Raw genomic sequence first — 72,089 nt, forward strand, 5'->3', positions numbered from 1 at the left:
ATTCTATATGATTCTGTGATTATAGAAACATGTTAATATATGTATTTATTAAAACCTGGACTCTGTAAAATATAAAGAATTGTTTAATTTTAAAACAGGTGCAACATTAACACAATTATGTTCTTAGGGAATATAGGTAAGGTGAGTAAAGTATATGAAAACTCTATTTAATTTTTATAAACATGAAACTGATTTAAGAAAAATGTCTATGATTTTATTAATTTAAAACATGTATTACAGGGCCCAGAGAGACAGCACAGTGGCGTTTGCCTTGCAAGCAGCCGATCCAGGACCAAAGGTGGTTGGTTCGAATCCCGGTGTCCCACATGGTCCCCCGTGCCTGCCAGGAGCTATTTCTGAGCAGACAGCCAGGAGTCACCCCTGAGCACTGCCGGGTGTGGCCCAAAAACAAACAAACAAACAAACAAAAAACATGTATTACAGAGACAATCACAATAGCACAGGGAGTAGAGAATTTGACTTGCATGTGGCTGACCCAGATTCTATCCCCAGCATCCTATTTGTCCCCCGAACCTGTCAACAGTAATTTCTGAGGTATAACCAGGAGTAGAACTCAGGTAGAATCCCTGAGATCTGGGTATGGACACCAAACAAACAAAAACAAAACAAAAAAGGTATTATAGATTATAGGTAATAAACATATAGTGCTTAAATTTCTTGTATTGAAGTACAAAATTATTGCCTATCCCACCACACAAGTGCCTATGACTCTGCCCCACAGCCCGATGTCATCTCTTGTCCTACATTCCTTTCCTCTCCCACTCCACCATTTACTTGCTAATTGGAAGTTTTGATTTTAGTGTATACTCTTACCTTCTTTAGCATTACCCATGTGCTCAAGACCTTCCAAAGTTCTAGTGTTACTTCCTGGTAACCTAAATTCATTCACTTCATCCCCTCCCACTGAATACAACCCTGAGTTTTATATTCTAGTATTCAAGGGTTTATTCTAGATTGATACTGCCCATTATCTGGATTTGTCTCTCTATATAAGACGGAGGAATGAGACCATCCTTCATTTGTTCTTATGTCTTTGACTTATTTCACTCAGTATATGTCCATGAATGACTTTTTTGCTTCACCTGGCTGCACATATTGCATTGTGTATATATAATTATGTTTTATGCAGTCATCTTTTTATTTTAGTGAAGTAAAGCAGTTTTCATTGAATGAAATCTAGAAAGGAGGGAATAAAGAGTATTAAAAAGAGTTACAGAGGCCCAACTTTGACAACAGAGACTGAGCAGAACCTTTAGATCCATAATATCCTAGGCTTCGGCTTAGGGACTGAACAAAAACAGGGAGCACTTGTTACAGAAGACTAAACACAACAACAATGATGGAACAGAACCTGTAGAACTGTAAAGACTCTATCCTAGACCCTGTCTTATGATCTGTGCAAATACCAAGATCGCTAGCTACAGTGGCCTGATTTTCTCACCCACAACTGAGAGGAAAGTTTCCTGGCACCACAAAAAAGCCCTAGGGATGGGGTAATGAGTATATATGGAACCAGTGGTTGATCCCATGATGATATGCTTCAAGGATAGAGAAACCCTGAATCTCTTAGGCCTCGGGAATTCCCTTTCTTCCCCAACGCTTACTGTGCCTATGCAAAAAAAAAAAAAAAAAAAGTGGGGGGAACGCCAAATCCTGCCACTCCAGCACCCCTTCTTTTTCTTGTTTTGTTTTTATTTGTTAGTTTTTTACTTTATTTTCCTTCTACTTTTTTTTCTTATTCACTCTTATGGTTATTATTTGGAGTTTTTTCTTTGCAGGGTACATTTTTTCTTCCCTCTTTTTTCTTTTTTTTTTCTCTTTCTTTTTTTGGTAATTGATACCAAATTTTTTCTTTTTTTTAATTTTAAAGTTGTATATTGAAATTACTTTTTTTATTTTAATTATGACAACAAAGATGCAAAGAAAGAGGACAGGGTAAAGTTACAGTGGAAGCCCAATCACCCATAAACAGAATTCTCCATAGTCCCATCGATGATATCCCAGCCTTGAACTTTCAGCCAAAGAACATTAAGAAAAACAAAACTGAACCCATGTACCATACAATTACTTTGTCCCTCAAATCCCCAGTTGTAGTACATACTAATTCTTAGCAGCACACAATATAATCTAAAGACATTAGACTTATGTAACTCCTTAAACATTGAGGGCAAAGTACATTTATCTAGTTCCATGCACATGCTTACTAGTTTAAGTTTACCTCAAAAGTTTTAGTGGGTTGTTTTTCTTAAGGATTGGAGTAAAGGGAACATAGTAAAAAACGGTATTAAAGTGGCATTTGTTTGCATAGGCCCACCAAAACATAAGGGACATGGAAAGAAAAATTATGGTCTAAATACAAGGAGACCCTACCCCTGAAGTTTCCTGGCACAGGACTGACTCTAGGCTCCAGGCAAACTAGTTTGTCCAATTCAAGTCATAGTCTGTAGTGGCAATACATCTCCATTCCTCACATAGTCTCTGTTGTTGGTATCATGCTTCTGTATTAAATATCCTGGAGTCTGCATATCCCATATTGCAGTCAGGATGGTGCAGAGCATCCTCTCAATTCACCTCACACTTAAGGGGCACTAGAGAGAACCATGTCCTGTAGAGCAGGTCATTGTTGTTGTCAAGTCTTCTCAGTGTAAACGGAAGTCTCTTTTTAGGAGGTCGATGTCAGGCCCTTGGTTGTGTCTTTCCTGGTAGAGGACTGTTTCCAGCTGTTGCTATAAACGACCTTGGATGTTTCGTAGATAGCTTGCCTGGTTCCAGCATGAATGGAGGATGCCCATTCTTCTGAGGCCTGTGCCAGGTCATTATATCAATGTTCAGGGTTTAAGGTACATTGTACTGAGATTTATTAGATAAGAACTTATCTAATATGTATGTATGGTGTTTTCCCATTTTAATGTGTCTATGCAAACAAGGATCAATGCCATGAAGCGTTATTGGTGCATCTGGAGGCAATAGGAACAAGACCAGCAATTTCCATGACATAGTTCAATCATAGGCATCAAACTGAGGGACAGTTCCACCAACAATCCTTATTGAACAGCTTACAAAGAAAAGACAAGATGAAAAGTGAATAGAAACATCATGGTAGAAGAATATATAGAGAGTTACAGCAGTTAAAGAAAATACCCATAAAATATTCAAAAGATATATGTGTTCAATATGTGTTCAAATTGTGTCCTTCTAAATAGTTCTGGGATTTGTTAGATCTACTGTATGTCTTTGGTCAGAGATTAGAACTGTGTGTTACTGAAGTTAAGAAGGGTAAATCTGGGATACTGATGATTGGGAGGAGCATATGTTCCATATGGTTTACAAAATGTTGACTGGTATGAAATTGCCAGTGACAGCCTGAGTATAGCTGAGCAGCTATCTGCCACCCCCCAGATCAAACTCCACCCCCTAAGCCAACCTCTGGAGCCGGCCTGGGAGTGGGGAAAACCCAGAGTGCCCCATCAGCTCCTCCCAGGAACCCACCTGGAGATTCGGAGGAAAAGGGGAGAGGGAGGTCGGGTGACCCAGGTCCAGGCCCCCCTACCGTAGGCCGGGCCCAGAGGCCGCTGGCACATGCTGAGCTCTGCCAGATGCCCGCCCATGCCAGCTAAAAATCCTGCTCCAGGAAGGGTGATACCAAATTTTTTCTTCCCTTTTTCTTATCCGTTTTATCTCCAATGACAACAGACTAGATACCCAATCTACAACAAGCTGTAAAGTGGAGACCAGATACACTAGTATTCTGGGGGGTAAAGGAGGGAGATATGGGATACATGCTGGGAACAGGGGTGCAGGAAGGACAACACTGGTGGTGGGAATGCCCCTCATTCATTGTCACAATGTACCATAAATAATTCTGTGAAAGATTTGTAATGCACTTTGGTCACAATAAAATTTTTATCGTTAAATTATCTTTATTTAAACACCGTGATTACAAATATGATTGTAGTTGTATGATTACAGTCATGTAAAGAACACCTCCCTTCACCAGTGCAAGATTCCCACCACCAGTTTCCCAGATCTCCCTCCTCCCCATCCCACCCACATCTGTACTCGAGACAGGCTTTCTATTTTCCTCATTCATTCAAATTGTTAGGATAGTTCTCAGAGTAGTTGTTTCTCTAACTGCACTCATAACTCTATGTGGTGAGCTTCATGTCATGAACTGCACCTACCAGCCCTCATCTCTCTTGTCTCTGAGAATTATTGCAAAAATGTCTTTCAATTTTCTTAAAACCCATAGATGAGTAAAACTATTTTGCGTCTATCTCTCTCTCTGACTTATTTCACTCAGCATAATAGATTCCATGAACATCCATGTATAGGAAAATTTTATGACTTCATCTCTCCTGAGGGCTGCATAGTATTCCATTGTGTATATGTATATGTACCATAGTTTCTTTAGCCACTCATCTGTTGAAGGGCATCTTGGTTGTTTCCAAAGTCTGGCTATTGCAAATAGTGCTGCAATGAATATAGGTGTGAGGAAGGGATTTTTGTATTGTATTTTTGTGTTCCTAGGGTACATCACCAGGAGTGGTATAGCAGGATAGTATGGGAGCTCAATTTCCAGTTTGAGGAGGAATCTCCATATCGCTTTCCATAAAGGTTAGACTAGACGGTATTCCCACCAGCAGTGAAAAAGAGTTCCTTCTCTCCACATCCCCGCCAGCACTGTTTGTTTTACTTCTTTGTGATGTGTGCCAATCTCTGGGGTGTGAGGTGGTACCTCATAGTAGTTTTGATTTGCATCTCCCTGATGATTAGTGATGTTGAGCATTTTGGCCATTTGCATTTATTCTTTTACAAAGTGTCTTCATTTCTTCTTCCCATTTTTTGATGGGATTAGAAGTTTTTTTCTTGTATAGTTCTGTCAGTACCTTGTATATTTTGGATATTAGTCCTTTATCTGATGGGTATTAGGTGAATAATTTCACCCACTCAGTGGGTGGCTTTTGTATTCTGGGCACTATCTCCTTTGAGGTGCAGAAGCTTCTCAGCTTAATATAGTCCCATCTGTTTATCTCTTCTTCCACTTGTTTGGAGAGTGCTGTTTCCTCCTTAAAGATGCCTTTAGTCTCAATGTCATGGAGTGTTTTACCTACATGTTGTTCTATATACCTTATAGTTTCAGATCTGATATCAAGGTCTTTAATCCATTTGGATTTTACCTTTGTACATGGTGTTAGCTGGGGGTCTGAGTTTGCTTTTTTGAGGTGGCTAACCAGTTGTGCCAACACCACTTGTTGAATAGGCTTTCCTTGCTCCATTTAGGATTTCTTGCTCCTTTATCAAAAACTAGGTGGTTATATGTCTGGGGAACCTTCTCTGAGTACTGAAGCCTATTCCACTGATCTGAGGGTCTGTCTTTATTCCAATACCATGCTGTTTTGATGACTAATGCTTTATAATACAGCTTAAAATTGGGGAAAGTAATGCTTCCCATATTCCTTTTCCCAAGGAGTGCTTTAGCTATTCGAGGGTGTTTATTGTTCCAAATGAATTTTAGAAGTGTTTAATCCACTTCTTTGAAGAATGCCATGGGTATCTTTAGAGGAATCACATTAAATCTGTACAACACTTTTGGAAGTATTGCCATTTTAATGATGTTGATCCTGCCAATCCACTTTGGTCACAATAAAAATTCAAAAAAAAGAGTATACAGCTTCTCTAGAGGGTAAAATGCAGAAAATGTATTTTGGGAAAAGGTTTATTTAGTTTCTTCAAATTATCTTGAACTAAAGTTTCTGTGTGCATAAAAGTTAATCTGGGTGTTGTCTCAAGGAAAATCTTGAGACCTTTCAAATATATAAATATATATGTATATATCTTTTTTGTGTCACTCTTAGCTTTTCACTCAGGAATCATATCTGGTAGTGATAGGAAGTAATATGATATGTCAGGGATTGAACTCAGGTCAGTTCATGCAAGGTAATCACCTTATGCACTGTACTATCTCTCCAGCCCTAATATTTTTTGAATAAATGTTTTTGTGTTTTGGGGGTAGATACTAAGAACTGGAATTGCTGGGTCATGTGAAATATCTCCATACTGTTTTCCATATGAGTTGAACCAGACAATATTCCTGCCATTAGTGATAAATATTTCTTTCTTTATTCACAACCTCACTATTACATCTTAGCTATAGTTTTTATTACATAAATTCTCACTTATGTGAGATAAAATCTCATTGTCATTTAAAATTGACTTCTCTAATAATAAGTGATTGACACTTTTTAATATGACTACTGACCATCTGCCTGCCTTCAGAAACCACCTGTCTGTTTTCCTCCCATTTTTATGGAAAATTAGATTCATTGTAGAATTTTGTGAGTTTTAAATATCTCAGAATAGTAGCAATAAAATTGGGAATGAGTCACCTTAGTGGTTTTACTTTAATGATATCAGCCAACCTTATACTGCACCTTTGATGTATTTTCTAATACCATTCTTTAAGAAAAGGAGAAATTGAAAATAAAGAGTAAAGAAAAAAGGGTATATACTGCTCCACTCTACCCATATTAAATAAGAATGCTATCAAAATATTTCTGAGTGATTACTGTGAAATAAAGATAAGTGAACTATATTTTATTTATTTGTATTTTCATAGTATTCACAAACAAAATCATGTGATGTTTAAACAGCAGAATCATTATCAGTTGAAAGAACATGTTTTTTTACTCAAAAGTTTTCTCAAAGCCCCTTTCATGTCTTTATTTCTTAGACTATAAATAAAGGGGTTCAACATGGGAGTGACCACTGTGTACATCAATGCAGATACTATGTTCTTCTCATTGGTGTTGTTGGATGAAGGAAGAAAATATAAACCAATAATTGCTCCATAGTATAGAGCCACTACTGAGAGATGTGATCCACAAGTAGATAAAGCTTTGCAGATGCCCTTGGTAGAGGGAACTCGGAGGATAGTGGCCCCAATACGTCCATAAGAAATCAGGATACATAAGAATGGTACCATAATGGCGGCTAACCCGGCAGTAAATATAGCCAATTGGTTGATGGATGTATCTGAACAGGACAATTTGAGCAAGGCAGCTAGATCACAGAAGAAGTGGGAAATAGTGTAATCAGCACAGAAAGATAGTCGAGCTAGGAGAAGAGTATGCAAAAGAGAACAAGCACAAGCTATAACCCAAGATCCAGCTACCAGCATGACACAGATGGTCTGACTCATGATGGTTGTATAGTGGAGAGGGTGGCAGATGGCCACATACCTGTCATAGGCCATTGATGTGATGAGGAAACTATCTAAATCGGCAAATAATATGAAGAAAAATGTCTGGGAAATGCATCCTTCATAGGAAATAGATTTGGACTTAGTCAGCATGTTCATCAAGAGCTTTGGAACACTGACAGATGAGAACGCGATGTCAGTGAAAGCCAACTGGCTCAGAAAGAAGTACATGGGGGTATGGAGGTGAGAGTCCAGTCTGATGAGCAGGATGATGAGCAGGTTTCCCAGCACTGTGGTTAGGTACATGCCCAGGAACAAGGCAAAGAACAAGTTCTCCTGCTCTGGTCGTATTGGGATCCCCAGGAGGATAAATTCAGATACGCTGCTCTGGTTCTCAAACCTCATAATGAAATATTAACTATCTGGAACTGAAGTTGAAAGAAAAAGGTGGAATATCTTGGGATGTTAAAAAATGATAATTTTAATATAGCATAATAAAGGTGCTCTTTTGACTTGAGCAATGTCTTCATCCATTTGATTCATATATTGCTGGATAAATATTGAAAAAGTATGTTTATGACAGATGGTAACTTTATCAATATATTATTCCAGACTATGTAACTAATAATACTAATAGTCACTGATTATCAAACATGATCCTTCCTCACTATTCAAATAGTTTATTGTAACGACTGATTCAACATTCTTAAATATGTGATTAGATTGGTTACTTTCACTCTTCAGAAGACACATTGGAGACAGAGTTCATAGTTAGTGAGTAAAGAAGAGAAAATAAAAGATTTTGAAATCAAGCATTTTGACTCCAAAAATTTCTCTAGAAGAATAACAAGTTATTTGCTAAAAGAAATATCATTGTCCTTCATAATTTTGTGTATAATGATCCCTGAGCACACCCCTTATATCCAGGAGTAAGCTTTGAGTAGTCCAGGGAAGGACTCAAATCTTACTTCCTAAAAACAAAGAAAAAAATATATAAACCCTCATTAAAAACTCAGGTTTAACTTAATAACCATGGAATCCTATATAAATTTGCTAGACTGGGGCCAGCGAGGTGGCACTAGAGGTAAGGTGTCTGCCTTGCAAGCGCTAGCCAAGGAAGGACTGCGGTTCGATCCCCCAGTGTCCCATTTGATCCCCCCAAGCCAGGGGCAATTTCTAAGCGCTTAGCCAGGAGTAACCCCTGAGCATCAAATGGGTGTGGCCCGAAAAAACAAAACAAATAAATAAATAAATAAATAAATTTGCTAGACTATGTTAGAGTATTCAAAAAAGTGCAATAAAAGTCAAGATAAGTTTACAGTAAATCTAATTTTTTTCATTGTCATTAGAATAGGCCATAGTATATTTTAACTCAATATTAAACTTTCTATTTTTAAAAAGAAGGTAGAAATTCACCATAAAATGTAAAAGCTAGTTTTAAGGCTAGAGTAATTATTATAAATAATGAATTTTAAAGAAGATAGTCCAGTAGAATAGAGAAGAAAAATAACTTAGAAGAAAGCATTTACATTAATAACATGATAGTTAATACAAATAAAACTACAAATGCTATAATAAAATTCATGAATTTTAATTAGTGTTGCTGATGTAGTCAATTTTTCTTAAAGAAAAAAATAACATTTTATTCATATCTTACATTAAAATATAAATTCTATTTCTGAGAAGGAAATTTTATATGAATCAGAAAAATTAGTAGTTTATATTTATGATTCTAGAGTAGCAAATATTTTATAAAGAACCCTATGGCATAAATTATAAAAATTTCTGAGTAATTAATCTTAAATAATGTTTCCTTATTAAAATTGCACCCCTACAATGAAACTACAAAAATCAAGCAAAGATGAAAAATATGAACTTCCCCAAGCCAGAAAAAGGTTAGTATTCAGAATACATAAAGTTCCTATGAGCTGATAAGAAAAGGCAACAATTTCAATCAACCTGAAGCAGAAATTCACATGGCCCATAAATATTAAAAGGATCTTCTTTTCAAAGGAGAAAGGAAGTAAAAACTAAAACAATAAGATACTACCTTTTATATTTAAACACTTATAGAACAAAAAAAGATAAAATGACTACATCAAAGGGATTATAAATCTTTAAACTTAAAACACATTTTTAAAGCACAACTTAATATTTATTAGTGCTTCTGAGTTTCTTCTCATCACATTTGCCAGTTTTTGAGCATGATGTTCATACATACAGACCTACATATAGAATTTGATCTTTTACTGTGGGAAGAAATGTAAGCACTTATATTAAGTTGTGCTTTAAACAGTGAACAATAGATATGCTATTTTTGGCTACACAGATGTGATAAACGTAGAACAACATATTTAAAAGTTATTTTTAAAACCTTCATAATATCAGTGAACCTATAGAGAGTATGCCCATATTTTTTTCTATTTGAGTAGTGGGCAAAGAGCAAGTCATACAAAACACTTAAGATATTGCTATACATAGAAAGCATCACTTCTAAAATGACATTCTAGAAAGGAACATTGAAAAAGTGTAGTAGAGTGAGCTATGTTAGCAGAAAATAGGACAGCATATGGGGAAATATATTCAGATAAATCCAATACATAATCAAGTATTACCAAAATTATTAGAGCACTGTATATCTGGGATAATGTTTACATTTTTTAAAATTACATTACTGCTTAATCTATATTAGAAACCTAGTGTGTGCCCCTTCTAATTTTCCCTGTCAATTTCCATGCTTCCTTTAGTCTATGCTTTTTCAGCAGTACATAAGATAAATTTTAACTACTAAAGTTGAATAATGTACTTTGGACTACCAGCATGCAAATGGGTAAAATGCTAACGCTAAAGATCCAAGGTACAAAGGCCAAACCTCCTCATAAACCAGCTGATAAAATCTAAGATTAATAGATCATAAAATCTATTGATATATTGATGCTTTAATGAATACAGAATTTATTCACTAGTATCTCTCTCCCATTACAAAAGGCAAAAATATTGCTGGTTTTATTCCCACCAGAACTTATACAACAATGGAAATGAGGTAGAAACCCGAAGATAATGTACAGGAGTCTCACCATCACTTTGGCAACTGGATTCACAGTTATCCTATCAATCACCAATCTTGGTTTTCTGATATCTGAGTGAAAGAAAACAAGAGTAATTCGAGCCAATTTAATCAAATAGGTGAAAATACATGTCAAATGTACCTCTCAATGACTACATAAAATGCAGAACTGACTCTCTCTGAAAAAAAGAAACCAGATATAAAATCAAAATAGGAATAATTTTTTGCCATGAGGTCTCCCAGAAATAAGTGAAAGCTGGTAGGCTTGTTATTTCATCTGAGAGGCAGGCAGATTTTGCAAAAACAAAACAAAACAAAACAAAAAAAAAACAGACATAATTTTCATAGGCTATGAGAAGTGAGAAATGAGACTCTAGTTTAGAAATTTTTAGTACATTGAGGGAAAGGAATTTGCCTTGCATGTAGCCAACCTGGGCTTGATCCTCAGCATCCCAGCCTACCAGGAGTGATTTCTGAGAGCAGAGCCAGAAGTAACCCCTGAGCACCACCGGATGTAGCCCAAAAACAAACAAAAGGAATGTTTATAACATAGCATTACCAGGCTCAGTTTATCTCCAGGAACATTCAAAAGTACATTTGTGTAGCTTCATATCCAAAACAATACTGAGCCTGCCCTGATCTGATCCTAATGTATAGCCCTCTCTCAATAGATTGCTGAATCAGAAACCCTTTCAGAAAGTTAAGAAACACTCTAAGAGCTCAACAATAAATCGTATTTAAAGATAAATATTTGTGAAAAAGGTTCTGATATTCGAACTCGCTGAGATGGAATGATTGTGGGCCATTTACATTTGGGTACCAGGTTTGAATGGCAGAATAAAGATACTGATGACCAAGTAAGGAAAGAGGATTAGAGATTACAAACAGAATGAAATAGAGACCTTGAGGACAAATTTTACTAACTTCCCTCCTTTTGTGAAGTGACTGTTAAAGTACTGAAGCAATAAATTGCTAGTAAAGGCCATGTGAATTACCTCCTAATTAGCCTTTCAAAAATTGTTCACTTCATCCCTCTACCTTTCATACAGTCATTTGAATTGTCCTTTGAGAGGGGATCACAGTAGGACTCAGCAATGCAGTTTGCCCATTGTCGCAGCTAATGTATATGGAAAATCAGGGATTTAATTTTGTCTGTCTGGTTCAAAAACTATATATTTTTCCCAGTATGGTAAATGGCCTAATGAAATATATTCTTGAATAAAACAATACTTGCTGTTTGGCACCCAATGTACCTTAGGGTAAGAAGGAGTAAATCAGAAAGCTTTCAGATGATCGGAAGAAAAATATGTATGGTTTCAAACTATGGGCCTTGATAGAAATGTTAACAAGGAAAAAAGAACAATAAATTGGGGCTGGGCAGAGTAAAGCAGATAAGACATTTATACTGCATGGGCCAATCTGGATTCCATCTCAAACACAAAAATATGATCTCTTGCAAACCTTTGAGCAAAACTGAGATTAACTCAAAAAACAATGAGTTATAATAAAATCATTCATTAATCACATACATGTTGGATAAGTAATAAGGACATCTGTTTGGTATATATTGCATATCTAGCTCTCTAAGCATTGACCTGTTGGAAACTAGGTTTCATAAATGAAAAGTGACTTGCCTAAAACCCTGAGAAGAAACAAACTATTCAGCTTTAGATATATCTCAATTAAAAAAAAACACATTTCTAATTACCTTCTATATTGCACCTCGAAGAGCATTACTTGAAGGAAAAGAGGTATCTAGATATTCTCACTCATTATAGAGAAAACAGAATCTAAAATTTTCCAAAGCCTTTGCATATATTTTATCAGCTCTTAATAATCTGATTGGAAAAAAATAGAATAGGAGCTGCTAATTTTACAAAACCAAATGAATTTCTCAGATCTCCAGGACAAAAGCCGTTTTGACTCTAGAGGGTGTTTTTGACAGACTTTTTAATAAGGAAAAAAGTCAAGGCAATGATGATGTACCTCCATTAGAAGTAATACTGCATAACCAATTAAGTTAGTTCATGGAAAGTTTATAATATTATATTTGAAATAATCATGAAATTTATATAGGTACATTCATAGCTTGTACAAAAATAGATGCCACTAATATTATTTTTTTTTTTTTTTTTTCACAAACTAACGACTTTATTTTTTTTTTTTGATTTAAATGTTAATTTATTTCAAAAACATGCCCACTCATTAACACTTAAGGAGACATCAGAAGTAATGCTTTATCTGGGCATTCTGTAACCAATATTACCAGCACTTAAAATAATCATTCCATTGGCTATGGATTCTACTTCTTTTTTTTTTTTTTTTTTTTATTTTTTTTTATTTTTTTTATTTTTTATATTTTTTTTTTATTTTTTTTATTTTTTTTTTATTTTTTTTATTTTTTTTTTTATTTTTAATTTTTTTTTATTTAAACACCTTGATTACATACATGATTGTGTTTGGGTTTCAGTCATAAAAGGAACACCACCCATCACCAGTGCAACATTCCCATCACCCAAGTCCCAAATCACCCTCCTCCCCACCCAACCCCCGCCTGTACCCTAAACAGGCTCTACATTTCCCTCATACATTCTCAATATTAGGACAGTTCAAAATGTAGTTATTTCTCTAACTAAACTCATCACTCTTTGTGGTGAGCTTCCTGAGGTGAGCTGGAACTTCCAGCTCTTTTCTCTTTTGTGTCTGAAAATTATTATTACAAGGGTGTCTTTCATTTTTCTTAAAACCCATAGATGAGTGAGACCATTCTGCGTTTTTCTCTCTCTCTCTGACTTATTTCACTCAGCATAATAGATTCCATGTACATCCATGTATAGGAAAATTTCATGACTTCATCTCTCCTGACAGCTGCATAATATTCCATTGTGTATATGTACCACAGTTTCTTTAGCCATTCATCTGTTGAAGGGCATCTTGGTTGTTTCCAGAGTCTTGCTATGGTAAATAGAGCTGCAATGAATATAGGTGTAAGGAAGGGGTTTTTGTATTGTATTTTTGTGTTCCTAGGGTATATTCCTAGGAGTGGTATAGCTGGATCGTATGGGAGCTCGATTTCCAGTTTTTGGAGGAATCTCCATATCGCTTTCCATAAAGGTTGAACTAGACAGCATTCCCACCAGCAGTGGATAAGAGTTCCTTTCTCTCCACATCCCCGCCAACACTGTTTATTCTCATTCTTTGTGATGTGTGCCATTCTCTGGGGTGTGAGGTGGTATCTCATCGTTGTTTTGATTTGCATCTCCCTGATGATTAGTGATGTGGAACATTTTTTCATGTGTCTTTTGGCCATGCGTATTTCTTCTTTGTCAAAGTGTCTGTTCATTTCTTCTCCCCATTTTTTGATGGGGTTAGATGTTTTTTTCTTGTAAAGTTCTGTCAGTGCCTTGTATATTTTGGAGATTAGCCCCTTATCTGATGGGTATTGGGTGAATAGTTTCTCCCACTCAGTGGGTGGCTCTTGTATCCTGGGCACTATTTCCTTTGAGGTGCAGAAGCTTCTCAGCTTAATATATTCCCATCTGTTAATCTCTGCTTTCACTTGCTTGGAGAGTGCAGTTTCCTCCTTGAAGATGCCTGTAATGTCCTGTAGTGTTTTGCCTATGTGCTGTTCTATATATCTTATGGTTTTGGGGCTGATATCGAGGTCTTTAATCCATTTGGATTTTACCTTTGTACATGATGTTAGCTGGGGGTCTAAGTTTAATTTTTTGCAAGTGGCTATCCAATTGTGCCAACACCACTTGTTGAAGAGGCTTTCCCTGCTCCATTTAGGATTTCCTGCTCCTTTATCAAAAATTAGATGGTTGTATCTCTGGGGAACATTTTCTGAGTATTCAAGCCTATTCCACTGATCTGAGGACCTATCCTTATTCCAATACCATGCTGTTTTGATAACTGTTGCTTTGTAGTACAGTTTAAAGTTGGGAAAAGTAATTCCTCCCATATTCTTTTTCCCAATGATTGCTTTAGCTATTCGAGGGTGTTTATTGTTCCAAATGAATTTCAAAAGTGTCTGATCCACTTCTTTGAAGAATGTCATGGGTATCTTTAGAGGGATGGCATTAAATCTGTATAATGCCTTGGGGAGTATTGACATTTTGATGATGTTAATCCTGCCAATCCATGAGCAGGGTATGTGTTTCCATTTCCGTGTGTCCTCTCTTATTTCTTGGAGCAGAGTTTTATAGTTTTCTTTGTATAGGTCCTTCACATATTTAGTCAAGTTGATTCCAAGATATTTGAGTTTGTGTGGTACTATTGTGAATGGGGTTGTTTTCTTAATGTCCATTTCTTCTTTATTACTGTTGGTGTATAGAAAGGCCATTGATTTTTGTGTGTTAATTTTGTAGCCTGCCACCTTGCTATATGAGTCTATTGTTTCTAGAAGCTTTTTGATAGAGTCTTTAGGGTTTTCTAAGTAGAGTATCATGTCATCTGCAAACAGTGAGAGCTTGACTTCTTCCTTTCTTATCTGGATTCCCTTGATATGCTTTTCTTGCCTAATCGCTATAGCAAGTACTTCCAGTGCTATGTTGAATAGGAGTGGTGAGAGAGGACAGCCTTGTCTTGTGCCAGAATTTAGAGGGAAGGCTTTCAGTTTTTCTCCATTGAGGATAATATTTGCCACTGGCTTGTGGTAGATGGCCTTCACTATATTGAGAAAGGTTCCCTCCATTCCCATCTTGCTGAGAGTTTTGATCAAGAATGGGTGTTGGACCTTATCAAATGCTTTCTCTGCATCTATTGATATGATCATGTGGTTTTTATTTTTCTTGTTATTGATGTTGTGTATTATGTTGATAGATTTACGGATGTTAAACCAGCCTTGCATTCCTGGGATGAAACCTACTTGATCGTAGTGGATGATCTTCTTAATGAGGCATTGAATCCTATTTGCCAGGATTTTGTTGAGGATCTTTGCATCTGCATTCATCAGTGATATTGGTCTGTAATTTTCTTTTTTGGTAGCGTCTCTGTCTGGTTTAGGTATCAAGGTGATGTTGGCTTCATAAAAGCTATTTGGAAGTGTTTCTGTTTGTTCAATTTCATGAAAGAGTCTTGCCAAGATTGGCAGTAGTTCCTCTTGGAAAGTTTGATAGAATTCATTAGTGAATCCATCTGGACCTGGGCTTTTGTTTTTCGGCAGACATTTGATTACTGTTTTAATTTCATCAATGGTGATGGGGGTGTTTAGATATGCTACATCCTCTTCCTTCAACCGTGGAAGATTATAAGAGTCCAAGAATTTATCCATTTCTTCCAGGTTCTCATTTTTAGTGGCGTAGAGTTTTTCAAAGTAGTTTCTGATTACCCTTTGAATCTCTGTCATATCAGTAGTGATCTCTCCTTTTTCATTCCTGATACGAGTTATCAAGTTTCTCTCTCTCTCTTTCTTTGTTAGGTTTGCCAGTGGTCTATCAATCTTGTTTATTTTTTCAAAGAACCAACTTCTGCTTTCGTTGATCTTTCGGATTGTTTTTTGAGTTTCCACTTCGTTGATTTCTGCTCTCAGCTTTGTTATTTCCTTCTGTCTTCCTGTTCTTGGGTCCTTTTGTTGAGCATTTTCTAGTTCTATTAGCTGTGTCATTAAGCTACTCAGGTAAGCTCCTTCTTCCTTCCTGATGTGTGCTTGCAAAGCTATAAATTTTCCTCTCAGTACTGCTTTTGCTGTGTCCCATAAGTTCTGAGAGTTTGTGTCTTTATTGTCATTTGTTTCCAGGAACCTTTTTATTTCCTCCTTGATTTCATCTCGGACCCACTGGTTATTGAGCATGAGGCTGTTTAACTTCCAGGTGTTAAAGTGTTTCTTCTGAGTCCCTTTGGAGTTCACAAATAATTTCAGAGCCTTGTGGTCAGCGAAGGTAGTCTGCAAAATTTCTATCCTCTTGATCTTATGGAGGTATGTTTTATGTGCCAGCATGTAGTCTATCCTGGAGAATGTCCCATGTACATTGGAGAAGAATGTGTATCCAGGTTTCTGGGGATGGAGTGTCCTATATATATCCACTAGGCCTCTTTCTTCCATTTCTCTCCTCAGGTCTAGTATATTCTTGTTGGGTTTCAGTCTGGTTGACCTGTCCAGTGTTGACAAAGCCGTGTTTAGGTCCCCCACAATTATTGTGTTGTTGTTGATATTATTTTTCAGATTTGTCAACAGTTGTATTAAATATTTTGCTGGCCCCTCATTCGTTGCATATATGTTTAGGAGAGTGAATTCTTCCTGCTCTACGTACCCCTTGATTAATATAAAATGTCCGTCTTTGTCCCTTACAACCTTCCTGAGTATAAAGTTTGCATTATCTGATATTAGTATGGCCACTCCAGCTTTTTTATGGGTGTTGTTTGCTTGGATAACTTTTCTCCAGCCTTTTATTTTGAGTCTATGTTTGTTCTGACTATTCAGGTGCGTTTCTTGTAGGCAGCAGAAGGTTGGATTGAGTTTTTTGATCCATTTAGCCACTCTGTGTCTCTTAACTGGTGCATTTAGTCCATTGACGTTGAGAGAAAGAATTGTCCTGGGATTTAACGCCATCTTTATTTCAAAATTTGGTGTGTCTTTTGGGTAGTCTTGTCTTAGATTAGGTCTTTCAGTTTTTCTCTTAAGACTGGTTTTGTGTCTGTGAAGTTTCTGAGCTGTTTTTTGTCTGTGAAACATGTATTCTTCCATCAAACCGGAAAGTGAGTTTTGCTGGGTATAGTATTCTGGGTGAAGCATTCATTTCATTCAGTCTTGTCACAATATCCCACCACTGCTTTCTGGCATTGAGCGTTTCTGGTGACAGGTCTGCTGTAAATCTCAGGGAAGCTTGCTTGAACATGATTTCCCCTTTTGATCTTGCTGTTTTCAGAATTCTGTCTCTATCTGTGGGATTTGTCATTGTGACTAGGATGTGTCTTGGGGTGGTTTTTCTGGGGTCTCTTTTGGTTGGTACTCTTCGGGCATGCAGGATTTGATCACATATATTCTTTAGCTCTGGGAGTTTCTCTTTAATGATGTTCTTGACCATTGATTCTTCCTGGAAATTTTCTTCCTGGGTCTCTGGGACTCCAATGATTCTTAAGTTGTTTCTGTTGATCTTATCATAGACTTCTATTTTCGTCTGTTCCCATTCTTTGACTAATTTTTCCATTGTCTGCTCATTTGCTTTAAGTTTTTTGTCCAATCTCTCCTGCTGTATGGAATTGTTATGTATCTCATCTTCCACAGCACCAAGTCTATTCTCAGCTTCTGATACCCTGTCCCAGAGCTTATCCATTTTGTCATTCACTTCGTTTACTGAGTTTTTCAGGCCTGTTAGTTGACATGTTATTTCAGTTTGGAGTTTTGTCATTTCTGCCTTCATATTTTCTTGGTTCTTATTAGTGTTCTGTTCAACTCGATCCATGGTTTCTTGGAGTCTGTTGAGCACCTTCCATATTGCTAGTCTAAAGTCCTTATCTGAGAGGTTGATTAGTTGTTCAGTCATTATCTGGTCCTCAGAATTGTCATCTTCATTCTCTATGTCTGATGCTGGCCTGCGCTGTTTCCCCATTGTCACATTTGTATTGTGGGTTTTTCTACGTGTTGTAGTGGTATTCATTGTCTATATGATGTAGGCAGCACACTCCTCTGGCTCCTCCCTTTCTGGATGGGCTGACTTGCCTCTAAGGGAGGGGAGTCCTCCGTGGATGAAGCCTCACACTGGGTCAAATCTTAGGCCCGAGCATGTAACAGAGAAGACAGTCCAGAGAGAAATGTTTGCTTCTGTGATATAGCGCCGTTCTTAGTGTGATTTTTCCTTCTTGTTGCAATGGAGTTCTTTCCTTAGAAAGAGTGCACGGCCGCGTAGCGAAGCGGAGCGGCCGTGCTCCTCTGAGCCTCTTTTTGCCCCACTCGCAAGAGTTTCACGCAAGAGGACAGTAGACAGACATAGACAGGTCACACTCACAGTCTTTCACAGCTGAGCCCCACTGGGCCGGTGTACTTTCGCGGATTTTCCCCGCCTGGTGTCACACACAGGGAGCCAGCTTTTGCAAAGGATAGCCGGTTTTTATGCTCTGAAGTCCCTCCCTGAAAATGGCGTCTGGGCGAGCGAGGTTTCTGGAGGCTCTTTTTGCCCCACTCGCAAGAGTTTCACGCAAGAGGACAGTAGACAGACATAGACAGGTCACACTCACAGTCTTTCACAGCTGAGCCCCACTGGGCCGGTGTACTTTCGCGGATTTTCCCCGCCTGGTGTCACACACAGGGAGCCAGCTTTTGCAAAGGATAGCCGGCTTTTATGCTCTGAAGTCCCTCCCTGAAAATGGCGTCTGGGCGAGCGAGGTTTCTGGAGGCTCTTTTTGCCCCACTCGCAAGAGTTTCACGCAAGAGGACAGTAGACAGACATAGACAGGTCACACTCACAGTCTTTCACAGCTGAGCCCCACTGGGCCGGTGTACTTTCGCGGATTTTCCCCGCCTGGTGTCACACACAGGGAGCCAGCTTTTGCAAAGGATAGCCGGTTTTTATGCTCTGAAGTCCCTCCCTGAAAATGGCGTCTGGGCGAGCGAGGTTTCTGGAGGCTCTTTTTGCCCCACTCGCAAGAGTTTCACGCAAGAGGACAGTAGACAGACATAGACAGGTCACACTCACAGTCTTTCACAGCTGAGCCCCACTGGGCCGGTGTACTTTCGCGGATTTTCCCCGCCTGGTGTCACACACAGGGAGCCAGCTTTTGCAAAGGATAGCCGGCTTTTATGCTCTGAAGTCCCTCCCTGAAAATGGCGTCTGGGCGAGCGAGGTTTCTGGAGGCTCTTTTTGCCCCACTCGCAAGAGTTTCACGCAAGAGGACAGTAGACAGACATAGACAGGTCACACTCACAGTCTTTCACAGCTGAGCCCCACTGGGCCGGTGTACTTTCGCGGATTTTCCCCGCCTGGTGTCACACACAGGGAGCCAGCTTTTGCAAAGGATAGCCGGTTTTTATGCTCTGAAGTCCCTCCCTGAAAATGGCGTCTGGGCGAGCGAGGTTTCTGGAGGCTCTTTTTGCCCCACTCGCAAGAGTTTCACGCAAGAGGACAGTAGACAGACATAGACAGGTCACACTCACAGTCTTTCACAGCTGAGCCCCACTGGGCCGGTGTACTTTCGCGGATTTTCCCCGCCTGGTGTCACACACAGGGAGCCAGCTTTTGCAAAGGATAGCCGGTTTTTATGCTCTGAAGTCCCTCCCTGAAAAAATCACTAATATTATTTTTTAAATCTTGAGAATTGTTTATACAGCCTGGATATAGCTCAGATATTCAGGAAAATTATAAAGGAAAATATTTTCCTATTGCTCAAGGAATTACCATTATTAGTCTACCTAGGTTTATTATAGATAATAGACAGAAATTATGCACAGGTTAAAATATAAATCTTCAAGATATTGTAACAGACCATTCTTTTTCTCACTCTTTATTTCTCTCTCTTACACACACACACACACACTATGCTGGGTGAATTCTTAAAACACTGCCCTTACCTATCTCAGGAATGCTAAAATTAGTTACTATAAACTCCAGAAATGAGCTGATTTTTCTTTTTTCCCTCCAAATCACTTAAGAGGTGATATGGGGGAAAATTATGAAATAAAGTCTTAAAGTAGGAAGGCAATAATACATGTTCTCTTCTTTTTCCTACAAGATCCAAGATCCAACAACAAAGGTATTTACCAGCCACGTTGGGAACCCCAGGGACCAAGGACACAAGTTTCTGGCAAAGTACAATTTGGGAGTAATTACTGCATTTCACTAACTGTTCCCAATAGAAATGTGACTTTTTCAAATACTATAGATTGTAAACTCCCTTAAGAATATAGACGGAAGCTCCTGTTATTTGTAGATTTATTTATAAATAAACTTTATATTGATGAACTACTTTAACCTTCCCAATAAATCTTAAAATAAATTTTTTTTATTGTAGTGATTATGAGATGGACTTCAAGGAAAGTACCCAAAAGTGTATTTAACACTTAAACTTCAAATGTAGAGCCTAGTTCCATTACACCGTGATGGCTTCTTTGTATAGTTAGCTCTGTTTGAACATTGTATTTCACACATTCGATCTAGAGATAGGAAGAGAGATGCTTCTAGTTCTCTGGAAAAACACAAACCTTTATCAAAGAATAATTGGAGTTCCACCTCTCAAAAATATAAAGTTTTCTTTCTATAGAAAAATCTCAATTTAGGAATGGAATTGTTCTGAACTAGGGCACATAATAATTTTTACCATAATACCAAGAGTAAGATGCCTAATCAATCAATCCAATTAGATGGCCTGCATAGGGAAGAGAGATGATGGGGTGAAGGATAAATATTTTTTGTTAGTCCTTGGTCTATACTGAGTATCAGGAATTCTTACATTTGTACTTAGGTCACCAGGTAGGCTCAGGAGTTAAATCTGGGTTTTTCCGTAAGCATCTCTTCGAGGCATCTCAGAAGTCCAGGAGATAGACAAGTGTCAATTTCTGTTTGTCATATGTTATGTATCAAATAAGGCAGATTTGGAAACACTAAAAATAATAAACCATTTTAAATAAAATTAAATATAAATATAAAAATAAAATAAAACCATTTTAAAGGAGTCAAACTATTCTGTTTGTAAGATGAAAACTGGATAAAACATAATTTGGCAAAGAGCTAATATTTATAAGCATAAAGAATGTACAGGGGAGACAGGTCAGTCAAGGCCTCCCAGAAATTTTTTTACCCAAACGAAGGAAACTTTAGCTCAGTGGGGCTGGCATGGCAGTCCCCAAAGCCCCCCTTTAAACATGTCAGTGGAAGACAGGAAGACATTTCAACTTATACCAAGTAAGATCGGACCTAGCACTTATTTCTCTTAGAAAATATACAGCCCCGGGGCCGGTGAGGTGGCGCTAGAGGTAAGGTGTCTGCCTTGCAAGTGCTAGCCAAGGAAAGACCACGTTTCGATCCCTCGGCGTCCCATGTGGTCCCCCCAAGCCAGGGGCAATTTCTGAGCGCTTAGCCAGGAGTAACCTCTGAGCATCAAATGGATGTGGCCCAAAAAACAAATAAACAAACAAAACAAAAAGAGAAAATATACAGCCCCAAACCCAGAAGAACAAACCAATAAACTAGTTTGCAGTATTTCTGTCATAGAAAATCTCACTTATTTAGCAAAAATAACCTCTAAAGCAGATAGAATTCTAACCACCACTTTTACAAATAGTTCAATAGATCACATTTTTTAATGGATCACTTTTTAACACCCTGAAACTCCAGCATTCCAACCCACCAAATGCAAAGAACAAAAATGGAAACTAGGAAAGACACCTGCAGCTGGGAATATGGAGAGAAATCCTGGCAAATTTCCAAGTCCACCAAGATGCAAGAGCCTTACAGAAAAGAACTTAAAATCAACACTTAATGTCTTAGAAAGAGAAATCAAGGAGGCACTAATCTGCAAAATTAAGAATTCTATAGATAAACAATGTAATCAACTAAAAGAAGAATTCTATCAGAAGATGAGAGAATCTATACAAAGGGAACTAAAGAAATGTTAGCAGAACACAATAGCAGAATGACACACATGGAGAATAGCATAGATGGACTTGAAGACAAATTACCAGCCAACAGTAATCAAGAAGTCAATAAAGAAATGTGAGACAAAACATTGGAGGAAAATGTAAGGTATTTAATGAAAAAAGATGAAAGAAATAACTTCCAAATTATAGAAATATCAGAAGGGAGGAAAAATGGAAAGGGGAAGAACAAGTACTGAAGGAGATAATAACAGAGAACTTTCTCACTCTCTGGAAAGAGGCTGATGTACAAATCCAAGAGGCAAAAAGAATGCCAAACAAAACAGACTCTATCAGAATAAAACCAAGATATTATTAACCCAACTGGAAAAAAACAAAGAGAGATGAACTCTTTAAAGCAATAAAGGAGGGGCTGAAGAGATAACATGGAGGTACAGCATTTGCCTTGCATGCAGAAGGACCGTGGTTCAAGTCCCAGAATCCCATATGGTCCCCTGAGCCTGCCAGGAGCGATTTCTGAGCATAGAGCTAGTAGTAACCCCTGATTGCTGCCAGATGTGACCCATAAAACAAAAAAAAAAGGCAATAAGGGAGAAGAAAAACCTCAAGTATAAAAGAAAGAACATAAGAATCAAATCAGATAGTCCATTTGAAATATTCCAGGAAAGAAAAGAATGAAATGATATAGTCAAGCTACTGAAAGAAAAAAGATTCCATTCAAGAGTTCATTACTCAGCAAAAATTTTCATTACATGGGAGGGAGGGTTAAAAACATTCTTGGACAAAAAGAACTTGCAATATTTGTGCTAACCAAACCAACTCTAAGTGAACTACTCAGAGATCAGGTACACAAACCAAATCCGCAGTTGTAACAACAACACTACACAATGTAACAGCACAACAGCCCTCTCTGTCAAGAAAGCACAGAGGGAGCCAGAGAGCTAGCACTGTGGCAAGGGTGTTTGTCTTGTACAAGGCCAGCCCAAAGTTGATTCCTGACATTCCATATTGCCCCCAAGTCTTCCAGGAGTAATTTCTGAGTGCAGAGCCAGGAGTAACCCCTGAGCACTTCCAGGTGTGACACCAAAACAATATAAAACAAAACTAAACAAAAAGAATGCACAGAGGCTGGATAGAGTACTGTTGTATATGTTGACTCTGATTAGATCCCAGATACAGCATATGGTCCCCTAAATTTTACTGGCATCACTCTTGAGCACAAAGTCAGTAATACTTGAATAAAAAAATCAGTGATATTCCCTGATCATGCCTGGTGTGTCCCTCTCAAAAAAATGCACAAAAATGATTCCATCAGAAAATGGGAAGTCCTTAACAGTGTTGACCTCCCAGCATGCATTCCATATCTCCACCTTTAGCTCCCTGGACTGCTAGTGTAACAGGTCCATTTTGTGTTTAGTTTGTTATGGTTTGAGTCTCTTTATTCTATTGTCATTGACTTTGGCTTGACTGTTTAGATCTGACCATTGTTTTTTCCACTCAATGCTCCTGAAACCAGTTGGCCCCTGGGTCCCATCCACTTTTTTTTCCTTTCTCAATTTGTAGGAAGACATAGAAATATGAGACAGGACAAAATAATTCAAGTTCTAGGGTTCTATGTAAAGGGCAGGAACCCCTATCTAGAAGATATAAATACAATTAAAAGAAAAACAAAACAAAATAAGGGAGAGGCAGAGGTGGTAAGTTCATTTGTTTGCATGGGCACAAGTAAATGTTAGAGAAATTAGAAAAGAAAATTCCCTTGGCCTAAGAGATACAGGGTGTCTTCACTCCTGAAGAATACTGTCATAAAACTGACTACATGCTCTGGACATGTTAGTTGTCCAATCCCAGAATCTTTCATTGCGGTCCCAGGAAAAGTTCTGCTCAGTTGTATTTGTCAAAGTCAGATTAGTCTAATCTGTAATTAGAGACCTTAGTTTTTGTACAAGTCATAGGACAAAACAGGTTAAAGTCTATATGGTCCCAGGAAAAGATCTGCTCAGTCGCGATTGTCTGTCTTCTGTAGAGATCTTGGTTTTTGTACAGATCTTAGAATGGAGCATCTTCTGATTTCATCTCACCATTAGGTGTTCAGATAGGATAGGCTGCCCTTATATCAAGTTGTTGCTATTTCCTCATTGTTTGGGGTCATATGAACCTACCCTGGAACAAGTTGGTGTCAGAATTTGCTCTTACTTATCTGAAAAAAAAAGTATTATGGTCAATTATGTCAACTATATGATGCTATATACTATATTACTTTCTTTAAGTAAAGTAAAAAGAAGTGTATGGTATTTATACACAATGGAATATGCTATTTATCTGTAAAAGTTGAAGGAATGCCTTTTGTTACAACATGGATGGAACTGAGGGTGTAACACTAAGTAAAATAAGTCAAAAGAGAAAGACAAATTTTATTTATGTTTTTAATTTCTTTTTTAATATTATCTTTATTTAAGCACCTTGATGACAAACATGATTGTAGTCGGTTTTCAGTCATAAAAAGAACATCCCCCTTCACTAGTGCAACATTCCACCACCAATGCCCCCATCTTCCTCCTCCCCCACCCCTTGTCTGTATTCAAGACAGACATTCTATTTCTCTCACTCATTAGCATATAAAGGCAAATTTTAAATTATCCCACTCATATGTGTAATATGTATAACAAAGTAAGGGAAGGGAAGATGAAAAATGTCCAACTAAAACTAACCTTGAGTTCTATAACTCAGGTTAATAGAACTAAGGCTATCAAAAGTGGTGGGGGAATAGACATGAAGGATCCAGTTGACTATGGTGATATAGTATTGTGGAAATGGTACTTATAAAATATATAAGCATTTATTTATATTTGTATATGTAAATATAAATGTACATAAATAAATATATAGGGGTAATCATTGTTATCCCAATTTTTAAAATACAGCAAAATTAGTCCTGGTTGTAAAACTGATAAGAGATTATTTCAAAATACTATATGAACTTGAAAATTTCATAGTGAATCTTTGATCAATATAAGAGTTGGGCTAATTTTTATTACTTTCATTTTTTATTTATTTAATTTATTTATTAATATCCCATTACCAGGATTTGAGTCCTGGCACCACATGGTCTCCTTAGCATTATCAAATGCAGTCCTAGAACTCTCCCCACCCCCCACTTTCAGCACTATAAGGGTGGATTGTAAATTTTGGCACTGCAAAGTGGGTCTCCCAGGCCTCCTGAGCACTGCTTGGGAGATATCCCCAAAATCAATAAATGCATCAACAAACAAACAAACATACTTTCTCCTTTGTTTTTCTGCCTGTATTATTTATATTTTTGTTTGTTTGTTTGTTTAGAGTCACACCCAGAGCTCAGAAATTGCTCCTGGCATGGGGACCATATGGAATACCGGAATTCAAACCACCATTCGTCCTGGATCAGCTGCATGCAAGGCAAATGTCCTACCACTGTGCTATCTCTCAGCCCCATGTATTATTTATATTTCTGTCATTAAATATAAAATGGCTTTATAAACAGATAATCCAAAAGAAATTTACACCTTAGAGAAAAATCCTATTTCACATGGCAATGGATGACTTAGGGAGACTTGAGTCTTCTGGGGAAGGGATTGTGGAGATTTTTTTTATCTTTTCACTCACAGGGAATACACCTAGACACTCTTCCAAATGAGTGTTCCCACCAAAACTGTACCTATATAATCATTTGCCTAAGAATTACCTGGCCTTACCAGGTAGAGTTGGGGTTTGTGATTCTAACAAGCTCCCCAGGTGATAGTGTTGAACACCAAAGTTTAGGAACAACTGCCCTAGGGCATCTTTCCTGAAGGGAGTAAGAAAAAAATCTGAGCAATTAACATCTGTTGGATGTATGTCTCTTACCAGAGCTTGGTGCCTGGTCCTCTTGGGTCTTCTCCTTGATGGATAGAGTCTTTGCATTGTCATTTCTGAAGGAAGTGAATTGAGAAGAGTATGCTCCAGGCTCATGATATTTCTCTCTCATGTCAGTGAGAAGTGTAGGACCATAAAAGTGGTAGTCTAAATCTGACTTCTGGCTGTCTACAGAGAAAAGAAGCAGCCAGACCAGAGTGGGCATCCTTCAGGAACAGGTGTGTATTGGCTGGGGTAGAGGAGGATGGGCAGGGGTAGGGTTGGGGTGTACATCACTTCTTTGTAATTACTGAAGGCATTTCTTATTACTTGTTACTCCTTTTACACTTTACTACTGAGTCTTGAGAATAGAGCCATGAACTGTGTAAACTAGTGGGTATATCTCCAAATGCAGGTAGGGGACCCCATATCCTCACTCAATTTCTAAGGGCAAGAAGGTGTACTTGTTTAATGAAAGATGAACCAGATCTTTTCTAATGCTTCTTGCTAATTTAACTGAGTATTTATTACCTTCCTTGTACATTTAGCACAATTGCTATCATTTGAGACTATGTTTGAAGAATAACATTTACCCAGAAAACTTTGATTTCTTTTTTCCTTATTGTAGCATTTCTATTCTAGATTCTTGCTATAATCTGCTGCATGATTTCTGCCTACTTCTCTGGTCTAGGATTATTCCTGGTATAGTGTTGCACTTTTATTGAAGGAAATAAACTTGGGCTTCAAGAAAGATATACTAGTTTAGTTATGTTTATTTGGGTTTCACTGCAGACAAAACTCTGAGTTTCCTCACTGGAGACTTTTGCATTTAATATTCAATGGAAGCAATGCTATTGTATCTATCCCAGGAGGTGTTATGCATACTTTGTCTTTAGTATTTTTTGCTATAATTCAGGAACTACTCATTTCAATTTTCAAGAGGACAATTGAATCTTAAAAATGGTAGTGATGTGATTTTAATTTATTCTGACACCAAAATCAATGGTTTTTCTTCCGTAACAAGTAGCCTCATTGTCAAGAAAATAAGTTCTTAGAATGTGTGTGAATTGGGGGGAGTAAATTATAAATCTTACCAGTTAAATAAATTTACAAATTTTGAAAAAAGGAATATTATTTAACAGGAAACTAAAGAAGGGAAAAATGGGAGGAAAAATTTAAGAATAGTGAAGTATTGGAATGATCTCTCCTGGGCAGGCAAGTTAGACAGACTAATTCTGTTTTATTCTTACTCTCCATGGCCTTTGCTTAGATCAAGTCATGATCCAACTATAGAGTGATTTTGTAGCAACTGACTTCTATTCAGTATCTGCCTAGTTAGAGAAGTGGAGGAGATAAAAAGGGGTGTCTCATGAAATAAAAATTGGAAAGCTCATTAACTTATGTCAACTGCAATTGTGCTTCCTAAATATTATTTTATTAATGTTAATAGCATGTTATTAATTAACTATTAATTAGATATTAATGTTAATAGCATTATCATGACAAATCATAAATTTATCTCTAGTTACAGATGTAAAAATTGAGACTCAAATGTGTTCACCTGCCTCAAACTCACATGGAATGATAAAAAGATATGTTGATAGGGTTGTGTTCTAATTTCAATGCTATTTTAATTATTCTACATCCAGGAATTAAGCACTATCTTCAAAGTCATGGCCAGAAACCACAAGATGTTTTATTGAACAATACAGACTGGGAATCTTGTCTGACTTCTTTGAGGCTCATTTCGAACTCTGTTGTGGCGACTGCTTTTAGGTAAGATCAAAAGATAATGGTTGTTAACTCCTATAGAATAGAAATACAAGGAACATATCATTTTAAAGAAGCAAAGAACTTGTATAAATTTCTTCTAGTTTATTTTTTAATTGAACCTCTATAATGGAATTCTAACATCCTACTACTTTTTTTGTTTGTTTGTTTGTTTTGCGTCACATCCGGCAGCGCTCAGAAATGGCTCTCTGCTCAGAAAGTCCGGGCAGACTCGGGGGACCAAATGGGAAACTGGGATTTGAACCACCATCCATCAGTCCTGGATAGGCTGTGTGCAAGGCACACAACCTACAGCTGTGCTATCTTTCTGCCCCTCCTCATCCTACGACATTTATGTCTTCCTTGACAATTATTTATTTTTAATTTTATTGATGGTCTGATTTATCCTGTTAAAATGGTTAATTCCAACACCACTCCTACCACCAATATACACACCTCCCTCTCCCACCCAAGGACTTCAACACCCCTCCTTAATAGATATTTTTTAATTAAAGTTAAGGGGGGGTTGTTTGCTTTGTTTGGGGAGACTACACCCAACAGTGCCAGGGCTTATTCTTGGCTCTGGATTCAGGGACAGAAGTACCTTAACCCCTGTACTGTATCTCTGTTCCTACAGTAAAAAAAATTTTAAGGGCAAAATGATACAACAAATTCATTTTCCTACTTAATTTGGAGGATTTCGTAACTTTGTTTTCAAATACTTTAAATGGTAGGTAGTAATTATTGAGAGAGAACACAAATAAATTTTCTAATATGAAAAATGTTCATGGAGGGACCTGAGTATACCTAGAATTTTTAGCAAGTTGATTAGAATTTAGATGTAAGAACCCAAATGAGTAATCCCAAAGAGAATTGGGGCATATTAAGGACCTCTTTTAATAATAGCAATTTGTATTGTGGTATTATGCATGATGATAATAGTTTTGTGATGTGATGAGGACTCAATGAGTCAGGAAGAGGTCAGAGATGATCTAAAGATGTCTGATAAATATAACTACCAATAAATATGAAACCATCAACAACTATATTTATAGAATCATATTGCAAGTCTGAATTCTAATAAACCTTGTCTTCAGTTGATAGACATGATTTTTTTCTCTTTGACCTTTATTCCAAATGAAAATGATATTTATTTTTATCTACTTTTCTTTGGTCTTATGTTGTTGCTTATTCATGTCTATAATTTGTAATGGAATTTGGGGTAAAATTTCCAAATTTTGATATATTATAGATCAAGTTATTCAAAGCATTGTTTTTAATTGTTTCAAAGTACAAAACTGATTTGCAATTGAGATGATTTTAGCTTCATAAATTAAGTTAAATAAATCTTATTTTGCTAATACAGAAGATAAATAAGTCTTATCTTGATAAGATAAATACATCTTATCTGAAATACATAAGATAAATAAATCTTATCTTGCTAATGCAATGGGAGACTTTTTCATGACTGATGAAATGAAGCAGCAAATTTTGACTTAGTGTTAAATATCTTCTCCCTGGATGTTAAAATAAAGTGAGTTGTGCCATTCTCTTTTAACAAACTGCTAAAAATTCTTTCCTATCATTTGAGAATACCATCCACTTTAAAAGACTATTGCAGGGGGCCAGAAAGTTAGCATGGAGGTAAGGCGTTTGCCTTTCATGCAGAAGGACAGTGGTTCGAATCCCAGCATCCCATATGGTCCCCTGTGCCTGCCAGGGGCGATTTCTGAGCATAGAGCCAGGATTAACCCCTGACAACTGGGTGTGACCCAAAACCCAAACCCCCCCCCCAAAAAAAGACTATAGTAAGTATATGGTCATGCAGAAAGACATGGCATTTACCTACGTAGAAAGGAGGTCATATCTATCTTCTTGCTGTAAATTAACATTTTTTGTTTTATAACAAAACTTTTCTTTTATAACTATTTTTTCATCTCCAGGATAGAAGAGTATCATGAAAAGAGAGAACTATAGTGTGTCTGAGTTCCTCCTTCTGGGACTCCCCATCCTCCCAGAGCAGAGAGGCCTCTTCTTCACCCTCTTCCTGGTCATGTACCTAACCACGGTGCTGGGGAACCTGCTCATCATCCTGCTCATCAGACTGGATTCTCGACTCCATACTCCCATGTACTTCTTCCTCAGTCACTTGGCACTCACAGATATCTCTTTTTCATCTGTCAGTGTCCCAAGGATGCTAATGAGCATGCAGACACAGGATCAATCCATTCCCTATGCAGAATGCGTTACCCAGATGTATTTTTTCATATTCTTCGCTGATCTAGATAGCTTCCTTCTCACCTCAATGGCATATGACCGTTATGTTGCCATCTGCCATCCCCTCCATTACACCACCATTATGAGAGAAAGTCTATGTTCATTACTGGTGGTGGTATCATGGATCCTCTCCTGTTTCAGTTCTCTTTCCCACACCATCCTCCTGGCCCAGCTGTCTTTTTGTGCTGACAACACCATCCCTCATTTCTTCTGTGACCTTGGTGCTTTGCTCAAGCTCTCCTGCTCAGATACATCCCTCAATGAGCTAGTCATTTTCACAGTAGGTGTGGCAGTCATCACTATCCCACTAATATGCATCTTGATTTCTTATGGTCATATCGGGGCCACCATTTTGAAGGTGCCATCCACCAAGGGGATCTGCAAAGCCTTGTCCACATGCGGCTCTCACCTCTCTGTTGTTTCTCTATATTATGGAGCAATTATTGGGTTGTATTTTGTCCCTTCATCCAGCACCTCCAGTGACAAGGATGTGATTGTCTCTGTGATGTACACAGTGGTCACTCCATTACTGAATCCTTTCATCTATAGCCTAAGGAACAAAGATATGAAAGGAGCCCTGGAGAAACTCTTCTACAGGGCAACAGGTTCATCATCTCAATGACATTTGCTCTTGGTAGAATGCACATATCTTTTCCTATGTTTAGCAGTTAGCACTACTAATCTTAAATCTAATATGAAATGAATGTCTCATACTTAGTAACTTGAATTGCATCTTGTTCCCACTACTCTTTATCTCCTTGAAATTATTTATTATTATAAGATGGTTATTGATTTTGTTGATTATTATTCAATTTAAGAAACTCAAGGCTAGTGGAACTAATATTTTTCTTGATATATTTTTAAATAAAAGCTTTTAGTAATTTCATTGTATATACTTAAAGTGTACACCTTTATGTTTGGACACATATGCATTATAAAATAATAAAGTTAGTTTATATATATATATTTTGCTTGATGTGTGTGAGAATGCAATTTTATATATTAAACATTTTTTGTTTATTGGGTCACACTAAGTCTATCATATGACCTTCCTAATGAATATGTTTAGAAAATAAATTTGTTGTGTTTATGAATCATCAATGTTGAATAAAATCACAAATTTTAAATTATTTCTGGAAGTTAGTAGCTACTGACACTATAATTGACCAATTTATATTATTCCGAAAAGTAAAGTTAATATTAGCTCTTTCCTAGTATAATAATGATAAACAATCTTCTTTAAAAAAGAAATGATAATATTCCAAAACCAGAACTCAAAAATCAACATTTTCACTTCTAACATGTTAGCTTGAGATATATATATATATTTTACATGCATTATAAGCATTATATATAGCATATATATAATTTCAACCTTGATAAATGTAAGTTTTGAATAACAAAGGAGGAGAAAGATTTATACAAAGAAAACTCTTAAGTCAGTGTTAAAATAAATAAAATATATAAGGAAATAAAAGCATATCTCCTTTCAAAGGTTAGAAAGATTAACATTGTTTAAAATGATCATTCTGGGGCCGTAGTGATAGCACAGCAGTAGGGCATTTGCCTTGCTTTGGCCAACCTGGGACAGACCTGAGTTCAATCCCCAGGATCACATATGTTCCCCCAAGGCTGCCAGGAGTGATTTCTGAGCTCAGGACCAGGGTTTACCCTGGTGCGGTCCAAACTCCTCCCACACACAAAAAAGTGACCATTCTACCCAAAACATCATAAAGATGTAAAAATATTTATAAATATAAATATTTCCATTGTATTTGGGGGGTCACTTCCGGCAGCGCTCAGGTGTTACTCCTGGCTCTCCACTCAGAAATCGCTCCTGGCAGGTTTGGGGAACCATACGGGATGCCGGGATTCGAACCACCATCCTTTTGCATGTGAGGCAAACACCCTATCTCCATGCTATCTCATCGACCCCATCCATTGCATTTAAAAAAAAAAATGAACCAAATGTTAAAATTTAAATGTAGGTAAGATTTAGCTTCAAATAATGTATCAAAGCTATAGTGATCAAGTCTGTGTGGTATTGGAATAAGAACACTAGAATAAGATTTCTATAATAGGAATACTGGAATACTAGATATTGAATACTAAAATAAAAAGACTGGATTCTAGGAAAACCTCTGAAACCAAAATGGTTTAAAAACTGGTTAGTCACATGTCAGTATAAATAAATATTTAAAAATTCATATCCTACCTCCCATTATCTATAAAATATAATTCATAGATATAATTTTATAGATATGGGCATCTTGATAGTATGCCTAAATCCATAATTATATTAAAGAAAACATAGGCATCTATGTTTTATGATATTGTCTTTAGAGGCATCTTTTTTTGTTATGTCAATTTTTTAATATTTTTATTTAAACACCTTGATTACAAACATGATTGTGGTTGGGTTTCAGTCATGTAAAGAACACCCCCCTTCATCAGTGCAACATTCCCATCACTAATGTCCAAATCTCCCTCCTCCCCACCTGTACTCTGGACAGGCTTTCTACTTCCCTCAAACATTCACATTGCTATTATAGTTCTCATTGTGGTTATTTCTCTAACTGCACTCATCACTCTTTGTGGTGAGCTTCATGAAGTGAGCTGGAACTTCCAGCCCTCCTCTCTTTTGTCTCTGAGAATTATTTCAAGAATGTATTTTATTTTTCTAAAAACCCATAGATGAGGGAGAGACTATTCTGCATCTATCTCTCTTCCTCTGACTTATTTCACTCAGCATAATAGATTCCATGTACATCCATGCATAGGAAAATTTCATCACTTCTGACTGCTGCATAATATTTCATTGTGTGTATGTACCACAGTTTCTTTAGCCATTCATCTTTTGAAAGGCATCTTGGTTGTTTCCAGAGTCTGGCTATTGTAAATGGTGATGCAATGAATATAGGTGTGAGGAAGGGATTTTTGTATTGTATTTTTGTGTTCCTAGGATATATCCCTAGGAGTGGTATAGCAGGATTGTATGGTAGTTCAATTTCCAGTTTTTGGAGGAATCTCCATATCACTTTCCATAAAGGTTGGACTAGACAGCATTCCTACCAGCGATGAATAAGAGTTTTAGAGTCATCTTTAAGAACTCAGTGCCATTGTTCAGGCAAACAGAGGCAAAAACAAATTTAGAAGTTTCTATTCTGCAAAAAGAAATGGTGGCTAGAATAAACAGAAACCCAATGGGCTGGAAAAAATCAGCATGCATCTGACAAACATCTACTTATTTAAATGTATTAATCAGTTGCAAAACTTAACATAAAACAAGCAATCTCATAATCTCAGCGTTTGGGGTTACTTCTGGTTCTTTGTTCAGAAATTACTCCTGGCATGCTTGGGAGACAATATGGGGTGTTGGGATGGAACCCAGGTTGGTGGTGTGAAAGGTAAATGCCCTACCCACTGTGCTATAGTTTCAGCCACTTTAAAGGCACATTTCTAAGTTTAGTTGTAATGTCTGGATCTCATGATCTCAGTGTTGTTGTTTCTGTGGTTTGGATATTTAGTTCTCTTTCCTTAATACCACCGATGTATCTGAATCCCCTTGGTCCCAGATCCCATTATTTCACATGTCTTTCCCCCCTCCACTCTCTTTCCTTCTTCTCTCTATACTCTGTGTCCAAGAGTAACTTAGGCAACTACCATTTAAACAATTGCATTCTCCCCTGCAATTATTATAAGTACCACATATAAGTTTATTTATCCTTCTTCTGATTCATGTCATTTAACATGATATCTTCCAGTATTATTCATGTTTTAGTAAATTGTACGAATGCATCATTCCTTACAAGCTATGTAGCATTTTAATATATATATATATATATATATATATATATATATATATATATATATATATATATATATATATATATATATACCACATCTCCCTGATCCACTGATCCTTTGTTGGAAATCCAAGTTAATTCCAACTCTTAGTACTAAGTGCTGCAGTGAATAGTGATATGCATACATCATTTTTGAAGTAATGCTTTTCTGTCCTGGGGATAGATAGTCAAAAGTGGAATTTCTGGATCATGTGATAGCTTGATTCTGGGTTTACTGAAAACCATCCATACTGTTTTCCATAGAGATTAGACAAGACAATATTCCACGAGTAGCAGAAGGGAGTTCCTTTTTCACCACATGCCTGCTAACACAGATTGTTCCCAGTATTTTGATATGTGACATTCTCACTGGTGTAAGATAAGCTATTGTCATCTTGATTTGGATTTCCCTAATGATAAAAGATGATGGTCATTTTTTATGTGCTTATTGACCATTTGTTGGAAATGGTTTCTACCTGTTTGTTTCTCTTCCCATTTTTTGATCTGATTTTTAGACCTTTTTGTTTTGTTTTATTTTTGGGTCACACCCGATGGTGCTCAGGAGTTACTCCTGGCTCTGCACTCAGAAGTTGTTTCTGGCAGACTTTGGGGAACATATGGGATGCCAGGATTTGAACCAGGGTCATCCTGTGTTGGTCGCGTGCAAAGCAAACACCTTACTGCTGTGCTATCTCTCCGGCTTCAGACTTTTAGATTTTTTTATATCATCCTGAGTACTTTATATGTCCCAGATAGCAACCATTTGCTTTTAATCATATAAAAATTGATAACTCCCTATGCTTACTAGGAAACAAAAGAAAAGAAATTTAAGACCATAAATGTCAACATTATTATAAACATATAATCAAAGCTAAAATAAATTTTTAAGAATTGGAAATGAAAAAAGTTATAACAGATACTTCCATATCAAATTGCAAAAACTAGAAGAAATGAATAAAATTTATATTATAAAACTTTCCAAAATTGAATCATAGAAAAACATTTTAAGCAAACCAGTTATGAGTACAGAAATTTCAAAGAGTAGTCAGAAGTCTCTCTAAGAACTCTAGTATCACAAAACCAGAATGCGTCATTAGTCAAATCTACCAAAATTTCAAAGGATATAAAATATTTATGTCACCAATGTACCCAAGCTTTCTGGTCCCTCATCTCTAACTGGTATCTCCTGTCCACTTCTTATTTTCCACCTTGATTTTTCTTCTTTGCCTTTCTTGTTTATAGGGTCAGATATAGATATGTCTTTCAAGAAAGTAGGTTGGGGTGTAGGAGGGAACTTGGAGACATTGCCAGAGGGAAGTTGGCACTAACGATGGGATTGATGTTTAAATATTATATTCTGAAAAATCAATTATAAATCACTTTGCAAAACATAATCATTTAATAAGAAGATAATAAAAATAACAGAATACCTATTTATAGCAAACTATTGCAGAAAACCAAAGATGGAAGTATTGTCCCAAATAAATCTTATGAGCCAGCATTACCCTAATACCCAACTAGAAAAGAAAACCACATCAAAATTTATAGAATTATTATTATCTAATAATATATGAAATATAAAATAAATATAATAAAAATAACTATGAATACAAAACTCCTCAAGGTTTTGAGAAAATAGCAAAACAAAATCTTGGCAAATCAAATGCAACAACTCGAGAATTATTCATCATGGTCAGACAGGATTCATTCAGCAATGAAAGATAAGTCAACATATGCAAACCACATTAATATGATAAATCACACCAATAAAAGGATATATAAAAATACTATGGGTGGGATAAAAGGCTTATGGTCCTAGGGATTGAACAAGAGGTGTCTTTCATGCAAGGCATGTTCCTGGCACTTTGAGTTATTCTTAGACTCAATACATATTTATAACTTGAGGAATGCAAATGGAAAGAGATTCTTAAAGCACTAGAAAAAGAAATTGAGAATTACAAAGCTAAAAATAGTGAAATAGTTTAATGTGAGCGTTCTCTCATATAATTTCTAGCATTTCTGCACTAGGGAAGTATTGCACTTATGTCTGAGACATGAATTGCCTATTGGTTAAGTATTACTGAGAGTGACCTCCAGACTCAAATCATTATTCAAAAGGTGAGCTGAAAAAGAATGGTATTCACTCTTAGGGATATACCCTAGGAACACAAAAAAACAATACTAAAATCCCTTCCTCACACCTATATTCATTGCAGCACTATTTACAATAGCCAGACTCTGGAAACAACCAAGATGCCCTTCAACAGATAAATGGCTAAAGAAACTTTGGTACATATACACAATGGAATATTATGCAGCATCAGGAGAGATGAAGTCATGAAATTTTCCTATACATGGATGTACATGGAATCTATCATGCTGAGTGAAATAAGTTAGAGGAAGAGAGATGGACGCAGAAGTTTCCCTCATCTATGGATTATAAGAAAAATAAAAGACATTCTTGCAATAATTTTCAGAGACAAAAGAGAAGAGGGCTGGAAGTTTCAGCTCACTACATGAAGCTCACCACAAAGAGTGATGAGTGCAGTTAGAGAAATAACTACATTGAGAACTATCCTAACAATGGGAATGAATGAGGGAAGTAGAAAGCCTGTCTAGAGTACAGGTGAGGGTGGGGAGGAGGGAGATTTGGGACATTGGTGATGGGAATGTTGCATTGATGAAGGGGTTGTTCTTTACATGACTGAAACCCAATCACAATCATGTTTGTAATCAAGGTGTTTAAATAAAGATATTAATTTTAAAAATAATGATACATTTTTACTATTTTTTCTATTTATCACTTTTTACTATTTTACCTACTTCCTCTTACTAAATGCTACATAACATAACTCAAAACATAGTATTTAGGAAACAGCTAGTTGGCTTATGCTCCTGTGGGTTGCAAGTTTAGGTTCAGATCACTGGACAATTATTTTTAGTGGTTCAGGCTTTCCATCCAATTTTTGGTTTTGGAGCCACACCTGGTGATGCTCGAGGCTTATTCCTAGCTCGGCACTCAGAAAGAGTGCAGTACTCTTGAGGGTGCTCAGGGGACCATATGAGATTCTGGGGGTTAAAACCAGATCAGCCACATGCAAAAGAAGCCCATACCTGTTGTACTATCACTCTGACCCCTTCACTTTTAATTTTTAAAAGTGTTACATATTGTTTTCCAGAGAAGCTGTATCAATTTACCTTCTCATTTGATAGTAGGCAAAAATTCCAGAATTTTCTTTACACTCCAACAGTCAGAATTCAAAAGCATTAATTTCAAAATGGTGGGAAAAAATAGACACAAGGAACAGAACTAAGCAAAAGATTTTATGGAAACCAACTGGGCAAGAAAAAGCAAGACCCACATTAAGAGAGAAAAATTCACTTTAAACAGTTCCAAGACTGAGCTAGACTGATTCTAAGAGCACAAACTGTATTGTAAATAGCCTGTACCTGTGAAATATTCACTCTCCTCATTCTTTACAGGTTTAAATGAGCTTACACTTTAATGCTCAATTCATTGCTACTATACCTGATCAACTTCAGATAAAATAATTTTTCTTCTTTCTGTGATCGAATATTTATGGCAATGATCACCATCCTCATAATTAATGTTAAATTAGACAAGGATGTCTGTTTCAAGCCTAAAAAGAAATAATATCTTGCTCATTTTTAAATTTTGCTAGTAATTAATAACACTATGCCACCACATATGTGGTTCAATTTTTAGAGCAGATGACCTATATGTGTCAATGCCTAGATTTGATCCCAAATAATTTCATATTCATGCTCTACTAGTCTCACAACTTGTATGAATTTATATATATATTTGTATGTATAAAATATGTGAAATAATTATGCATGCTCACATCTAATAAAGCAACACCATGCATAAATAACACCATGCATACCATATGTTGAGCATCAGTGCATACAGATTACCTTAATATGAATATGTCTCTTGAAACAAATATTACCACCAAGAGCAGGATACTAAAGTATGCAAGTACTATCAGACGATAAAAAAAATTCTACTGCTGGCCCGGAGAGATAGCACAGCGGCTTTTGCCTTGCAAGCAGTTGATCCAGGACCAAAGGTGGTTGGTTCGAATCCCGGTGTCCCACATGGTCCCCCGTGCCTGCCAGGAGCTATTTCTGAGCAGACAGCCAGGAGTAACTCCTGAGCAACGCTGGGTGTGGCCCAAAAACAAACAAAAAATTCTACTGCATCCACTAGTTATAATTTCTCCATCTATAAAATATGATGATCATAGGATGAATGCAAGATAGATATAAACATAGAAACTTAGGAATGTGAAACTAACTAAATATAAAGTCTGACACATAAATGATCATCACCAATCTTATATAGTTAGTTACATATAATTAGTTAAGTTAGTTCCATATGCTTATAGTTAGTTGTATATGTCATTAGTGCAACTACATTAGATATGGAAAGGTGAGTTCTGTAAGGTATGTAATCAATAATTCGGTTGGTTTAATGCAGTATCTGGAAAATGGAAGATAAATAAAATCTGCTTACGCTATATATTGAGTGTTCCTATTCCGGGGCCGGAGAGATAGCATGGAGGTAAGGCGTTTACCTTTCATGCAGAAGATCGGTTGGAATCCCGGCGTCCCATATGGTCCCCCGTGCCTGCCAGGAGCAATTTCTAAGCACGGAGCCAGGAAAAATCCCTGAGCACTGCCGGGTGTAACCCAAAAACCATAAAAAAGAAGAAAGAAAAGAAAGAAAGAAAAGAAAAGAAAGAAAGAAAGAAAGAAAGAAAGAAAGAAAGAAAGAAAGAAGAAAAAGAAAGAAAGAAAGAAAGAAGAAAGAAAAGAAAAGAAAGAAAGAAAGAAAGAAAGAAAGAAAGAAAGAAAGAAAGAAAGAAAGAAAGAAGAAAGAAAGAAAGAAAGAAAGAAAGAAAGAAAGAAAAAAAGAAAGAAAGAAAAGAAAAGAAAAGAAAAGAAAAGAAAAGAAAAAAAGAAAGAAAGAAAGAAAAGAAAAGAAAAGAAAAGAAAAGAAAAGAAAAGAAAAGAAAAGAAAAAAGAAAAGAAAAGGGCCCGGAGATATAGCACAGCGGTGTTTGCCTTGCAAGCAGCCGATCCAGGACCTAAGGTGATTGGTTTGAATCCTGGTGTCCCATATGGTCCCCCGTGCCTGCCAGGAGCTATTTCTGAGCAGACAGCCAGGAGTAACCCCTGAGCAATGCCGGGTGTGGCCCAAAAACCAAAAAAAATAAGTGTTCATATTTCATTAATATAACATCAAACAAATGTTTTAATTGACCTTGACTTTGTATAGTTTAGATCACCTATAAAACACCATATATCTATAAAAACAGTTAACTAAACCTTTAAGAAATATACTGACCATATATACATTGCAGGATTTGGTGATTAAAGAGTGATTTATAGTCCATTTTTCTCTAAAATCTAAGCAAAGGTGGTGGGGGAAATGGCATTTTGCTTCATAAGCATGTGGATTCTTCATCACTTAACTTTAAATATGTTTATAGAATTAAAGTCTCTGAGAAGAAAATTCATGAGTTCCAAAAAGTCTTCTCAGTGCAGTCTTCATATCATTGTTTCTCAGGCTGTAAATGAAGGGATTCAGCATGGGAGTCACCACTGTGTAAAATATGGCTGCAGCTCTATCTTTCCCCCCTGAGTTTGATGAAGGAGGACATAGGTAGACACCAATTGCTGCACCATAAAATAGGAAGACAACAGTGAGATGGGACCCACAGGTGGAGAAAGCCTTTTGTCTGCCAGAGGCAGACGGGACTCTGAGGATAGTGGAGATGATCCGTGCATATGACAAAACGATCAATGAGAGTGGGCCAGTGAGTATCATGGAGCCCACTATGAACAGGGCCACCTGGTTCGTATCAGTGTCTGAGCAAGAGAGCTGAAGCAGAGGGACTATGTCACAGAAGAAATGATGAATAATGTTGTCTGCACAGAAGGAAAGCCTAGTCATAAGCAGGGTGTGTAAGAGAGCAGCAAAGTTAGTGAGAACCCAACATGCTACAAGAAAGAGAATACACACAACAGGACTCATGACTGTGGAATAGTGAAGAGGCCTGCAGATAGCCACATAACGGTCATAGGCCATTACTCCCAAGAGGAAGTCATCCAGTGCCCCAAATGTCATAAAAAAGTGCATCTGGGCCAAGCATCCTTGATATGATATGGCCTGACTATAGGTCTGAATGTTCACCAGCATCTTGGGGATTGTAGTAGAGGAAAAGCAAGCATCAGCAAAAGAGAGGTTGGCTAGAAAGAAGTACATGGGAGTGTGCAGACGTGGATCAAAGTTAATGGCCAGAATAATAAGCAAGTTCCCCATGACAGTGATCAGGTACATGCCTAGGAAGGTGCTGAACAGGAGAAGCTGCTGCTCTGGATTGTCTGAGAAACCCAATAGGAGGAATTCAGTGACAGTTTGATTTGCTTCAGGCCATCCCATTGTTTTTTCTGAAAGAAGAAAGATGTGTCAAAAACAAAAGGAAAGGTACACTGGTGAGTCCTCTGGAAAATAGTTCTCATCAAAAGTCATGTTTCTGTAATTAAAACACAAACGTAAGGTCATCATTACTGATTAGAGAAATGAATTACAAATTCTCTTTGCTATATATATATATATATATATATATACACACACACATATATATTCATCTTTGCTATGTATCCCCCAAGAGCCATGTTTCATGACTTTCAAGTTTTCAATTTATTGAATGAACAAGAAATGAATAGCTACCTTGAGCCCAAAGCAATAAACAATGCAGCATCAATGAATACTCAAATATTTTACTATAAGTATCTTACAAATAAAGTTTCAAAACTCAGATAAATTTAGTCATTTGCACAATATCACAAATAAGACAGGAAGTACATATTGCTATTTTCCATGTTTAATAGCTACCTCTGTGCCTCTTGTCCGCTCATGCAGCAGAAAAAAAATAGTTCACTGTAAGGAAGTAGTTGCACTGCTTATCTTATCTGAAAGATAGAAAATAAGGGTGCTGGCAGGGATTTTGTGCATCCTGAAAGAAAATACAGCATATCCCTTTCTTGCATTATTCACCAAATGGCATTGGCTCCCAAAATAACCTACCCTAATTATGCAGAGTTTTTTCTTTTTCTGCATAACACAAGGAACTCTTCAAAGTCTATAAAACATGAGAAGAGTGAGTGGATACACGATTTCTCATTTTATTAGTGAAGCTACAGAGCAGCAAGCAATTTTCAGAGATTATATGTTCTTTGTATACACTGTCAGAGAAATATTTCTAGGTTCTAGATCTCTTGGGTAAAATTTTCCCTACTGAACCTCAGAGGAAAATATGAAATAATTACTCTAGTTTCACACTTTGACTCCCTAAACTATCAATAATAAAGGAGCATGAAAAAAGAAAGTAGAGATTATTTACGGTTCTGCACCCATAAAATTTGTCTCCAGGGATATATATGTATGTGTTTTTTATTATAGTCATTTCTTTGAACCTTTTCCTGAGAATCTTAAAAGCATGCTAAAAGGGAATCAGAATAGGAAGGTAAGAACAGCAAACAGTGATGCTAAATTTGGTTAAAAAAATATCTTTGCCATCTCGGGGCTCAGTCACACGAGATACCATACTCAGCTTGCACTATGAGAATGTCCCGAGAAAACTCTTTAACATACACCTTATCTCTAGGTTATACCTTCTTTTAGGATTTGAAGCACGTGACCAGTCAGACCACAGAAGCAGCAACTGTGACCTACAGACTTATACTACAGGCCCTACTCATCAAACACATTCAAGCAAAGTAGCATTCCCTTGCTATTTTCTGCTCTCTTCTCACTACTTTCTTTTCTTTTTTCTTCTCCTTTTCTTTTTAATGTATTTTCTCTTTTCTTCTTTCCTGACCCTTCCATATACTTTCCCCTTTCCCTCTTTAGAAATCCAACTATCCCTTCACCCCTCAATCCCATCCAGACCTCCCACCTTATTAAAACTCTTCACACTCAGTTCTTAATCCATTAGGCATCAAGACTGACCTTCTACCCCAATGAACCAGTACCCAGCACCTAAGCGAAGGGACACCCAGTCAAACTCACACCTCGTCCCCTGCAAGAAAAGGCAACCAACTCCCCTGCTGTCTCATGCTGTGGGGCCCTCCCTACCAACTCCCCCTAACGTGGACTGTTACTTGAAACCGGACTTAGCTCTAAAAGTATCCCCAATGCAAGAACTCCTCCAAGACCTCCCTGCCTCAAATCTTTTGCCAATCTCAAGAAGGTGAGGGTGTGTGATGGAAAGGTTCCCCGGGAACCCACACACCACATGAAAATCTCAAAAGACAATGGGGAAACCTATACTTCCATCATAAGTGTAAGACCTGTATTACACCACCTCTTTACTTGCTTTTCCCCAGAAGTAAGGTAGTCTCTTGCATCACTTTGTTTCTTTGATTACTTTATTTCATTTTTTTAAATGTTTGTTCTTCATTTACATATGTGAGCATATATATTTTTATTCCTATTTTTATCTTTTTGGGTGTGTGACCTGTTTCTGTTTTCTTCTCTTTCCAACCCCAAATGCACTGACAATATAATGTAGCAGCATTTCTTTCTGCAAAGACACACTAAAAAAAAGGGGGGAAATCTTACACATAAAAACGAGCTCTTGGGGCCGGGCGGTGGCGCTAAAGGCAAGGTGTCTGCCTTGCCAGCGCTAGCCTAGGACGGACCGCGGTTCGATCCCCCGGTGTCCCATATGGTCCCCCAAAGCCAGGAGCGACTTCTGAGCGCATAGCCAGGAGTAATCCCTGAGCGTCACTGGGTGTGGCCCAAAAACCAAAAAAAAAAAAAACAAAAAACGAGCTCTTATCTACTAGGGATAAGAACTCATACTTGTTTACAATACAGGGATATCTCCCACCTTGAAAATATGTCACATGGACCCAACTTAGACCCCAGGTGATTAGACACCATTCATCCAGCCTTGAACCCTGGATCCCAGACATAGAAATGACACAGTTCTTCACAACAGCTACAGGAAACAAATCCCATCTGGGACATCCTTAATACTGCTGGGCCACCAACAAGTGCCAGCTCTAATATGATATCCTGACAACGAGGAAAATGGGAACAACTTGACCTAAGAGCAGGTTATCCTACCTCACCAGCTAACGATAAGACAAAATCAGAAGACTTGTCACCCTTTGGTCTGTCCAAAAGCCAAGATCGTGATTTACAGATGACTGGCGGCTAGAACCATGACCGGGCTGTATGTATCCTGGGACCAATAAAAAGCCCTAGTCTAGGGTTTGAGCTACGACCTGCACAACAACTATGATATCCAGGTCCAACGGTCTGGCTGAGACAATTGCAACGGAATGGGTCTTTTGGAAACACAAAGAAAGACCCTATCCTAGGTTCCATCCTAGGATCAGCGCAAAGACCAAGACCACCAACCAAAGAAGACGGATTAAAATGACACTGAGGGAACAGAACTTCTAGAACCACAAAGAAATACTTCATCGTAAATTCCACTCCTGGACCTGTGCAGATACTGAGATCTCTAGATACAGAGGTCTGACTTTATCACCCAGGGCAGAGCAGAAGTCTTCCAAACACCACGAAAGCAACAAGGGGAGAGTAAATGAACCTGAACGAAGTCTATAATTAACCCCATGACAATATACTCCAAGGGTGGAGAAGCCCCGTATCTCTTAGGCCAAGTGAATTCCTTTTCGAATGACCCCAATATTTACTGTGCCCGTGCAGGAGGGAAAAAAAAAGGCAAAAAGCACAAAACATTTTTTATTTTATATATTATTTTTTTTATTTTTACTATTTTTTATTTACCTATCTACTTTTTATCGATTTTTTTGTTTTGGTGTGGTTATTGAAGTTGTTGTCTCCATTTATATTTTTTTTCTTCTTTTCTTTTCTTTCTTTATGTGCTCTGCCATGTTTTTTATCTCAAGACCATGGTTTTTTTTTGTGGTGCTTATCTTTATTGTTGGAGTGCTCACCGGATATTTTATTTGACACTTCTATTTGTACTGTTGGGGTGTTTCACCTTCCTTTTCCCATTCCCATTCGTCTCTCAAACCGATGATGAGAGCCTCTAGGATTCCGCCCATTTTCGGCGTATTTGATTTTTACCCCAGTTTATTACTTTTCTCTTCTTCAAACAAAACCACATAACTTGAACTATCTAGTCCTGCCTCCCAGTTAGTGGGGGAAATAAGGGAGGCACCAAGACCAAGACTACTACATAGTAAGCTAGGTACAGAGGGGACCACATATTCTAGTAGCCCCAGAGGTGAGGGAGGAGGATATGGGAGGTAGGACAAGAACGGAGGTGTAGGGAGGACAAATCGGTGATGGGACTCCTCCTGATTTTATGTAAATATGTACCTAAAATATTATTGTCAACAATATGTAAGCCACTATGATCAAAATAAAAATTATATTAAAAATATCTTTGCCAGGTCACTCTGGTTTATTCTAGGAGCCAATGAATTTTAAGTTTTGATAAGTAAATTAGTGGATGACAGAAGTTTGGATTTCTACTTAAAAAGTTATTCTAGAGAGTAAAATTGAGAAAAAGACATTGAGCAACCCAGTCTGGTCATTGCTCCTCAACTTTTCTCACAAAATATGCAGGATTTAATATTGAGAATGTATGAGGGAAATGGAGAGCCTGTTTAGAGTACAGGCGGGGGTCGGGTGGGGAGGAGGGAGATTTGGGACATTGGTGATGGGAATGTTGCACTGGTGATGGGTGGTGTTCTTTACATGACTGAAACCCAAACATAATCATGTATGTAATCAAGGTGTTCAAATAAAAAAAAAAAGAAAATATGATAACTGCAAAAAAATACGCAGGATTAAGGTGCTTTTACGAGACTTATTTAAAATAATTTGTTCTTCCTAGTGGGTTGAAGATAAAAATTTGGCACTAAATCATTGGTAAAAGAAATACTATAAATATACCAAATTGTTTGTATTGCATCATATGCTTAGTTTTTATACTTAGAACTTATCTGACCCTCCTTAATCTTCTACATGTAATAAAACTTTTATTATTTATGTTTCATTTATGTTTATCTAATACCCATGGTAAGTTACTTTTATGAAAGAAGGAATCTAAGGAAATTTCAGAATTAAAATAACTCGTTAACTAGTATTATGAAGAAGTGGAAATTAAGGAGTGGTAGCAATATTATAGTGAGTAGGGTGATTGACTTGCATTTGGCTGACATTGGTTTAATCCCTAGTATCTCATTTGGTCCCTAAATCCCATCAAGAGTGATTTCTGAGTGGAGAACCAGAAGTAAACCCTGAATATCCCTGGTATACTCCAAATAAAAACTAAACTAAAAAGAATAAGGAGTGGAACTTTCAGAAACTAACAAAGAATCCAGTATTCATGAAAATAATTTAGTGATGTCACCAGTCAATTATGACTCGCAGAAAATTACAGGAAAAATAACAGAAAAAAGATTTTATCTAGAGTTACCACAAAAAAATATTGTAAATTGTCAATTTTACAAAAAGAAAGACATAAAAGAAATTGTTGCCCACTTTTACACAGAAAAATTAAAAGAAGTTAAGAATAGCTGTCTAAAGTACAAGCATTAAAGTTAGTAGGCAAAAATTTTAAATTAACTAATAGTAGGTATGTACAAAGGACCAAGGACATGTAGAGGATCAATAGAAAATATCTACAAAAAGTCAGAAGTTATAAAAGGGAACCAAAAAATATTCTTGAACTGAAAAATATAATAATTGAAATAATAAATTTCCTAGGGGAGTTCAACAGAAGATTATTACAGACAGAAGAATCTGTAAACTTGAAAATATAAATAATAAAATTATATATTATAAGGAACATAAAAATGTATTAAACAAAATAAGCAGAGTACAAGAAATCAGAAGAGCACACAGAACAAAATTCAAGAAGAGGATAAAAGAAAAAGGTAGACATACTATATGAAGAAACAATACTTAAAATCTTAGTTCACAAGATACAAATTTATGAAATCATACATGAAATCATACATATTCAAAAATTTTGATGACCTTTAAATGAATAATAAAACTATTATACTCAAAAAGGTAATAGTAATATATATTAAACTTTAAATATAATAACAAAATCTTAAAAATAGCAAAAGAGAAAATAGATGTACAAGTTTCCTTGAAAAAATTATCAGCTGATTTCTCTTTAGAAACTATGGAGACCAGAGTTAGTGAGATTATGCAAAGTGCTGAAAGAAAAGTACTGTAGACTGGGTTTTATTACATGCTGAAATAAATTTAAATAATGGTGACACAAATAGGTGGAAGAAAATATTTACATTCAACATAGCAAGTGAAAGTTTAAGATCACAGATAAGTTAAGAACTCACAAAGATTAGGGTGGAGCTATGGAGCAGCGGTAGGGCATTTGCCTTGCACGTGACTGACCCAGGACCGCAGTTTGATCCGCCAGCGTCCCATATGGTCCCCTAAGACAGGAGCGATTTCTGAGTGCACTGCCCTCAGTTATATATAGTCCTTCAAGGTCACTAGGTGTGGCCCCCCAAAAAAAACTCACAAAGACAAAACAAAACAAAAAAAAAAGCAAAAACAAAAAACAAAAAAACAACCTACCCAAAAATGGGGTGAGAAAACAGATGCTTCTTATAAAAAAGATATATGTATGCCCAATATGCACACAAAAGGATCTCATTATCACTGGGTAATAAAATCAAAACAGCAACAATTATAATGTCACCTCTAGAATATGTAGAAAATTAATATGAAATCATATTTGAGCATCAGCATGGATGATTCCTTAGCTCCAAGGTTGTAGTAAACACTGAGCACTATCAGATATCCAAAAACAAAAAAAATCTGGAAACAATCTGTGTTAGTGGGAATGTGAAGAAAAAGAAATTTTAACCAGTAATGGTAGGAATGTTGCTGCATATGAATATTTTTCAGAAAAGTAAAAATAGAGTTATCAGATGACCCAGAGAATATACTTCTTGGTGTGTAGCTCCAAAACACAAAAATAATCATTCAAAGGAGACATGCACATGATTATTCTTTGCAGCACTGAGTAAAATAACTGGGATATGGACTCAGTCTAGGTGTACAATGATAGATTAGTGGATCATGAAGATGGGACATAAATATATGCAACGGAATAGTATTCAGCTGCAAGGGGGAGTGAAATCATACAGTTGACTGCAACTTGGATGGAACTGGAGGCTATCATATAAAGTGAAGTCAGAAGAACAAATGTTAGATAGTTTAGCATATCTATGTTATATATAACAACAGGACAGCTAAGTCAAAGTATCAAAGGATGGAATACTTAGATTATTACTTGACTTTAGAGTATAAAAATGATAAGGACAGGGGCTGGAGTGGTGGTGCAAGTAGTAGAGTATTTGCTTTGCACACACTAACCTAGGACGGACCACGGTTTGATCTCCCGGTGTCCCATATGGTCTCCCAAGGTAGGAGCAATTTCTGAGCACATAGCCAGGAGTAACCCCTGAGTGTCATCGGTGTGGCCGAAAAACAAAAAAAGTAAAAGAAGAAGAAGATAAGAACAGGGAAGAAATGATATCAAGGTGGGAAGAGAGAAGAAATAGATGGGAGATAAGAGGAGCATGGGTAAGGGGTCTTGGGCACATTGGTAGTATAGAGGTGAGGTGCATTTATAGATCTAGACTATGGAGCCAACAAAATTCTAAGTATGAGACCCAAACTATAGTAACCAAACTATAAAATGTGTTTGAGTAACTAGGCTCATGGGTGGAAGAGAAACTTGGAATTTTGGTTGAAGGAAATTGACACTGGTGATGGGATTGGTGTTGGAACATTATATTCCTAATATAATAATAGAATACAATGTAATAAACATAATTTAATATAATATGATATAATGCAATATAATATAATATAATATAATATAATATAGTATAATTCTATTATATTAGAATCCATTTTGCAAAGCAGAGTAACTTAATTTTTAAAAATTATAAATAAGTCACATGATCTAAAAACATTTTAATTTAAACATTTAGAGTAAATAGTTCAAGTAGAAATGTCCAATACTGAATGTCCAATATTCATAAAGGCTAGAGAATAGTAAAGGCATAAGTTACTTGCCTTGCATGTGGCCAATCCATGTTGAATCTCCAGCATTACATATTGTCACCTGAGACTTCCCAGGATTGACCCCTAAGCATAGGACCAGAAATAAATGCTCAAGCACTGCTGGGTGTGGCTACCCTCCAAAAAAGTCTCATTGCTGACATAGATATTTATCTGCTGATATTTTTCTATCACATTTGTCTATAATTTCGATCTTTAATAGCTTTGTTGTCACAAAACATCTTTTTTTACTGAGTTAATTACTAAGTTAATATTTAACTATCAATAGATACATTTTTTTATCATTTTCTCTTTAATATTTATGCTTAATACCTTATCCTAAAATAGAGTTTTAACTCCTGATCCTGTGCTTTCTTTTGTTTGTTTTTTAGCCACACCTAGCAGCTGGTTCTGCACTCTAAAATCACTCCTGGCAGGCTGGGTCAGGGATTATATGGAATGCCGGGGATCAAACCAGGATCTGTCCTGGGTTAGCACATGCAAAGCAAAGGCCCTACTCACTGTGCTATAGCTCCGGCCCCATAATTGTTGTCAAATTTTTGAAAAGCAATAAATGATGACTAAATGCAAACCAAAGAGTTCATCATGATATCTAGTACACTGGACAAACTCAATTAGTGACTGCACCCTTTATTGGGCCACTCTGTCCTTCATAGTTGTTCTTGTCATTGTTATAGGTCTTGTTAACTTGACTAATCAATCAGAAGCAGCCAACTGAATTACTGTAACTTTATGAGTTTACTGATAATAAAACATCTGCTTATTATAAGCAATTATTATAAATATAAGCAAATTTATTATTATACTATTATTATATTATTATACTACTTTTCAATTTATTTTTTATTAAGGTTCTGTGCTTTACAAAGTTGTTCATCATAAAGTTTTATGTGTGCATCATTCCAACACTTCCTTCCAGCAATACCCCTTATTATTGCAAAAATTGGACCATTTTTCCACTTCATTAATTTTTTATTGAGGTAACACTCATTCACTCATGTAACTATTTATGTTCACCAGACTATCCCCTTGTATTGTTACTCACATATAAGTGAGGTAATTTGGTATTTGCCTTTCTCCCCAATTCTAAGTAAGTCACATAAAGCTTCCAAAGGTGTCTAGCATAATATTGAACTTAGTATGTATTTATTCAAAAACAGATTCTACGCCCCAGATAACGATTTGAATACAAATAAGTTACTTTCGAATATGATCTCAGATAGAGTGAAGAAACCAAAACAGAAAAAGAAAGATACCCATAATAGTAGAAATTATCAACTTGGGGCCGGTGAGGTGGCACTAGAGGTAAGGTGTCTGCCTTGCAAGCGCTAGCCAAGGAAGGACCGTGGTTCAATCCCCCGGCGTCCCATATGATCCCCCAAGCCAGGGGCAATTTCTGAGTGTTTAACCAGGAGTAAATCCTGAGCATCAAACAGGTGTGGCCTGAAAAACCAAAAAAAAAAATTATCAACTAAATTACTGCTATGAATGATTGAAACTTAATATGACTGGGGAGCTCTGTAACTAGCACAGAACATACTCTTCTAAGTTATCCCTCCCAAGAAATATTTACCTTTAACCATCCAACTCCCATAAGTTGCTCCTAGGGAATATTATTTCTAAGCACTTTCTTCTGAATACAGGTGCATATCAGGAACTAGTGGAACTGACTTGAAACCATTAGCTGATATAGACAAACATAGGACATAGTTGGAGATAACTGGCATATCTCAACATATACCACACTTCATTACAGTGTTGTTATGATGGTAATAATTGAAGCTCCATGGAAGAAGCCACAACAGCATCTACCTAGTTTATCCCTTGCATCAGTCAGTCAGATAATTTTATGCAATGTCATTGTCTTTTTAAAATCATGACTAATCCAAACAGTTCTACCTTTTTGGAAAATAATATGGATGTTTCCAAAACACCAAAAATTGAGCTTTTATATGACTCATTTTTCAGCCCCTACTTAAGGGTCCCAAAATACTAGTTCAAAGCCATTTGTACCCCTACATTCATTTTAGCATGAGTCACAACAGTCTAGCTATAAATACTGCACAAGTACTCAAGAATAGATGATTGGACAAAGAAATTGTGATATATGCCACAAATGAAATACTTTTAAGCTGTAAGAAAATATTAAATTTTGCAATGTGTGCTACATTTGGATAAAAGTAGAGGGTATCATAATTAATGTAGTTTGTCAAAAGGAGAGAGAAGGATACAGAATAATCTTTCTCATCTGTAAGATATAAAAATATAGGAAGGGAGCAACAAATTCCCAAAGCAACATAATTATAAGTTGGTCTACAGAACTGAGCTTATCTGAGGAGAGAGCCATGATGAGAGAGGTCGTTGAGACATTAAAAGAGGGAAGTTGGCACTCTGCTCTGGGGGGGGGGAGTGGTAGTGAGAGAGAGACATGTGCATAAAACAATCATTAACAGCACTGCAAATAATAGTACCTCAATAAAAATGAAGGAAAATATAATTAATGGTGTGACTCTGGGGACTAGATGTACAGCTTATTTGCATTCATATGTAGCACTTATCTTAAATATTTTATAAAATATTTTAAAAGAGAAAGATAAATTTTAATGATTGACTTACATTCTTCTTGGTCTTGGCCAAAAGGCTGAAAAATAATTATGTATAATTTATATGGTTAGCTAATATATTGTTCATTGGCTATACTAAAAATTGTGACTTATTATCTGTCTTTTAAAAGGAAAAGGTATAAAAAACTGTTATCACTCTTCTTTAGTTGAGCTCAAGATCATATGTGATGTCACCATCTTCTATTAGTTACATATATACAATATACTAGTTTAATTTTTATCTAAAACCAGTCTGAGTTGATGACTGCTGGCAGTCTTCAGATTATTATATAGGTTCTCAAACTCTGATGATCATTTCCTTGTTGTGTTCTGTACAATACTCTTAGACGGACACTATTGCAATTTTGAATTTTTTGTGAAATTATTTAACAGAGATATATGAAATTAAAGTGGATATGAAGTCTAACAATGTTGGAGTTTTCCTAAATAAAATAGTTTCTTCTACCTTTTTAAAGGTAAATTAAAATTTTCCTAAACATTCAAAGCAAAGGATATATGGAAAAGATTTCCCTAAAACTATAAATGAGTAATATAACTCACAAGCATATATCCCTTATTACCATTATGTCACTCTATAAAAGTTTATTTAACTATAATAAGTCTGTATTATCCTTGTGGTGCTACAAAAAATTAGAAAAGAAACAATTTAAAGGAAAAGTAAATGCATTGAGAGAATAATCAGAGAATTCTTTTGATGTGACTGGGCTACTCAGTGCAACTGCATTTGTGGGCCTGTTTTCTTTTTTTTTTTTTTTTTTTTTTTTTGGTTTTTGGGCCACACCCGGTAACGCGCAGGGGTTACTCCTGGCTATGCGCTCAGAAGTCGCTCCTGGCTTGGGGGACCATATGGGACGCCGGGGGATCGAACCGCGGTCCGTCTCCTAGGCTAGCGCAGGTAAGGCAGGCACCTTACCTCCAGCGCCACCGCCCGGCCCCGGGCCTGTTTTCTTAAAAAAAAAATTAAATTTCCTTTTTGGAAAGAAATGCTCCTCCATTGCTGGTGGGAATGCAACCACTATGGAAAACAGTATGGAGGGTTCTCCCTAAACTCAAAATTGAGCTGCCATATGACCCAGAAATACCCCTTTAGTGAATCTATCCCCAAGACAGAAAAACATTCATCCAAAAGAATGTATGCACACTGATATTCATACCAGCACTCAATATAATAGCTAAAACTTGGAATCAACCTAGATGTCCAACAATAGAGAAGTGGATCATGAAGATGTGGTACATTTATACAATAGAATACTACATAACTGTAAAAGAATGATGCAACCATGCAATTTGCTGCAACATAGATGGAACTAGAAGATATTATGTTAAATAAAGTAAGGCAGCAGAAAAAGGATAAATACAGAATGATATCACTTATATGCACAATTTATAATAACTAGACAATGGTCTAAATGATAGTTGTCTCCAACGCCATTAGCCCCAGAGTATAGAGAGGAGAAGACAAGGAATTAAGCGGAAGAGGAGAAACACAAAAGCTTATATTCTTCTCTGTACTTCAAAGAGATCTTCAGCAATAAATACAGCTGTTTAGATTGAGCAGGAATCCAATCAATTGCTCTTTAAAGATATTTGTAATAATGTTCTAATGCTTTTATCCACAAGAACAGGTGCAGGATGCTTTGGGAAGTCATATACTCCCACTACAGTGCTCACTTTAAGAAGTTTTAGTGTCTGAATTTTACTATGTCTATAAAAACTCCTTAATCTTTTTGTCCACAGAGGTACTTGGAGATATAGGTTGGTCTCTCTAGTTTCACTTCGTAGTGCTTTTTATATTTGACTCAAAAGACAGACTCATTAAGAAAATATCTTGACAAATATTCTAATCTATTCATTTTTCATTTGATTATGCCTGCTAATATGATCCAATGTTTATGTCCACAGGTAACATTGGAATTTGCAACTGTATGCCATAGACTCCTGCTACAGTCCTCATTCATTGAGTATGTTATTTTAATTTATTTCAATTTTAGGTAGTTTACCATTATGTTATTAATACTCATGATTTCAATTTGCTTTTAGGAAAATAATCTGGATGCTCAAGACTCACTAGGCAATAATTCAATGTGTAGACAGACTCCTCTTATAGTGTTCATTACCATAATCATTTATTTTTCTAGATTTGAAAACTATGATTGTTTTAAGAATTTACTATACAAAATTTAATTTGGGAAGCTTTTCTTCAGTAAAGTTTACCCTCACCAATAATGATTTGTCTAGAAAATGGAAAACCCTTCCACCTGACTTGCCGGCTTTGGATTTTTTTAAGCATTCTGACCCATTCCACCTGGGTCAGCTTTTCAACTACAGCCCATGAATAGATCCACAGTATCGTCTATGTGTGTGCATGAGTGTATGTGTTGGCCACCTCAAAGTCTGTCTAATGTCCATCTGTCCATAGTCTATATTGTATATTGCTCTTCCACCTGTTACATATAACCTTTCTTCCCCCCACCCCCGCTTACCACTTTACAAATCCTTTTCTAGCCCTTCAGTCTCTCACCTCCTATCTGCTATTTCTCCCCATTTAAATCTTTTTTTACCGTCAGTTCTTAACTCCACAGGAGCTGGAATGTTTCCCCATCCCAACCAGCTGCCAACCAGCTCCCAAAGCAAAAAGACAGCTTCTAGCTGGCTGTTCTCAGCAGGAAGCTGCCATCACCACTGTTACTGCTGGTTTGTTCTTGGTAGCCTCTTTTCTTTCATCCACCTCCCTTCACTGTGGACTGTTGCTCGTTACCAAACTCAGTTTTCGAGAAACCCCCAGGTCAAGGACATTTGTTATCTATGATTGCTGGGATCCATTTTTTTCAGACTCCACAAGAGTTTTATCCCCCACCCAGACTATTTCAAAAGACTTAAAGGGAATATGTATATTTCCTTCATATATTTCTTTACATGTACTTCCTTAATAGGTATAATTCTTATTATCTATTTCCTTATGTAAAGGTAGTTTCCCCCATTTCTTTTTGCTTTTTGGATCTGTTTAGTAGGAAATTCTAATAGATAACTTTCTCTTGGGTTCTGAGTTCATGTTAGAACCAAATTATAAGGATTATTAAACTTGTTGTTTTTACCCCCATATGTACCAGTAGTATCATACGGCATTGTCCCTCTTTGCATAGGCACTTTAAAATGGGGAAATCTTATGTATGGAAACAAGTTCTTATCTAATTAGGGATAGGAATTTATAAATTTTATATTGCAATGGGCCTTTCACCCTGAATGTTTGTCATAGTGACTTGGCTTATGCTTGAATGTTCAGACATTGGCCATTCACCCCTAAACCTTGGAACCCATCTATGGAAACAGCACCGTTTTCTGCACCAGCACCAACAATTAAATTTCTACTAAAAAATGCCATAAGGCTGCCCTGGCATCGACTCACTCCAGGATGGGTTCATATGACATCTTGACTATTTGGAAACAGCAGCAACTTGCTTTCAGGAAAGGGTTCCCTGCATCATCATCTAATGGTGCAATGAAATCAAAAGTGCTCTCTAATACCCTGACTTTAACACTTCTCTGACACCCTGTCACTATGACTTTAACATAGAATTTGTGCAAAAAAACCAGGATCTCTAATTACAGAAACATGACTGGGACAACCATGATTGAGAACTTTTACTGAGACCACTGAGAAAGACTTTGGAGTTAGACAATTTAGTATGCCCAAAAACTGTAGTTGGTCTTATGACAGTATCCTTCAAGGGTAAGGTTTCTCTTTTTTAGGCCAAAGGCTTTTCCTTTCTATTTTCCCCATCTTTTGCTGTGCATGTGCAAAAATAATTAAACAAACTGACAACACATCCTTTTTGTTTCTTCTGTTTTCTCTTCTTTTCATATTGTTATTTTTTATCTTTTAAATAGGGGCTTTATCTTTTTCATAGAACTTTGGGGCATAGATTATTTTGTCTTGCCTCATATTTTTTCTATAAAACTAAGAAGAAAAGAAAAAAGAAAGACTAGAGACCAGGACCAAGTGGTCTCAGTGCATTGGTGGAGAAGAAAAGGACAGAACTAAATATCCAAGCCAAAGTCAATGACAATAGAATCACGAGACCTAAACTTTAACAATCTAAACTTAAATGGGCCTGTTATACTAAAGGTCTGAGAGTAAAGAGAGTGGTGTGATATAGATGCACTCAGCATCACTGGTGGAGGGAAGTTGATGCTAGTGGTAAAAAGGCTCTGATTCAGTGTATATCTGAAATTTAACTATGAAGGACTTTGTAAACCAAAATGGTTTCAATAAAATAAAATTTGTTAGTCAATGAATGAAGCTCCTTGAAAATAAGAAGAGTCACTAAAAATGTCACAGGCAAAGAAAATGATACAGGAGTCAGAGGCAACATGTCTTGTATGCACCAGTCCCTAAGTTTAATAATATTAAGTTATTAATAATAAGTTTAATAATATTGCTCCTGTAACCTTTGAGCATTACTTGGAGTGAACATCCCACTCCCCCAAAAAATGGAAATGAAAGTGGCTTTTCGAATGTGTATTCAAATAAAATCAGAAAGCATTTGCCTTTGTACAATTTGTTTCGTATGTAAAACCTTCATATTATTACATTTGAAATTTGAAATTGAACTTATTGTTCCTTCTCCAGCATTGATCATGAGTTCAATCTCTGGTGCTACCACATGGAATCCTGGAAACTGATATTTGGCATCAAAAGCCATTTCTTTCAACAGACACTTACCTTAATCCCATATATTGGACATCTTGAGTAATTCTGCAGTGAGCATGGAAGTGACTCATAGATTACTCATGGGTAAATAAAAGACATAAAAACATTTGAGCACTTTTTTTTATTTTGGTTCTTGGCCCACACCTGGTGATGCCCAGGGGTTTCTGTGGTCAGAAGTTGCTCCTGGCTTGGGGGACCTATGGGACCCTGGAGGATTGAAACATAGTCCGTCCTAGGCTAGTGCAAGTAGCCTTACCCCTTGTGCCACCGCTCTGACCCCAACATTTGAGCACTTTGAAGATGACACAGAAAATACACAATACTTATATTATTATCAACTATGTATAATGAACATGTTCTACATCCAAATGAGTTCAGATTTTTACTAGTTGTGAGTTGGTATAAAATGCCCTGTTTTACTTTCTAAAGAAACTAATGGTTTGGATTCCCAGAGTGAACTATGCATAAATAAAAGATAAAATGTCCATCAAATTAAGGTCCAACACCCATTCTTGATCAAAACTCTCTGCAAGATGGGAATGGAAGGAACTTTTCTCAATATAGTTAAGGCCATCTGCCACAAGCCAGAGGCAAATATTGTCCTCAATGGAGAAAAACTGAAAGCCTTTCCTCTAAATTCTGGCACAAGACAAGGCTGTCCTCTCTCACTACTCCTATTCAACATAGCACTGGAAGTACTTGCTATAGCGATTAGGCAAGAAAAAGATATCAAGGGAATCCAGATAGGAAAGGAAGAAGTCAAGCTCTCATCATTTGCAGATGACATGATACTCTACTTAGAAAACCCTAAAGCAGGGGGTCCTCAAAGTTTTTAAACAGGGGGTCAGTTCAATGTCCCTCAGACCATTGGAGGGTCTGACTATAGTAAAAACAAAACTTATGAACGAATTCTTATGCACACTGCATATATCTTATTTTGCAATGAAGAAACAAAACAGATACAAATACAATATGTGGCTCGCGGGCCATAGTTTAAGGACTACTGCAAAGTCTCTACAAAAAAGCTTCTAGAAACAATACACTCATATAACAAGGTGGCAGGTTACAAAATTAACACACAAAAATCAATTGTCTTTCTATACACCAATAGTAATAAGGAAGAAAATGGACATTAAGAAAACAACCCCATTTACAATAGTGCCACACAAACTCAAATATCTTGGAATCAACTTGAATAAAAATGTGAAGGACCTATACAAAGAAAACTATAAAACTTTGCTCCAAGAAATAAGAGAGGACTAGAGGAAATGGAAGCACCTACCCTGCTCATGGATTGGCAGATTAACATCATTAAAATGGCAATACTCCCCAAAGCATTGTACAGACTTAATGTGATCCCTCTAAAGATACCCATGACATTCTTCAAAGAAGTGGATCAGGCACTTTTGAAATTCATTTGGAACAATAAACACCTTAGAGTAGCTAAATCAATCATTGGGGAAAAGAATGTGGGAAGATTTACTTTCCCCAACTTTAAACTGTACTACAAAGCAATAGTTATCAAAACAGCATGGTATTGAAATAAAGACAGGTCCTCAGATCAGTGGAATAGGCTTGAATACTCAGATAATGTTCCCCAGCCATACAATCACCTAATTTTTGATAAAGGAGCAAGAAATTCTAATGGAGCAAAGAAAGCCTCCTCAACAAGTGGTGATGGCACAACTGGCTAGCCACTTGCAAAAATTGAACTTAGACCCCCAGCTAACATCATGTATGAAGGTAAAATCCAAATGGATGAAAGACCTCGATATGACCCGAAACCATAAGATATATAGAACAACACGTAGGTAAAATACTCCAGGACATTGAGACTAAAGGCATCTTCAAGGAGGAAACTGCACTCTCCAAACAAGTGAAAGCAGAGATTAACAGATGGGAATATATTAAACTGAGAAGCTTCTGCACCTCAAAAGAAATAGCGCCCAGTATACAAGAGCCCCCCACTGAGTGGGAGAAACTATTCACCCAATACCCATCAGATAAGAAGCTAATATCCAAAATATACAAGGCACTGACAGAAATTTACAAGAAAAGAACATCTAATCCCATCAAAAAATGGGGAGAAGAAATGGACAGACACTTTGACAAAGAAATACAAATGACCAAAAGACACATGAAAAAATGTTCCACATCACTAATCATCAGGGAGATGCAAATCAAAACAACTATGAGGTACCACCTCACACCCCAGAGATTGGCACACATCACAAAGAATGAGAACAAGCAGTGTTGGCGGGGATGTGGAGAGAAAGGAACTCTTATCCACTGCTGGTGGGAATGCCGTCTAGTTCAAAAACTGGAAATCGAGCTCCCATACAACCCAGATATACCACTCCTAGTAATATACCCTAGGAACACAAAAATACAATACAAAAATCCCTTCCTTACACCTATATTCATTGCAGCACTATTTACCATAGCAAGACTATGGAAACAACCAAGATGCCCTTCAACAGACAAATGGCTAAAGAAACTGTGGTACATATACACAATGGAATATTATGCAGCTGTCAGGAGAGATGAAGTCATGAAATTTTCCTATAAATGGATGTACACGGAATCTATTATGCTGAGTGAAATAAGTCAGAGAGAGAGAGAGAGAGAAACGCAGAATGGTCTCACTCATCTATGGGTTTTAAGAAAAATGAAAGACATTCTTGCAAAAATAATTTTCAGACACAAAAGAGAAAAGAGCTGGAAGTTCCAGCTCACCTCAGGAAGCTCACCACAAAGAGTGATGAGTTTAGTTAGAGAAATAACTACATTTTGAACTGTCCTAATAATGAGAACGTATGAAGGAAATGGAGAGCCTGTTTAGAGTACAGCGGGGGTCGAGTGGGGAGGAGGGAGACTTGGGACATTGGTGATGGGAATGTTGCACTGGTGATGGGTGGTGTTCTTTACATGACTGAAACCCAAACACAATCATGTATGTAATTAAGGTGTTTAAATAAAATAAAGTAAAGAAAAATGAAAGACATTCTTGCAATAATAACTTTCAGACACAAAAGAGAAAGAGCTGGAAGTTCCAGCTCACCTCAGGAAGCTCACTACAAACAGGGATGAGTTTAGTTAGAGAAATAACTATGTTTTGAACTATCCTAATAATGAGAATGTACGAGGGAAATAAAAAGCCTGTCTAGAGTACAGGTGGGGGTTGGGTGGGGAGGAGGGAGATTTGGGACATTGGTGATGGGAATGTTGCACTGGTGATGGGTGGTGTTCTTTACATGACTGAAACCCAAGCACAATCATGTATGTAATAAAGTTGTTTAAGTAAAAAAAAGACAAAAAATGTCCATCAAATATGTATATTAATAACAGTATTTTGGGTCAGATTTAAAAGGAAAGCATAGAAGAATTTGTTTTGGTTTGGTTTGGTTTTTGGCTTGGGGTCCATTCAGCAGTGTTCAGGATTTTCAACTTGACCTTGTGCTCAAAGATCACTCCTGGTGGACTTGGAACAATAGGTGGTGCTAGGTCAGCTGTATGCTAGGCAAGCTCCCTACCTTCTATACGATCACTCTGGCCCAAGACAATATTTATTAACTATAAAATACCCCTTATAAATCAATAAGTAAACAGAAAGTAGGCAAGAATATATCATTGGAAAAATCAAAAGCTTTAAATGTGTTACCTTAACAATTAGGGAAGTAAAAGATAAAACTATCATAAAACATTATTTCTTTTTCACTGATTGGATTGGAAAGCAGTCTAAAGACTGCAAATAGTTGTGTGTGAAAATAGTTGTTTACAAATAGTAAATAGTTACTGATCTATGCTCGTAAAGGCTGTCAAAATAGCCTCAATTTATTTTTAATTTACTTTATTTAAAGATCAAGTATCACATAGTTGACATAAAGAGCACAATATATTTGTTTCCAGTTAAGTGGGAGAAAAATTATTTAAATAGAAAAAAGAACAACAAAGAAGAAGAATGAAGAGGAGGAAATTATAAATACAACAGCAAGCAAATTTGTGAAAATTATTGTATCTCCAATGAGATAATTAAGTCACTGTCAGAAGGTTTAGTAAGCTCTTGTTGCTAGTTGACCATATTGTTATTTCATTTGCTTCTGAACATTAGGTGTCTTCAGGTACACATTGGCATCTAAATTGTTGTGTTCCTACAGGGATGAGAATATTAAACAAAAATGGAGCTGTTGCAGAGCCACAATCACATTCCAAGAATCCCAAGTACTATTGATGATATTGTGACTTTTGTGAAATGTGGTTTTAGCTGCCAAAGCTTCCAGGAGTATGAGAAGGTAGGGGGAATGTGTCCACACTCACTCCAAAAGAGTCCTGGTGATATCAAATAGAAGCATAAGTGGAGTTTTGGCCAGATTGGTATTTCTTTATTGAGCTGTAGATGAGTGGTGAAGCAGGGCCATTGGCAAAGAAACCATTCAATAGGCATGGCTTCTGTGTGTGGGGAGGGGGAAAAGGGGATTTGGCCCACTGTATCCTGCCAAGATTGGTAGCTTTCAGCTGCATGGCCAGTGAATCCATAATTCTTCACTGTTTGGTTGACATCTCTGTTCAAAACAGAGTGATTCTATGTAGTTGGCTAAGTGCAGACATAATGACTGGCTGCATTTGTGGGCTCGAAGTTTCAAAGTTTTGAGAGAAAAGAACCATGAGGGGCTGGAGCAATAGAAATAGCAGGTAGGGCATTTGCCTCGCATGTGGCCAACCCGGGACAGACCCAGGTTCAATTCTCCAGCATCCCACATTGTCCCCTGAGCCTAGCTGGAGTGATTTCTGAGTGCAGAGCCAGGAGTAACCCCTGAGCACCACCGAGTGTGGCCCCAAAACATAAATAAATAAATAAATAAATAAATAAATATTTTTAAAGGGAAACATGATATTTATTCAAATTTAAAATACGCATTTCCACATAACAACTCTACTTATTTATATATGTATTTGGGTTTTGGGGGCCATATCCAGCAGCACTCAGGGGTTACTCCTGGCTTTGAACTCAAAAATTATGCCTGCAGGCTCAGGGGACTTTATAGGATGATGCAGATCAAAACCTGGGCAGCCACATACAAGGCAAATGCTATGCTATGCTATGCTATCACTCCTGCCCTGAAATTCTATTATATATATATATATATATACTTATATATTTTTTTTATTTTAGGCAGCATGACTTACAATACTTCTTTGTTTGTTTTTGGACCACACCCAGCTGCGCTCAGGGGTTACTCCTGGCTTTATGCTCAGAAACCGCTCCTGGCAGGCACAGAGGACCACATAGGATGCCGGGATACAAGCCACCATTGGTCCTGGGTTAGCCATTTGCAAGAAAAATGCCCTACTGTTGTGCTATCTCTCTAGCCCTACAATACTATTGATAATGGCATTTCAGGCACACACTGTTCCAATACCACCATCATGCCATTGTCTCACCACCAATGTCCTACTCTCTCCCTATTCCATTTCACTGCCCTGGCAGACTCAATTATATAGTCTGATTCTTATCATCTGTTACTATTGGCTATTTGTTATTCCCTCATTTTGCATCTTATATTTCACAAATCAGAGATCATTCTGCCCCTCTCCAACTTCACTCTAATTTTATCCATGTTGCAGCAAATTGCATGATTTCATCTTTTTCCTATAGCTAAATAGTGCTAAATACACTTTAAGTGTTCAGTATGTATAAAAGAACTAAAAATGTACACTGTAGCCACAATTAATAATACTGTTTACAAAGGTTGTTGAGAATATATGTTAAATGAAAGAGAAAAGTCTTGAACTGTGATCACAGGACTTAAGCAGTGAGTGTTCAGTATGTATAAAAGAACTAAAAATGTACACTGTAGCCACAATTAATAATACTGTTTACAAAGGTTGTTGAGAATATATGTTAAATGAAAGAGAAAAGTCTTGAACTGTGATCACAGGACTTAAGCAGTGAGTGTTAAGTTATATGGTAATGTACTCTCAAACATGTAAATATTTGTCATCTGTATAATCCTCAATAAATTAGTCATTTTCAATCTCTTATCGCAAGGAAAACATTATAAGTTTAATGGATGTTAACTGGTTTTTAGTGACCATCATTTTCTAATAACAAGTCACTCTGTTGAACACCTGAAACAAACAAAAAGCTTGCATGCCGACTATATTTCAACTTTAAAAAATAATTGTGTACCACCAAAAGAAAATATAAAACAAGAGCTCAGGAAGGTCAGGCAAACACCACAGCCAGACCTTGACCATATCAAGATTTTGTGAGGTTCTTTCAGAGTTGAATTTTAGAACACAGAGCGAGCCCCAGGTCCAGGTCAATCTCCCAGTTTCTAGAAACACGCCTGGGATCTGTTGAGTTGTTAAACCGAAGTTAACTCACTTCTATGAAAAAATACAGGCACTTTCTCATGGGTCCCACTCCCCAGAGAAGGCTACAACTTTGGACAATAGCACACTTGAGACATTCTGTGAGTGAGACCACGGAATTATGCTGGAGCACATGATAAAAACCTCCCAGCACCTTTCCCAGACATGCTTTTATTCTGCTCTTGTCAAGTAGTAAAAGCACCCCCTTCGACCCCTCCCTGATGCCTGACTTTCTTCTGGATTGGGGAACTTCCTCTGTCCTCCCCAAGACAATTGCTCTCAACAGCTGTCAAAACAAGACAGGATGATGCATTCTGCCTGAGGGCCGGCAGAAGTGCCAGCCCTTTCCTGTCCAGCCACAGTCCATCTGTAACAAAGTGAGTATCTGAGCTCAGGGCTTCAAAATCATCCCTTGCAGAGAGAGGAGGCTATTTCTCAGCGTGATCCTTATAATGTGTGTCTTTGGCTCCCTGGTCCTTTGTCCTTTTCTCTCTCTTCTTGGTGCCTCTTCCCCAGGCCATTCTCAGATACATTATGTCTTCATGGGTTCTCCCACCACCACCACCGTATTAAAGTCTAGTCACAGAAAAGTGAATGCTTTGCATAGCAAAGAGTGTTTTCTTTCAGAGGAAATTTCCTGAGAAGAGAAAATATCTAATGGCATTCTGGAGAGTTCAATTCATTGGAGAGGTATTACAGATGAGAAAGTTGGATGACCACAAACTCAAAAAAAAAAAAAAAACCTACCTAATTAATTTACTGTATACTAACTTTGGAAAGAGCAAACAATATAAATTCTTTTTTTTGGGGGGGGGTTGGGTCACACCCGGCAGTGCTCAGGGGTTGTTTCTGGCTCTACATTCAGAAATCACTCCTGGCAGGCTCTGGGGACGATATGGGATGCCAGGATTTGAACCACCATCCTTCTGCATGCCAGACGAACGCCTTACCTCTATGCTATCTCTCAGCCCATATAAATTAATTTTTTTCTCTGATAATCACAATTTGAAAATTCATTGCACTCTTACATATGTAATCTTACATCATTGTTCATTTTGTCTAGTTAAAATAGAAACTGGCCCTTCTTCTTATAGGAAATAGTGCTCAAAGAAACTCAGAAAAGTATATTTATTCTCCTGACATCAAGAGACTCTTTGGAATGAATGCCAATTCCAATAAAGTAAATGGAAATGAAGATTGGGAAGACTTATTCTAGAAAAAAGCAAAATACCTAGAAGAATTTAAAATAGCTCATTATTCATAGAACTTTGTAAAGGAATTTAATGTTCAATTTATTGTCTGATATTTACAGCTTCTCTATTACAAGCAAGTATTAGACTTTCACTTTCTGTGTACAGAAACTGAGGTAGCCCAGAGTTTAGTGATTTTTTTCCTGATATCTCAAAGAAAATTATTTCATGGCAAATCTGGCACCAAAGCCCAAATCTGGGTAAGAGCTAGTCCCTAATGGCACATTGCTATTCTTTATCCATATCCTTAAATAAAGCAATATACTTCTATTATAGTTACCATTCTTGACTTCACATACCCTTGGCCCTACACCACATCATTTTGCTGGTCTATGAGGAGTTGATGTGCTATTTCCTTGCACAATATGTCATACTGGATAAACTCTAGCAGCTATAAGAAAGGTGGGGGAAGATTCCAAAATTTCAGATAGTTTACCCAACAGCCAGTTCTGGATTTGCTTTAGATTAATGTACAGCTTGGCCATGATAACTATATAGATGCTTCCCTGTAGCAATCTGCCTCCTATCATCTAGAGTTCAGTGGCTTCTTGTGCTTATCTAAGAATTGAAAATAAAAACCCGTATTTTCTATATCATAAACACAAGTTCACTTGCCCCTACTTAGAGAGACCATTTGCAAAGCCAGACTAACAAAAGGGAGCTTTGTGCATGAAGAGAATAAAACATGGGTTTTTTTGGAGTGACATGGGATAGATAGAGAATTGCTTGCATCAAACAGATCTATGATCAGTCAGGCTTCAATTCTTATTCCCTGGTAACTTGGGAAAGTTAATTTGCCCCTCTGATCCTTAATATTCTGAATTTAAAAATGGGAATGAAACATCTGTTTAGATCTATAAAAATATTTAATTAGAAAAAATAAAATAAATATTTATCACTGGTCAAATGAAGAAAATAGGACAGTTGAAAAGAAAGGGGGAAAGAGGGGAAATAGAATGGGATTAGTTTAGGAGAGTGTAAGAGAAGATATAGCCCAGTGACTCAGAACATGGAGAATGAGGTCGGATGGAGCTCAAATAAAATGTTAGTTCACACACTTAACCCATGAGATATTTATCTTGTCATAGAACCTCTCTGCACTTCAATGTCCTCATTTATCAAATGTGTTTATCCAACACATAGCACATCACAAGAGTGCTATGATGACCATGTAAAATACACACATATAAATATTTTAGAACAATTTCTGGGTTTCATCATGTGCTCATAAAATGTGACTGAATTTTAGATCCACCACCAGACTATAAGGAAATTAGTTCAGAATGACAATTCAGAAGCAAACATGAATTTCCAGTTTCACAAATGCAAAACCTTATTTTCACTCTCTTCAGAGCTAAATTGATAAGCTACTGGATTTTAGAAATGAAAGCAGACATAAACCTGGGAAAGAAACTAAATCAGTGAAATGAGAAATGTAGAATGTTGTTATACTTGTATACAGCTTATTTAGATTTATATGGTCACTAAACTAATTTATTTTCTTTAATTTGTTTTGGGACCACACCCAGTGATGCTCAGGGGTTACTCCTGGCTATGCGCTCAGAAATTGCTCCTGGCTTGGGAACCATATGGGACACCGTCGATCGAACTGTGGTTCATCCTGGGTCAGCTGCGTGCAAGGCAAACACCCTACCATTTTGCTATCACTCCAGCCTCTATTTTCTTTAATTTTCTAGTTCTTTTTTTTATTTGACGTTTTGAGTTTGTGTTATGATGAGGTTTTTATACCTAGTGATATTTTGGATAGGTAAAAATGTAGGATTCTAAGTGTGGTGCAGGCTTAATAAATAAGATGACAGACTGAAGACAAATGCCTTTAGAAAAGATAACACGCCAGATGAGATTTCAGAAACTGACTTTTTTATCATTTTTATTGAGACCGATGTGAACTACAAGTCTTTCACAGTTGTATTTAAGGTAGATAATGACAGTGAATTAAGGCTGTTCCCACCACTAGTGTTGACCTCCTTCCACTATAGTTCTCAGCATGCCTCCCATACCTCCACCCTTCACCCCCTGAACTGCTAGTGAAAGAAACCAATTTGGGGGGGGGGCGGTAAAAACAGGCTTTATTTGAAGGAACTGAGGAAAGGGAGGGAGTGGATTAAAAAATCAGAGAGTAACATGCTCAAAACTTCTACAAAGGGAGAGAGCCGGAAACTGATTCTCCTGACAATTTATCTATATTTCTTGAGATGTAATCTTTCTCTAAAGCAGAAATTACTGAACCAATTGAACTACAAAATTGCTTTTATCGGGCATATTTATTAGTTATGTAGCACATCAACAGATCTTAGTACCATGAATAAATAGCTTGGTTTTAGTTTGGGGAGTCATGTTATATAATATCACTTAGAACAGTTGCCTTTGGAGTTAGATTTACTGGCCTTAATTTCAGATATTTCCTTTTATAAATTAAAGCCTTACACACAAATTTCTAATTTGTAAAACTAGAATAATAATGATTAGGATCATACCAATGGTCTTATGACGTCATTGTAAGAATTAAATGAGATAATGCATCAAGGTCCTTGGATCAAGGTAAATGCCCAATAAATTAGCTATGGTGAGTTATTCTTTTATGATAATAAAAACATTTGTGCTTGATTATTTTGTAAAATAGTATGTTATTCCTTTATGAATACAACCTATTGCTTACATGGGAACACAGGAATGCCCAAGTCAATAAAAAATCTTTTTCATTCTTTCATCAACAGATGGATCATACCAATTGGACCAGTGTATCCAATTTTGTGCTAATGGGCATGTCTACCCACCCGGAAGAGCAGATCCCACTTTTCATTCTTTTTCTATTCATGTACACCATCAATGTTTCTGGGAACTTCGCCATCATCACTCTGATCATCTCCACTCCACGCCTCCACACTCCAATGTACATCTTCCTCAGCAACTTGGCCTTTGTCGACATCTGCTTCACTTCTACCACAGTCCCCAAAATGCTGCAGAACATTTTCTCCTCTACTAAGACCATTTCCTACCTGGGCTGTCTGGCCCAGACTTATTTCTTCATTTGTTTTGCAGCCATGGAAAACTTCCTCCTGGCCGTGATGGCCTATGACCGATACATAGCCATCTGTCACCCTTTCCACTACCCAATGATCCTCACCAGAATGCTGTGTTCACAGCTGGTTGCCATGTGCCATGTCCTCTCCCATCTGCATGCCCTGCTTCACACTCTGCTCATGGGTCGGTTGATCTTCTGTGCAGATAATAGGATCCCTCACTTCTTCTGCGACCTCTACCCTCTGATGAAGATCTCCTGCTCCAGTACGTACGTCAACACTCTAGTGATTCACACAGAAGGTGTTGTTGTCATCAACGGTGCCCTGGCCTTCATCATTGTTTCCTATGCTTGCATCATCTCGGTGGTCCTCCGGAGCCCCTCAGCCAAAGGCAAGTGGAGGGCCTTTTCTACCTGTGGCTCCCACCTCACTGTGGTGGCTATATTTTATGGTACCCTCACCTGGGTCTATTTCCGGCCCCTTTCTAGCTACTCAGTGACTACAGGTCGTATACTTACAGTTATGTATACAGTGGTGACCCCCATGATGAACCCCTTCATTTACAGCCTGAGGAATGGGGATATCAAGGGAGCCTTTAAAAAATGGATGAACCGAATATGGACTTCTTGAAACTCAAAATGCAGTTTCAACTTTGACCCATCTTTCTGGGGATTCAAGATTTGCCTGTCACAGAATTTTTGTATGACTTACCAAAAATATCTAAATTAGGTACATTCCTTGGTTTTCTCATTAGATGGTATCCAAAAATATCTCTTAAATGAAGCAAAAGATAGGCACTTAGCATAAAAATGATTGACTATAATTGTAGTTTAAGGTATTATTTGGGCCTGCGATTAAGCACCAAGGCTATAATTGTCAGAGCTCTAATGTGGAGAAAACAGACACAAAATCTGCTTGATTCATAGAGGAAATAAGGCTATTTAAATTATACATAGAATTCATGAATTCCCACAATATCTAACCAACCAGGCTCAGTAAAAATAGACAATGATATAAAGGTCACAATCAGAATAAGAGTAAAAATTCTACCTGAAAGCTGATCTAATAAGAACACTACAGCCATTAAATTCTGCTACTCAGGGCCTGAGTGGTAGCACAGTGGTAGGGCTTTTGCCTTGCATGTGGCTAACCTAGGACAGAAGTGGGTTCAATCCCTGGCATCGCATATGGGCCCTCGAGCCAGGAGCAATTTCTGAGCACAGAGCCAGGAGTAATCTCTGAGCGCTGCCAGGTGTGGCCCAAAAACAATAATAATAAATTAATTAAATTAAATTAAATTAAAATAATAGTAATAATAATATAATAAACTCTACTATTGCTGCATGTTTCCTCATTAGCATTACCAGCAACAGGACATACATAGCTCTTTGGGAAGACTCCTAACCAGTTGTAACTATAGGACCAAGGATAGCTCAGATGGTCAAGAACTGGCCTTGCAGTTTTAAGTTCAAGTTTATATTCCCAGAACTGAGTAATACCATACCACCATGCTCAGTATGATCCAAGCAGCACTACCAACTGGGGTCCCAGGGCTGTGATTTTGCAGTCTCTGATCCATGACAAGAAAGAATGTGTGAGCACCAGGACTAAAACTATGAATCTCTTCCCTACCCCACAAGCACCACAAATTTGTGACCCTAGCAAGTACCATAACCAAGTTTGTGAACATTTTAATCAAGTGTATGATTCTTGGCAAACATTGCATATAAATGTGTAACCCCAGTATTCAAAACAACAACAAAGGGAAAGTAAATATATATATTTATAATTAAAAAGATATGAATAGTTTCAAGGAAAAAAACTACCTAAATATTACTTGTATCAGTAGTACTTATTTCAAAATAAAATGTGATTGTGATTAGCCAAGACTTGAGGTTCACCCGGGCACAAGTTTTCAGGGAGACTTGGGAAGCAATACTGATTCTTTTGTTTTTTGTACATTGAAGGGAGAGGTCCTGCCTCCCACCAAGAAATATGAAATGGAGGGAAATATTCTATAGGGGAATTGGAACATTATGACAAAGAGATAGTGAATAATTAATAGATGTCTGAGAAGTCACAGTTTTCAGGCTGTCATTGTCTGAACCTTTTTTTTTTTTTTTTTTTTTTGGATTTTGAGCCACACCCGGTGACGCTCAGGGGTTACTCCTGGCTATGTGCTCAGAAGTCGCTCCTGGCTTGGGGGACCATATGGGATGCCGAGGGATCGAACCGCGGTCCGTCCAAGGCTAGCGCAGGTAAGGCAAGCACCTTACCTCTAGCGCCACCGCCCGGCCCCTGTCTGAACCTTTTTTAAGCTAAAACTATTCAGATGCTCAAGGTAACCCCTTCTTAGGATGATGCTTCTTTGTAGTTGGATGTTCAGATTATCTATTACTGAACACTTGTCAGCTTTAAATGCTGGAGAGAGGGTCCAATAACCAAGACTTCCATTAAAATATTGGGTCTTCAGTTTCATCATTGTAGAGTTAACAGAAAAATATTAGGAAAATTATCCAGGATATGGGGAAGTTGCTAATGCAATTGATTGAATATCTTCTCTGGATAGTTTTTATTGTATGAGATATTAGGGTATTAAGTTCAGAAGGAGCAAAATTTGTGGTGATTTTATTTAATGTGATGGAAGAACAATTCTGCTACTTACATGTACTGCTTAAAATTTACACCTTTGACACTGGTTTGCAAAAGGGCACTTCTTAAGCTTTTGGATGCACCCAAATAATAAATTTTCCCAAGGCAAACTTGTCCCTGGCGCTTATAAAATGACAATAAAATAATTTTTAAAATAAAAATAATTTTTGTTACTTAACTATAGTGCTTCAAGTAGTCCAGAAAATTTCAAACATGACCACTATTTTTCTTCTTGACTCTTCTATTTCCTTCTTCTTACTTGCCTCATATCCTCATTATTTTTTGTCTTTTAGATGGCAGTTCCACTATTCTTTGTTATTTGGCAATTCAGCCTTATAGCTTAATGGTATGGATATATTGACTATTAACTGAATTTATCTAAAAAAAAACTTCTGTTCCCACTGAAAGAATATTGTAGGTTAAAAAGTAGGAAATAAAATAAATACAAATTTTAAAGTATCTTTTATTTAGGCATCATGGTTTACAATGTTGTTACTAGTTGAATTTCAGGGCTGCAGAAGTAGTGCAGTGAGTTGGGCATTGATATGGCTCATGGCCAACACAGATTCTATTCTCAGCACCCCTTATGGTATCCCAAGTCCTACCAGAAGTGACCCCTAAATATAGTCAATAGAACCCTGAGAATTGTTGGATGTGGTCCCAAAACTAAAAAATAAGTAAGATTTTAGGCAAACAATGTTCTAATTCCACCACTGTTTTTAGCATCCCTGCACCAGTATCTCAATATTTCTTCCTCAACCCCTCCCCACCCACACCTTCTTGCCAAACTCATCTTTAAATTTTAATTATCGTAGTTCGGGACTAAACTGTTTACTACAGTGTTGGTTTTTAAAGTTTTCTTTCTTTTTTTATTTGGTTTTTGGGTCACAACCAGTCACGCTCAGGGGGTACTCCTGGCTCGGCACTCAGAAATCACTCCTGGCAGGCACGAGGACCATATGGGATGTTGGGATTCGAACCACCTTTTGTCCTGGATTGGTTGCTTACAAGGCAAACACCCTAGTGCTGTGCTATCTCTCCGGCCTTTTTTAATTTTTGGTAAAGTTTTAATGTATACAGTTATCTCACCTCTATATCACTGAAATGTCCTTATAATTGCTCTTAGTTGTCAATAATTTTCCCCCTCTCCTCATTTTCACTACCTGTTCCCAAGTTTGCTTAGAATTCTCATTTCTGTAACCCAATGCCAAAGATTTTATGACATTAGTATTTTCATTCTCTTGTTTTGTCCCTTGCTTGTCTATATATATACCACAAATAAGTGAGAACATCCATTATTTGCCTTTCTCCTTCTGATTTACTTTCCTTAAGATGACACTCTCCAATTGCACCAATGAACTGAACATTTTTAAAAATATTTCATCATCTTTTATTAAAGTAATGGATTCACAATGTTGTTCATAGCTGAGTTTTAGACATATAATGTTCCATCACCAAACTCACCATCTGTGTCAACTTTCCTCCACCAATGTTACCAGGTCTCCTCTCAAGGTAACCCCCAACAAGTCTGCCATCTTGACAGGTACTTTTTTTTAAGACTGGTTGTTAAGGTTTGGGTCTCACTATTTCAGTATTGTTGACTCCGCAGTTTCAACATTTAGCTCTGTCTCCCCTAACACCACTGATGTACCCGAATCTTCTTGACACTTGCCCCCTATTATTTCTCATCTGTCTTTCTCCCCTGAATTCTAGTTCTTTCCATCTCCTCCCTATACTCTAGGGTTGCATAAACTTGTGCAAGCATTTCAAGAACCATATGTAAATGATACCATCCTGTATTTATTCTTCCTCTTCTGGCTTACTTCATTTAAAATGACACTTTTCAATTGAAGCTTGAATTTAATATTTTAAGAACAAATGGACTATTCTACCCAAATATTTTGTGTTTACATAATGACCTTGCCCTTTTAGGAATTTATCCACAGAAAAAATAGTAATAAAATATACACAATCTGGGGCTGGACTAATATACAACCTGGGAGTAGGACAGCGGGTAGGGGGCTAGCCTTGCATGCAGCCTATCTAGGTTTGATCCTTGGCATCACATATGGTCCCTAGAGCTTTACCAGGAATGACTTTTGAGCAAAGAGCCAGGAGAAATGCCTGAGGACCACCAAGTGTGGCCCAAAATCATACATATTTATACATAATATATTATGTGTATACAGATGAATGAACATATATTTTATGTTTGATATAGTATTATTTATTGTGAAAATTTAGAAATAACATGAGATTTTAGTTGATATTGTTTGGCTAATATGTTTGGCATGTCCGTTCTTTCTTCCATTCCCATCATTACTTTCACCAAAGACAAGATATGTCTCCATCTCATTGACTTTGGACTTCCTTTAACTAATAGTGAACAGTGTTAATAAATGACTGGTGGGATTAGAGTTGGAACATTGTGTGCCTAAAACAACTCTATTATGAGCAACTTTATTAATCACTATATCTTAACAAAAGTAAATGAAAAAATAAAATAAATAAAATAAAAATAAGAAAGCAGTGATTTATGGGATACAATAAAAATGAAACTACATATGCATAATGAAATTCCCTTAAGGAAAACATAAATGGAAAGGGACAGCAAGTTGTTTCTTTCTTATTTGCTTTTCTGTTTGTTTGGTTGGTTGGTTGGTTTTTGGGCTCAAGGGTTACTCCTGGCTCTGCACTCAGAAATCGCTCCTGGCAGACATGGAGGGACCATATATGTGATGCCAGGAATCAAACCTGGGCTCATCCTGAGTTGGCAGCATGCAAGACAAATGCCCTTCCACTGTGTTATCACTCCACCCCAGCAAGTTTATTTTTTAACAATGTCTGATAAAGTTCAAAATATGGGAAAGAACATTAATTAATATACACATTCATGAAACTCAAAAGTCGCCAAACAATATCAACCAAAAAGTTATAATGAAAGACACATTAGAGAGATTATCAAAAGGCAAAGAGATATTTTAAGGCAATAATTTAAGACAAGAGAATATCATAATGGTTTTCTCAGCAGAAATTTTTCTTGATGACTTCCAGTAGAGCTGGATTATGTACATAAAGGAAATTGAAAAGAACAAGCTTCAGTTACAAAATTTTAAAGTTATGGGGATATTTTGTACAAAAATATTGACTATAATAATAGCAGTGCAATGTATGTATGAAAAATTAAAGTAAATCATTAAAGTTATCAAAAGAAAAATATCTTGCTGGTTACTAGCTAGACTATTAACATTTTGATTCTAGAGCCGGGAGGAACCCTGAGAGCTGCCGGTGTGACTCAAAAAACAAAAAAAAAAATAGTGATCCCTGAGCACTGAGTCAGGAGTAAGCCCTGAGCATCACAAAAAATTAACCATTTTTTCTATGAAGAGTTCCACTTGTCATAATTCAACATGTTCATTGTTATTAAAGTATTTTTAAAGTAATAAAGATAGTTTACACTCATAAAAATAAAGCATTGGTGATGAAATGCTTTTTGAAAATTATATCATAAAATGACTAGAATGTTTCCTTTATATTTAATTTAACTGCTCTTATAAATGTTTCCAAGAATCTATATCTTTCCAAATCTAAGAATCAATTATTTTTTATTACTAACCTGTAAGTCACATAGAAATATGAAAATACACATTTACGAGGTTGGCGAGATAGCTCAAAGTAAAGA

General features: G+C 36.9%; 2 protein-coding genes across 2 annotated transcripts; one reads left to right on the top strand and one right to left on the bottom strand.

Moving 5' to 3' along the window:
• Positions 1–6,682: 6,682 nt before the first annotated feature.
• LOC126009396 (olfactory receptor 3-like) lies at positions 6,683–40,050 on the bottom strand. Its single transcript, XM_049773801.1, is given in 2 exon segments — positions 6,683–7,641; positions 39,543–40,050. Coding segments are annotated over 2 exon segments (1,467 nt in total).
• A 25,399-nt stretch (positions 40,051–65,449) lies between these two features.
• LOC126009397 (olfactory receptor 1Q1) lies at positions 65,450–66,385 on the top strand. Its single transcript, XM_049773802.1, has one exon. It carries the CDS (start codon positions 65,450–65,452, stop codon positions 66,383–66,385), a length of 936 nt encoding a protein of 311 aa, XP_049629759.1.
• Positions 66,386–72,089: the final 5,704 nt, after the last annotated feature.

The sequence above is a fragment of the Suncus etruscus genome, chromosome 5 (genome assembly GCF_024139225.1).
Source record: "Suncus etruscus isolate mSunEtr1 chromosome 5, mSunEtr1.pri.cur, whole genome shotgun sequence".
NCBI classification, from domain to species: Eukaryota; Metazoa; Chordata; class Mammalia; order Eulipotyphla; family Soricidae; genus Suncus; species Suncus etruscus.

What these genes read in the sequence shown, in the direction of transcription:
- LOC126009397 (XM_049773802.1), top strand. Translation starts at nt 65,450, where the DNA reads ATGGATCATACCAATTGGACCAGTGTATCCAATTTTGTGCTAATGGGC.